General features: G+C 39.2%; 3 protein-coding genes across 16 annotated transcripts in view; 2 read left to right on the forward strand and 1 right to left on the reverse strand.

Annotated features, from left to right (window-relative positions):
- Positions 1-4,075, forward strand: part of Cont (Contactin) — a 63,570-nt gene extending 59,495 nt beyond the window's left edge. Inside the window, exon 26 of one of the 3 annotated variants that reach the window (XM_076201436.1) lies at positions 1-4,075. This exon is cut by the window's left edge and continues 1,808 nt beyond it. Coding sequence is in view for 2 of the 3 variants with exons in the window: in XM_076201438.1 (XP_076057553.1) it covers positions 3,679-3,701 (23 nt within the window). In the remaining variant the exon portion in view is untranslated. The other 2 variants (XM_076201438.1, XM_076201439.1) reach the window with 2 other exon arrangements.
- A 14,890-nt stretch (positions 4,076-18,965) lies between these two features.
- LOC143035039 (uncharacterized) lies at positions 18,966-37,864 on the reverse strand. Of its 8 annotated transcripts, none has more exons than XM_076201472.1 (8): positions 37,725-37,864; positions 32,516-32,657; positions 27,238-27,324; positions 26,864-27,022; positions 22,998-23,184; positions 21,973-22,130; positions 20,551-20,740; positions 18,966-19,744 (listed from the first exon to the last, which is right to left on the reverse strand). In XM_076201472.1, the coding sequence occupies exons 2-8, from the start codon at positions 32,648-32,650 to the stop codon at positions 19,638-19,640; spliced, it is 1,023 nt and encodes a 340-aa protein (XP_076057587.1). In that variant the 5' UTR covers positions 32,651-32,657; positions 37,725-37,864; the 3' UTR covers positions 18,966-19,637. The 8 variants fall into 8 exon arrangements, with proteins under 8 accessions (XP_076057587.1, XP_076057590.1, XP_076057586.1 ...); XM_076201475.1 differs by lacking the exon at positions 37,725-37,864 and adding an exon at positions 37,601-37,618; XM_076201471.1 differs by lacking the exon at positions 37,725-37,864 and adding an exon at positions 37,513-37,607 and having other exon boundaries at positions 23,040-23,184.
- Positions 37,539-58,194, forward strand: nmdyn-D7 (nucleoside diphosphate kinase homolog 7). Of its 5 annotated transcripts, none has more exons than XM_076201465.1 (11): positions 37,539-37,629; positions 42,794-42,879; positions 43,338-43,442; positions 43,565-43,731; positions 48,051-48,212; positions 48,542-48,749; positions 52,568-52,676; positions 53,164-53,297; positions 53,553-53,663; positions 54,332-54,439; positions 57,972-58,194. In XM_076201465.1, the coding sequence occupies exons 2-11, from the start codon at positions 42,802-42,804 to the stop codon at positions 57,999-58,001; spliced, it is 1,212 nt and encodes a 403-aa protein (XP_076057580.1). In that variant the 5' UTR covers positions 37,539-37,629; positions 42,794-42,801; the 3' UTR covers positions 58,002-58,194. The 5 variants fall into 5 exon arrangements, with proteins under 5 accessions (XP_076057580.1, XP_076057584.1, XP_076057582.1 ...); XM_076201467.1 differs by having other exon boundaries at positions 37,583-37,604; XM_076201466.1 differs by lacking the exon at positions 37,539-37,629 and adding an exon at positions 37,926-38,063.
- The last annotated feature ends 2,754 nt before the right edge of the window (positions 58,195-60,948 follow it).

Here is a 60,948-nt window from a genome sequence, read left to right on the forward strand (position 1 = left end):
AAATTAAAAAGCCCAGATCCTTCCGTTGGAAAAGAACCCTAAAATCATAGGCAAAACATTTGATGCTCGTATGACTTTCAGCCCACATATTAAGAACCTGACAGCAAGAATATGATGATGCCTATGTATGCGTCATGAGCAGTGAGTGGAATATACAAGGATGCTGGCATCAGCTTCCTGATTACATTTATCTTGTTGTAGCTGAGTAACCTTTGTATTCTGTGAAGAGGCTATATCACATTTTCTATGACATATTCAGTTTGAAAAAGAATGAGTATAGCAGCAGTAACTTCATATTTTGTAATGCGCGTATGATGATGCATCATTGTACATCAGGCAACCTGATGTGCGAACAAATATTTGACTCATAAGCACTGACTTTGGACAGCAGAAAGAAACTAATAACCATCTTTAAGCAATTCAGAAGAAGCACCCTTGACTATGCCTCCACATTATGGTTCCCAACAATCAGAACAGAGAGTAATAACAGGATCCACCAAAACCACTCCAATTGGACACCTGCCTACAGATACCAAAATCCTTTCCATAAAATGCCACATGAAAATGACAAAACCCCAATTATGCCAGGACCCTGAACATCCACTTTACAATGTAACTAAGCTCGCAAGCCAAATTTTTATCTTCATCTTCAAAGAATGACATCTGGGCAAGGTCCAGTGAGTAAAAGTACCATTCTAGATGTGATTATTGGAGCTCATAAGGTTTTTGCATGTTTGAAATGTGTCCATTTTCAACAAATTAAAGGTGTATGGAGCTTGTTATCTGAAAGTGAACCCTTGCTTACCTAAGTCAACATCTGGGAACTAATGAACGGTGGAATGGATATATGTATCAATGTGTCACTGTAACTGTCTTTTGTCATTTGACATAGGACAGGAATGCCCTAAGTCGGAAGTAAGCCATTTATTAATGGACACATATGATACCCCCTCCCCCTCTTAATCTTTGCCTTGGTACATGTCTCCCTAACTAAACAATTGGATTACATTCCAATTGTATAATGGAAATATTGTATACTGATAGATCATAGAGCATGAATACCTGGGTCCCTTGCTAACCAATAGGTAACTGCTCTACAGTAGGGTTGCAGTATAACTAGGGATAATGTATACTGATACATGGTATTGCAGGGGAAATTTTATAACACATCATGTAGTGCAGGAGACTTGTAAATGTCAAGTTCCAGAATAGTTAACCTCTTCAATACGAGTCAAATATTCGATCGTACATCAGGTTGCATGATGTACAATGATGCATCACAATACATGCATTACAAAATATATAGTTACTACGGTTATAATCGTTCCCTTTCACCCTGAATAAATATAACATCACAGAATACGTGATCCTGTTCACAGAATGTGGAGGTCACTCAGCAACAGCTACAGAATGAATATAATCAGGAAGCCAACACTGGCATCCTCATATACCCCACTCGCAGCTCAGGACATACATAGGCATAATCATATTCAAGAAGTTAAATAAAGTGAAGACTTAGAAAATATGTTTAGGCAAAGGGGGGAGGAATGGTAATGAGAGAAAAATTGTCAAACCTGACGCACATTTCCATCATAAGATGCCTGAGAGACTGAACTCTGGCCCTGGACCAGACCCAGGATTTCTCTTTTAGCAGCTTGTTTCCTCCACCTTTTCACATAAGGAGACCCGACAACCAGTGACTGTTCCCGTCTTCCTACTACAATGAGCCAGTGACATTGAAACTGTCCCATATAGATATAATACGACATAGGCTAGTGTATATTTTAAGTGATCTATGGGAGTGCCCTGGGACAACTGCCAGCCACAATGGAGCTGCAACAGAAACTTGGACCAACTGTTATTGTACATTCCAACTATACATACTCTTCCTCCCTCATAACTTTTCAGCCATTACCTGCCCTGCAAGATGGCAGATTGTGTTGTTGTTTATGCTGTCAGGTCTTGATCATTACTTTAAGCAGTTTTAAATTTATGACGGAACATGTTATGTCACAAAGAGAAAGGTATGAAAGGTTCTAATAGTGTGATGTTAGTGAAGGGATGTGCAACTTTGAATAGGTCCTTGAATGATGTGAAAATTTATGTAAATGGAGTTCAGATAAAAAGGAGAGCATCCTCAGGGGTTGCTGCAGTGCTTAGTACACATGATCGAGTATTGCCTATTAGGAAGGCAAACGATTGCATTGCCCATACCATTACTTCACCCACATCACCAGACAATTCCTGGCACCTGGGAGTTTGCTGCTGACCACAGTGTGTGACTGTTGCCAACAACCACATGTTCAAAAGCACACAGCCTTTGCATGGTAGATAGGCAACACCCACTGGGCAATGCTCAATCGTGTGTACAGGCCTTTAGATGTATTTATAAAAGTCGAATCTCGTTCAGGAATCTGTGGTATGCTATATATTTGGTAATTGTTGGCAAATATTACTTTTAAATGTTTGTGAATGTCTCATTGGCTCCTGTGATGGTGTTTAAGAGTGATGATATATTATATTTTTTTTAATTACAAGACACATGTATTGTTATTTTAGAACAGAATTTCTTAACAAGAATTAAGCATACTCTTTGTGGGGAAACTTTAATGGCTTGGGGAATGGTGTTAAAAAAAAAATTAAGTGCACTTAATTCTTTTTTTGTTTGGTGTATTTCCTTTTGGCTTGGGAGACTCCTACAGGAGAAAATTGAGGCAGACTGGATAGAGTAAATCCTGTTTTGTATTTTACATACATATACCAATGACTCTTTCCCCCTTACAAGGGAGGTAGCCAAAAAATAAGGCATAGAATCCACGCCCACCCATTCCATCCCCACATACTCCACTTCCATGCTCCACCCCTTTCTCTTATCTTGGCTCCTCCTGGATGATGGGTCATCCCTGCATTGCACCCACTGCCCTTGGTCAGAAGCAATGTAGCAAGACACACCACATCCACAGCAAGGCTTCTCTATTTAATCGGCAACCCTCCCTCTCCATCCCCTCATGCAGAAAAAGAGAAGACTGGGAGAAATCACTTCAGGCTGTGTCAAAATATCATTCACACTTAGTCCCTCACCCCCCCCCATCCCCCGCCCACTCCCTTCCATGCATCACAGCATCATCTGTTCACAACCATTCTCCATTCACCCCTTTCTTCTGTCTTCTATCATTCCTCAACAGACATTCCCCTCTTTCCCAATGCACCTTTTACCCCATCTATCCATCTCATCCTTGGTCACCACCTCATGTTCACTCCTTCCACATCTCTTTTTCTAATCTTTCTTCACTCATTCTGTGTCCAAACCATCCCAATATTCTTTCATCAAACCTGTCTCCCAACTCCCTTTCTACTCCCACTCTCCTCATTTCTCACCCTATCCAACCTAGCCCCTACCATACTTCTCAGGCATTTCATCTCAAACATATTCAAACTCCTCTCATCCTTTCATATGTTCCATGTTTCTGCCCCATGCAGTGTATTTTGCTTTATTATTTATTAGTATATATTTTTTTTACATATTTCTCGTTACATTTTTCTGTCCAAAACTGCGCTAGCAAGTAAATATCAAATAATATAGAGGGTAAATGTCAAGGAAAAGTTAAGATGTCTTGTTCTAAAATACCTTCATGTGTCAGAAAGCTATTGTTTTTCTATGTATTACTGATATTGCAGGGCTTTGGTCATTACAGGAGTAGCCTGAAAGAACAGGATCCAGTCCAGAATAATTCATTGCTTCCATCCAAAGGACGTAATGTTTTGGTCCGATATTCAAAATGTGGGAAAAAGTACAAACGTGAGTTTAATAGATAAATTGCATTACAGCAATACTAAAAGGATGCTTGTGCATTGGGTTTTGTTGATTAAAAACTTGGATGATATGGGTGTGATGAACGAAAACTACAAAAGTGTGGTCTACTATCTATTGATGCATAGGGAATTTCATATTCCTTTGCATAATCTTGTTGACAGTATTTTTACTTGCTAGAGGAAGCAAGTAGCTATTCTTGTATTTCCATACATAGTTTCCAAAAAATAAATTTATAGAATTTAAAATACTGTATTACTTGTTCCCTATGTAATAAGGTACTAAGTTGGGAGAGGATGGTTGTTATAATCAGTGATTTGCTGGTACTTTTATCCTTTAGAACTGGTTCCCAACCATTTCTGGCTTGAGGCACCCTTACAAGCCTTTCAGAAGTCCCCGGCACCCTTATTAGAAAATCTAAATTCTAGTTTGTTAGTATTTTGTTGATTCAACATCAGTGGAACAAAATTTTGTCTCTGGATAATATGAAAATATTCATCTTTACATTGATACTGCTTTAGTGAACAAAAATGGATGACAAAGTCGGTAACATGAAAATTATTTTTACCCTGGATATTGGCGGCACCCTCAGTGATCTCGCAGCACTCTTTGGTGCCGCGGCACACTGGTTGGGAACCACTGCTTTAGAACAATCTTCTACTTCATATATTGGTCTGGTCAAAGATGTTACCCGGTACATACGAGGCATGTTTTTTAAGTACTGTTTTGAAATAAAAATTAAACAAGTAGACTTTTCGTAACAATTTTAATTTTACATGAAAGCCTGTACTATAATCTACTTTAAAACCTAATTATGAAATCGTCTGACTGTGTTTAAGTTTGTGTGTGAGTACTTGAAATGCCTCCTCCGATTGAGAATGCTGCAGACTTTGAAATACTGTGATTTGTTTTCTTACTGCTAAAGGTGTGAAAGCGGCTGAAATTCATCGTCAGATCAGTGAAGTGCATGGAGAAAACATTATGAGTGATGGGATGGTGTGGAAATGGGCAAGAGCTTTTAAAGATGGCAGTACAAATGTGCACCAAACCATCAGTAATGAGTGAAGGGCGTCCACTTTGTTCCTCATCATGCACATTTGTATGGAAATTAACCCTGGGTTATCTCATTGGGTTAACTAACCTCTTTTGTATAAAAATAGGGGAATTTGTCTCTGTATTCCGACCTATGACAAGCCTCTTATCATCGTGGGATCCCATCCCCAGTGGACTTTGGAATGGGGAAAGATGCTACAAGCTTTTCTTTGTGAACATCGAGCTGGCTTCCTCATACTTCACAACAAAGTCCTATGTTTTCTGAATTCGAACCTACCTGAGGGTATTAGATATATTAAGCTTCTGCTTGGTTGTCATGCATAGGCACCTCGCAGAGTGAGTAATGGGTGAAAAGTTATAAAAATTTATTTGTAAACTTCTATGGCATTGTTGCATATTTCTTAATATGAATGTTGGTTTCCACACTAGAAATTAAAATAAGTTAAATAAAAAATTATATAATCTCTGGCATATACCAGAATAATTCACCACCTAGATATTGAAAAACAAGTAAATAAATAAACAAAAAGTGGGTACCGAGTTCGACTCCTGTAATATGCAAATACTGTACATATATATATACACACATACACACATATATATATATATATATATTATATATATATATACATATACATATGTATATATACATATATATATGTATGTATCATACATATACCAAGGCTTTTTCCCCCTTACAAGGGAAGTAGCCAAAAAGGAAAAGGCATAAAATCATTCCCACCCATTCCATCCCTGAATACACTCCACACCCCTCCACCCTCCCTCTTATCTTAGCACCTCCTGGATAACGGGTCATCACTGCCCTGGGTCAGAAGCAGTGTCGCAAGACACAGCACATCCACAGCAAGGCTGCTGCATTAAATCGGCGACCCCCCCTCTCTGTCCCCCCAATGCATAAAAGGAGAAGACGGGGAGAAATCCCTTCGGGCTGCATCAAATTTTGCTCACACATACAACCTCACACCCTATCTCCCTACACATTCCACCTCATGCATCACAACATCATCCATATACAAACATTCTCCATTCACCACTGTCTCCCGTCCTCTCCCATCCTTCCTCAAGAGACATTCCCCTCTTCCCCAAAGCCCCCTTCACCTCATCCTAGGACGTCCCCTCATGTTCACTCCCTCCACATCTGCCTTCCATACCTCTTTTACTAGTCTTTCTTCACTCATTCTTTCCATGTGTCCAAACCATCCTAATACTCTTTCATCAGCCCTATCTCCCAACTCCCTTTCCACCCCCGTTCTTCTCCTCACCTCCCCATTTCTTACTCTATCTAGCCTAACCCCCATCATACTTCTCAGACACCTCATTTCTAACACATTCAAACTCCTTCTCTCTTCCTCTCTTATGTTCCATGTTTCTGCCCCATACAGTGCTGTTGGCACAATCACTACTTCATACAGTCTCCTCTTAGCATCCACTCCCAAATGTCTATTCCTCATTACACTCTTCAATCCACCAAGGCATTTACTCGCTTCTCTCAATCTACATTCTACCTCCACCTTCACTCCACCTTTTCCTACCACATTTGCACCCAAGTATCTAAAAGTATCCACTTCCTCCAGTCGCTCTCCCTTAATGCTCACTTCCATACCACTGCCACTTTCACGAAACCCTTGTACATCTCATCACCTTACTTTTACCCTCATTTATCTTTAGCTTTCTTCTATCACATACTCTCCCAAACTCTGTCACCAACTTCCTCAGTCCCTCCTCCGATCCTGCCACAAGCGCAGTGTCATCAGCAAACAACAGCTGGCTCACCTCCCACTTTTCTCCATTTTCTTTAACCATCTCCAATCCCTTGCCCACTACCCTTGCATTTACCTCTCAAACTACCCCATCCATGTATAAGTTGAACAGCCAGGGCGACATAACGCATCCTTGACGAAGTCCCACCTTTACCTCGAACCACTCACTCTCTCCATTTCTAATCCTGACACAAGCTCTACTACTCTCATAAAAACTCTTGACAGCTCCTAGAATCTTTCCTCCTATCCCATATATCTGCATAACCTCCCACAGTGCCTTTCTGTCTACCCTATCGTAAGCCTTTTCCAGATCCATAAAAGCCCAAAAAACATCCTTCCCCTTTCCTATAGCTTTCTCACATATTTGTCTTACCACAAAGATCTGATCTACACAACCTCTACCCGTCCTAAATCCACACTGTTCCTCACCAATTACTCCCTCTGTTCCTCTCCTAATCCTCTCAATCAAGATCCTCCCATAAGCCTTCCCAACTACACTTAACAAGCTAATCCCTCTGAAACTACTACATTCACACTTGTCCCCTTTTCCCTTGTAAAGTGGAACTATACAGGCACTCCTCCAGTCCTCCGGCACTCTACCCTCTCTCCAGCAATCATTAAATAACCTCACCAGCCAGTCCACCATCACTGTACCTCCTTTTTTTTTTTTTAGACATTCTGCATAGCATCCATCCAGACCAGGTGCCTTACCTGCTTTCATCATCTTAACAACTGCCTTCACTTCATCCTTCCTTATTTCTCCTCCATTTTCCTCATCACTCTCATTTTCTTAGAATTTCCCACTGCAACTCTCTTTCCCTCCCTATCCTCCTTCACATTTAGCAACTCCCTAAAATATTCTGCCCATCTTCCCCTTACTGCCTTCTCTTCCATTATCATCTCTCCATCTGCACCTTTCACCTTTTCTTCTCTACTTGATTCGCCTCCTCTTCCTCTCTTAATTTCTTTCCAGAACATCTTTTTATTTCAAAATTTTCTGTCATACTCTTACCCCACTTCACATCTGCTCTCCTCTTTACCTCCTTTACCTTTTGTTTCTCTTTTCTTTTCTTTGTACCTCTCATATACTCCCTCGTCCTATTTTGTATCCAATCTGTGAAAGCTCGCTTCTTTTCTTCTACAACCTTCTTTGTTATCTCATCCCACCATTCACTACCCTTCCTTCTATTTCCTCCTGTCCTTCTTGTTCCACACACCATCCTTGCACACTTTGTGACTCCCTACTTGAACCATCCCCATTCCTCCTCCACACCTAGCTCTACTCTATCCTTCATTCCCTCCCACTCCTTCAGCTTCTTGTACTCCTTCTCCTTTTCCTTTAAAGAGTTCACTCTAAGCACCTCCCTACCTTTTGTCCCTTTCCTCTTTCTCCATCTATCCTCCACTCTCAACTTAGCTTCCACCAAAAAATGATCTGATATTCCCCCACCCTCTCCCCTTAGCACATGTACATCCTTAACTCTTCCTATCATAGTGGAGAGTTGATGGTGGAAATGTGTCTAGAAAGAAAGTTGATGATAGCAAATACAGTGTTTCGGAAGAAAGTCAAGCATAAGTACACATGGGAGAGGGTGGTGGATGGAAGGGTGGCAGATAGAGCGTTGATGGATTATGTAGTGGTAAATAGGACTATGATAGGAAGATGTATATATACATATATATTATAATACACACACACACACACACACACATATATATGTATATGTACGAAAAAAGCTGGAGTTCGGGAACCATAATGGTGGAAACGTAGAAAACACCAGACTCAGAAGTAGATGCTTTATTCCCGACGTTTCGAGTCCTGTCCGGGACTCGTCCTCATGGGATACAGAGATCAATTGGTCTTAATATACTAGTAGCTACGCCCCCCGGGGGGGGGACGCGGTAACCTGCCAGAGGGGGGGGGGAGAAGGTAGGCGCTGTGACCTGTGTCGAGCGAGAGTGTGTGGTGGCGGAGGGAGAAAGCCATTTACCCCCTGGTGCTGCCCATGGTACCTCTCCACCTGTTCCTTGCTCCTGCGTATATGGGGTTGAGTGTTATGGACCTGCTTATGCTGTCTTCGTTAGTGGCACACGCTTCCAAGAACAGTCTGCTTCCTTTCCTTTTGTCGTTGTATAGAACCTTAGCCCCCTGCCAGTCGAACTCGTGTTGATGCAGTTCAGTGTGTTTGTACACTGCCGAACTCTGGTCCTTTCTGTTTACTGCCCTTTGGTGTTCCTGTAGTCTGGTACTAGCCTGCTTTCCTGTTTCCCCCCACATAGCTCGCTGTGCAATCGGAGCAGCTGATTTTGTCGATCAATAACGCCCCATAAGTCAGGTAGTTCTCACTAACTGCTGACATTATGTTAAGCTCTTCCCACAATACATTAAGTACATTCAATAGATGGCATATTTAATCACCAGCGCGAAGATGATCTTTCCAAAATTTCGATTTAGCTTTTCAATAACGCCCATAAGTCGGGTGGCTCCTCTCACTATTGGCCGACATTTTGGCGGGCTTTTTGGTAAACTCCTCCCACAAAACACTGGATGCACTCAATAGATGGCGTTGTTGTTTATATTTAAACACCAGTGCAAGGATGATCTTTCCAAAATTTGGATTTCGTTTATCAATAGCACATCATAAGTCGGGTAGCTCCTCTCACTATTCGCCGACGTTTTGGCGGGCTTTTGCTGAGCGCCTCCCACAATACACTGGGTGTCAATAGATGACATTAGTTTCTTAAACACCAATGCGAGGATGATCTTTCCAATTTTTGGGTTTGGTTTATCAACAGCGCTCCATAAGTCGAGTAGCTCCTCTTACTATTGGCCGACGTTTTGACGGGCTTTTGTTAAGCTCCTCCCACAATACACTGGGTGCACTCAATAGATGGCATTATTGTTTATATTCAATCAGCAAGGTGTGGATGATCTTTCCAAATTTTGAATTTTGCTTGTCAATAGCACCCCAGAAGTCGTGTAGCTTCTCTATTGTCCGACGTTTTGACGGGTTTTTGCTGAGTTCCCACAATACAATACACTCAATAAATTATTGCTTATAACCCGAGGATGATCTTTCCAAATACTGGATTTTGTTTATCAATAGCGTTCCATAAGTCGAGTAGCTCCTCTCACAATTGGCCGAAGTTTTGGTGGGATTTCGCTAAGCTCCTCCCACAATACACTGGATGCACTCAATAAATGGCATTGTTTACTTTAATCACCAACACGTAGATGATCTTTCCAATTTTTGGATTTTGCTGCTTATCAATAGCACCCCATAAGTCGGGTAGCTCCTCTCACTATTGGCCGAAGTTTTGGCGGGCTTTTGCTTAGCTCCCCCCACAGTACACTGGATGCACTCAATAGATGGCATTATTGTTTATATCTAAACACCAACGGGAGGATGTTTCCAAATTTTTTATTTTGCTTAACAATAGTACCTCATAAAACGGGTAGCTCTTTTCACTATTGGCCAAAGTGTTCGTGGGCTTTTGCTAAGCTCCGCCCACAATGATTTCAGGTGTCCTCAAAAGATGTCAATACCTTTTCCTAACCTTATGATAATCTTTGTCAAATGGTCGGGTTTTGATCATCAATAGCAACTGGAAAAGGAATTACCTAAGACAAAATGTTTATCAACATTCAAACGATACTTTAATTCATGATTGTATTCATGGAGAAACTGTCATGTACCACCCAAGTCTGCCGCTCCTTTTTTTTTTTTTTTTTTTCTTTTTCCCAGCAGGTCACGGTGACCCGAACCTGCGCATTAAGCAATTATCGTCCCGTCAACAAGCGACCTGACTTCTCACCTCTCACCTGACCCCCACAAGATGTGATGCTCGCACGTGACCCCGATTCCTACGTGAGGTCGGAGTTAGCGGACGTCGTGTCGCATCTCATTGTGTGTGTGTATTTACCTAGTATTTACCTAGTTGTATTTTACGGGAAGGGGAGCTATGCTCGTGGGGTCCCGTCTTCATATCTCATTTTATCTAAACTATTTTTAAATTCATGTATTGTTTTTGCACACACCACTTTCTCATCTAACTTGTTCCAACTGTCTATTACTCTGTGAGGAAAGCTGTTTTTTTTTTCAAATCTCTTCTATAGCTGTCTTTTTTTATTTTCTTTCCGTGTCCTCTTGTATTTCTGTCATCCCATTTTATCAGATTCTCTCTATCAGTAATTTCCATGCCTTTCATGATTCTGTAAATAGCTATCAAATCTCCTCTCTCTCTTCTTTGCTCTAGTGTCTGTAGTTCAAGTTTTTCTAGTCTCTCTTCATATGATAGTTTTGAGAGTGTTGGTGCCAATTTTGTAATTGCTCTTTGTATTCTTTCAAGTTTTTTTTTATACATTTTTTTGTACTTGGTGACCATATCGTTGCTGCATATTCCAATCTTGGTCTTATCAGGGTGATTAGGATTTTCTTCACCATTTCTTCATCCAGGTATGTAAATGCAACTTTGATTGTTCTTATTAAATTATAAGTTTCTCCAAAAATCTTATTCATATGTTTCTCATGTGACATATTATTCATAACAATGACTCCCAGGTCCTTCTCATTTTCTACTTTTTTTTATTCCTTCTTCTCCCAATTTATATGCTCATGTTATTCTGTTTTTGCTTTTTCCAAATTCCATTATACTACACTTTTTTGTATTGAACTCCATCTCCCACTTCCTACTCCATTCCTGTACTATATTTAGATCTCTCTGTAGTGATTCACAATCTTCTTCAGTTTTCACTCTTTTCAGTAGTTTTGCATCATCTGCAAAGAAGCTCATATAGCTTTCAATTCCTTCATCCATATCATTAATATATATAGCAAACATTATTGGGGCCAGAACTGTTCCCTGCGGAACACCGCTTATTACTTCATCCCATTTTGAGTGCTGGTTTCTTATCACTACTCTCATTTTTCTTTCTTGCAAAAAGTCTTCCATCCAATTTAGTAGTTTTCCCTGTATTCCTCCTTCAGTTTCTAATTTCTTAAGCAACTTCTTATGTGGTACTTTGTCAAAAGCTTTCTTTAGGTCTAGAAATGCACAGTCCGCCCATCCATCTCTTTCTTGTATTATATCTATTAGCCTTGAATAGAAACATATTAAATTGGTGACGCATGATCGTCCTTGTCTGAATCCAAATTGCCTTGGATTTAACACTTTTTTTTTTTTCTAAATATTTTACCCATCTACTTTTGATAATTCTTTCACAAATTTTTGCTATTGTACTTGTTAGAGAGACTGGTCTATAGTTTGTAGGTTCTTCTTTATTTCCTCCTTTATATATAGATACTATATTTGCTTTTTTCCAATCTTCTGGAACTTTTCCTTCTTTCAAGGAACTGTTTAGTATGCTATGTATTTTGTCTGCCAGTTCATTCCTGCATTCTTTCAGAATCCAGTTTGCTATATCATCTGGTCCATGAGATTTTCTGACATCAAGATTACTCAAGTGTGTCAATATTTCATTCTTTGTTACTTCTATTTCTTCCATAGGGGGGACTTTCTTTTTCCATTCAATCTCTTCAGGTTGTATGTTCTCCCTTGTAAACACTGATTTAAAATGTTTGTTCATAATTTCCGCCATTTCCATTTCCTCAGTGTATTCAACTCCCTCTTGTCTTAATTTCTCCAAGTCTTGTTTGTTTTTCAGTTTATTGTTTACAAATCTGTAGAATAGTTTTGGTTGATCTTTACACTTTTCTATGACATCTTTTTCATATTTTCTCTTTTCCTCTCTGCACGTTTGTACATATTCATTTCTATAACCGGTATATATTTTCCATTTTTCAGGTCTTCTGTCTTTTTTCCATCTGGTCCAGGCTTTGTCTCTTTTGTCTTTTAACTCCCTACAGCTTTTGTTGTACCAGCATTTTACATATTCTTTTTCTTGTTTTTGTCTTGGGACATACTTTTCCACTCCTTTTTTGTAAATTTTTGTCAAAATATTCCATTTCTCTTCCACTGTTGTTTCTTCTTTGTATATTTCTTCCCAGTTTTCTTGTTGAAAGAATTCTCTTATTTTATCAAAGTTTGTTTTTTCATACATCATTCTTCCTTTTCTATATTGCTCATTTCTTTTCATATGTTTTTCTTCATTAAGTTCCAGTTCAATCAATATGTGGTCACTTTTACTTATTGGTGTTTTATATTCAATCTTGTCCACTATTCTAGGTTCAGATGTAATTATTAAGTCTAGTCTCGATGGTTCTTCTTCATTTCTATACCTGGTGTTCTCCTGTATCCATTGTGTCATTGTATGGTCCGTAATCATCTCAAGTAGAGCGTTTCCCCATGAGCCGTCTCCACCCTTTACTGTCATTTCTTCCCAGCAGATTTCTTTGCAATTAAAGTCGCCCATTATAACTATTCTTCCTCCATCTTCCATTATTTTATTTAATGTTATCTTTGTGTCCTCTAACATACTTTTATGTTCACTCTCCTCCCATGAGGCTGTTTTCGGAGGCACATAATTTATCACAAATTTTCTGCTCTTCTTATCTCTGTCTTCCACTTCTATCATAATCATCTCTACTGTATTCTTTCCATATATGACACCCTTAACGTTTATATCCTTCTTAGTCAGGAACATAACTCCACCCCCTTGCTTCTCTCTGTTTTTAATCCAATAATTATATGCATCATGTCCTACACTGTTGGGTGGTAGTGGGCCTTTTAATTTTGTTTCCACAATTCGCATTATGTCCGGTTCTTTTTCTTTCAAATAATCATTCAGCTCATTCAATCCTGTTATTAATCCATCTATATTTGTGTAAGACACTCTTAGTTTTCTGTCACTTCCATTGTGTTCTCTGTTTCCCTTTTGTTTTTCTCTTGTATGTCGAACTGCCTTAGTTTCATATTCACTACTCTCCAATAGAATCTCTCTTTCTCTGACTCCGTTCTGCTCTCGTTTTTTGTCTTAGCTTCAAGTCTTTTCTGCTTTTCTTCCTCTCTTTCCTCTTTATTCATTTCCCTTTTTATCCATACCTTTTTATATTGTTCACTTGTTGCTAGTTTCCCTGTTTTGGATAAGATATTCTCTGCCGTCGTTTGTGACCTGAATTTAATCTTAATTGGTCTGGTCTTATCTGTACTATACTTTCCGAGCCTGAATTTTTCCTCAATTTCCTTCAGAATTTCTGGTTCATCTTCCTGAACTAATTTTAGTAAACTGCTTACTTTTTCATTTTCCTCATTGGTTCTTGAGGTTCTATCTGGGTTATGTTTCTCTTCCATTCCTAATATAATTATACATTTCTTTTTGTCAGCTAAGTCTCTTACTATATTCTCCTTCTGTCTCATCACTTTAATAACTGAGTCTTCAGTTTGTTCTCTCATTTGCTGTTTAATTATATCAGTAAATGCAACTTTACTGTTTTCTTTTATCGACTTTCATCCCTCTCTGTTTTCTTTACTATTCCTCTTCAATTCCTCATTCTCCACCTTTACTTCTTTTAACTGTCTTTTCAGGTTTTCTATTTCATCAGTTAAGTTTTTGTTCGCCTTCTCTAGTTCTTCCAATTTTTCAACTCTTTGTAGAATGTTAACATGACCGAACCTACGCTCCAAGTCCTCGATCATCTTATCGACCTTCTCTTCTAGTCTTGTCAGTCGGGGGGGGGGGGGTTGTTTCCCCCCCCCCCCCGTTAAATCCCGGGAAAATATTCTCATCACTTTCTACTGTATTGCTCTTATCTATACTTCTAATCTTTACATTTTTATTAGACATTTCATCGTCGCTCAGCTGGTCGGGGGGCTGTTTGTTTACCTTTCGACTGTCTGCCTGGGCCAAGTCTACTCCTTCCATTTCCCTCAGTAATTCCTCCCCTTTTCCTCTTTCCCTACTTTCCTACTACCCCACGAGCAATTTCCCCCCACCCTGTAAATACAATAGGCACTTCTCTTTGCGTTGGGATCCACAAAACTTCAATTTTCTTCTGAACGTCTTCTAAGCCGTCCGTTCGTTGAAGTGTGTGTGTGTGTGTGTGTGTATGTATGTATGTGTGTATATATGTATATATGTGTGTAGATGTGTATCATACTAACATGTAACAAAAATAAATAAATAAAAATATTTTTTTTCCTTAAAGGGAGAGCAACTCCCCATAAGCTTTGCTTCTCGCTCTCCCTTTTCAACTACTAATTTTGTAAAAAAAATTGTGTATATGTATGTCTAAATTGTATTTTATATTGTTGAATAAACCTTAACTAACTAACTAACTATGTGTCACTTCGCTTCACCCACTTCTGGCCGAAGTTCAGTGTTGATGCTGGCTCCTCCTAAAATGACTTTGGGTGCATATATATGAACTCGATGATAGGTTGCCAAAGGTCGCATTTTACTTATCAATAGTGCCACAAGTTTGGTCGCATGTGCCTCTCCATTGCACCAGGAGTTTTAGGGAAGTTTTGCTATAGCTCCTCCTATAAGCAAAGTGATTTGGGTAGACTTAAAAATTGCACAAGTTTGGTAAAGCTACTTAGGGTTATAATTTTCTCCCAAATTTTGCCCGAATTTTGGCGCCCTTGTGTTAGCTCCTCCCATAGACAGACATACCTGGGGCACTCAATAGGACTGGTGAAAGGTTGAAATTTTCAAATCATTACAGCCGCATCAATTAGATATTTCTTTTTACTTACAGCTCAAGTTTTAGCATACCAGATTTGACCATTGGTTGGATTCTGTTGATCAATTTAGCTCAAGTCGTAGGGCCTTATACTTCCCTACAACAGAAATTGCAAAATACTTTTTAATCAAGATATATAAAACTGGAAAGCGCATGTAAATAACAAGAATATATACTTTTTATTTTATATCAGAAGTGGATATTTTAATGTTACTGCATAGAATCTGGCAAGCTGAACGTCGACAGGGGTTCCATAGGTCTGATATATGAAAATATATTTTGATAAATATTGGCTGAACTTTATTTCACCTTTATATACAAATATCCAGAACTCCACGATGAAAATATATTTGTCTTTTATAACTGCATATCCTCTTAACAGGTAACATGACAAATTTGAAGATGAGGCCACTTGCTTCTGGTAATTAGTGGCATACAAACGCCACAAAATTACTCGCTCTTATAGAGAGAAAAATGAAGAGATGCCAAATGACAAAAATAAGGGCCTGAGTAAGACAGAAAGAAGGAAAAGTGCTACTAGGTATGGAAGTGGATAAAAGATTATCTATTTACAAATTGGCTTCTTTCCCCCTTTCAAGTGAGGTAGCCAGCCAAGGCATGCACCTACCTCCAACCATCCCACACCCACCTTCGCCGAGACGCCAGCCTCCTTTAAAAGAACGGCGTCTTGCCGAGACAACCGGTTTTCTCCCGAGCACGACTCTCCAAGCAGCAGTTCTCTCCAGCAAGTCACCTCGGGCACATCTCCAAGCTTCAAGTGGCCCTTCGCACTCAGCCCCCCGACACTTGAAGGCCCTCACCCTGGACCTTCCCTCCGGTGGCCCTTCTCTCTCAGTCCACGACACTCAAAGGGGCCCTCACTCCGGACCTTCCCTCTACGAGCCTAGTATTCATTAAATCTCGTGTGCCTTAGTGTTATTATGAGTTTCATTTCTCTGGCTTATCCGATCCTAACCACGACAAAGTGGTGACCCCGAGTGAGGACAACCAGGAAGATGGCAGGCTCACGGGCTAAACTTCCCAGTTTCTCCCATGACTATGAGAGCTGGCTAGTTCACGCCCAGGCATGCCCAGCCCCGCAGACCCGGTCTACCCAGCCCAGGACTGCTCTGGCCAACCCCACTGCCCGCGAATATCGCTTAGAAACTAAACACGTAAGCATGATCGGCACTTGAAGGTGGACACCATAGCCGCCGCACCACAGCCGCTGTCGCCAGAGCAACCGTAGCCACCGCCAGTGCAGCCGAGCCATCGCAGCTGCCGTCACTACAACCGCAGCCACCGCCGCTGCCGCCATTACAACCACAGGCACCGCCGCCACTGCAGTCATCGCCGCTGCCGCCAGTGTAGCCGCAGCCACCGCCACTACAGCCGCAGCCAACGCCACTCCAGCCTCAGCCACCACCGCTGCCGCCAGTGCAGTTGCAGCCACCGCCGCTGCCGCCACTACAGCCGCAGCCATCGCCGCTGCCGCCATTGCAGCCGCAGCCACCACTACAGTCGCAGCCACAGCCACTGACTCAATTTCCAAACCTTGTTTAGGTCTCTCTGTAGTGATTCCCTGTGGTGGGGGAAAAGAATACTGCCACCAAGTATTTCCACTTGGATCGTAAGAGGCGAGAAGAAAGGGACGGGGAGTGGGACCAGGCATCCTTCTCCTTGTAGCCCCACAAGGGACATTCCTAAACGAAAAAGTAAAGGCATAAGAGGGTCTGGGAGTTTTCCGACCAGCACCCTAAGGTTTGGGTCTTTTAAGGGACTGTGGGAAGTGCTTATAGGTGAACGTGTCATAAAAGTTGTTCAATTTCTTTGGTGAACTTATGTATACTTACTCTATCGGAAAGAGTATTATTGCATACTAAATTGTTTTAGTAACATGTATATATTACGTGTAGTTAATTTTTTTCTTTCTTTTTTTTATGATAGTATCTGTAATCATTGAAGTATCCACAGGCATAGGTAATCAGCCTACTATGTAGGAAATGAAAGATTAGAGTCTTGGAAACAACTTCATTGAGTTAGATTTTTTCCTACTCTCTTTTATTCTTTTTTATGATTTTTTTATTTTGAATAGTAGAAACTTCAGTGAAAATCTGCTATGATAAATTAAACAAAAAAATTAAGTTACAGTTTCCTTTGTTTTTTTCTGATCAAATTAAAGAATTACTCTTTCTCTTTACAAATTCGAAAGAATGAATGAAATCGGACAAAAAGAAACAGAGTATGATGGGGGTTACTAGGCTAGATAGAGTGAGAAATGAGGAGGTGAGGAGAAGAACGGGGGTGGAAAGGGAGTTGGGAGATAGGGTTGATGAAAGAGTATTGGGATGGTTTGGACACATGGAAAGAGTGAGTGAAGAAAGACTAGTAAAAGAGGTATGGAAGGCAGATGTGGAGAGTGAACATGAGGGGACGTCCTAGGATAAGGTGGATGGATGGGGTGAAGGGGGCTTTGGGGAAGAGGGGAATGTCTCTTGAGGAAGGATGGGAGAGGACAGAAGATAGGGGTGAATGGAGAATGGTTGTATATGGAGGATGTTGTGATGCATGAGGTGGAATGGGCGGGGAGATGGGGGGTGAGGTAGTATGTGTGAGCAAAATTTGACGCAGCCCGAAGGGATTTCTCCCCGTCTTCTCCTTTTATGCATGGTGGGATGGAGAGGGGGGGGGGGTCGCCGATTTAATGAAGCGGCCTTGCTGTGGATGTGCTGTGTCTTGCGACATTGCTTCTGACCCAGGGCAGTGGACAAGGTGCAGGGATGACCCATTATCCAGGAGGTGCTAAGATAAGAGGGAGGGTGGAGGGGTATGGAGTGTATTCAGGGATGGAATGGGTGGGAATGATTTTATGCCTTTTCCTTTTTGGCTACCTCCCTTGTAAGGGGGAAAAAGCCTTGGTATATGTATGTAGTGATTCACAATTCATTTCGGTTTTCACTTTCCTCAACAATTTAGCATCGTCTGCAAAGAAGCTCATGTAACGTTCCACATCTTCATCCATGTCACATAAATAGCGAACATTATTGGAGCCAATACTGATCCCTGTGGAACTCCTCTAATCACCTCACAACCTGAACACTTTTATCTGAGTACTAATCTCATTTTTCTACCATGAAGGAAATCCTCCAACCAGTTTAATAGGTTACTTTGCATCCCTCCTATGTTTTCCTGTCTGAATCCAAATTGTCTCGAGTTTATTATATTGTTTTCTTCCAGGTGTTTTATCCATCTATTCTTGATATTTTTTCACAAATTTTGGCTACAGTGCTTGTAAGGCAGACTGGTCTGTAATTAGTTGGTTCTTCTTTGTTTCCTCCTTTACATATTGGTACAATGTTGGCATTTTTCTAGCCCTTTGGTATTTTTTCTTCTTTGAGTGAGCAACTTATTATGTTGTATATTTTGTCCATTAGTTCTTTACATTCTTTTAGTATTCAATTTGCAATTCCTTCTGTGCCATGTGATTTCCTAAAGTCAAGGTTCGTTAATTGATCTATTATTTCTTTTTGTGTTATTGTTATTTCCCTCATGGCGAAGATCACACTTGACTCTCTTCACCCCAATGTACCTTTTCTCTAGTGAAAACTGACTTGAAGTGATTGTTCAAGACTTCAGCCATTTCTAGATCTTCTGTATTTCCATGGTGTAGTTTCACCATTTCCTGTTTATTTTTAAGTTAACCATTCACATATCTATAGAATAGTTTGGGTTGATCTTTACATTTTTCTATGATGTCTTTTTCATAGTTTATTTTTTCCTTTGCACACTTTTACATATTCATTTCTATGGTTGATATATACTTGCCTTTTTTTTTTTTTTTTTTTTCACACACATTACCAAACTGTCACTAACTTCCTCAATCCCTCCTCTTTATTTTTTATCCTACTACATATATATACCAAGAGCTTTTTCCCCCTTACATGGGAGGTAGCCTAAGTCAAAAGGCATAATTCTGCTCCCACCCACTCCACTCCCATTCACCATCCCTTCCTCCCTCTTCTCTTTTCTTGGCTCCTCATAGATAAAATGTAAAGGATATCCTCTGAAAGGATGAAATGACAAAATACCCTGTTGTAGTCTTGTAATATTTCAGTCTTTTTATTTTTAGGCCTCTATTGACTGAAACTGCATGTAGCTCAGTAACTTTATTTTTTACTGAAAAATATATAAATACAAATAAATCTGGAGATATGTGATATGGTTTAACATCACAAACTCCCCCCCCCCCCTATCGGAAGGCTAGGACAGTGCCCCTCACAGAGGACTTTGTGGCATGGATTTTAACGAACCATGCCCTTGGTCCAACTTCGCCTGGGCACAAGAATGTTCCTATGATTCTAGGGATGTATTGGGAACATGTGCAATTGCTTTGTGTGCAATCCAACGGCAGGGGAATTGTGGAACTGCTGGGACTGCTACAATTTCTAGCGGTGTTCCTGAAAGTAAAATCAAGTATCACTGGATAAAAAGGACAAATGTATATAGGACTGTGCTGAAAGTACATACATATGTTTACCAAAAGGCCCTTTCCCCTTTATGAAGAGAATGAGTGAGTCAAAGTATACACCCATCATTCATCCATCCCACACATACCCAAAAACCCATTTGTTGTTCTTCCTACCTTAGCTCTTTGTGAATGAAGGGTCATCCCTGATACCTGCCCACTGCTCGAGTTAGATGCAATGCAACAAATAAAACAACACTTCCACAGCAGGAACCAGCTTTAGTTGGTCCTTACCACTTCATTACAGAGAATACACATCACTCACTCCAGAAAATACAGAACAAACAAGAAATCTGCTTGGACATTTCCCAATGCATTTAAAACCACTTTTCATCCACCTATCTCCTACCCTCTCCCTTCCCTGCTCAACAGACATTCCACTTACATCCTATACCCCTATCTATCCACTTAATTCTCAGTCTTCCCCTGGAAATGAGGCTTTTATCATACATACTATCTAACTTTGCCTTAATGTCAAACATGGATCATGACAGCATGGTACATCTGGCAACTTGCCCACCTATACACTCAACTGTTAAGGGGACGGGACTGCTCGGACAGACAGTCTAGGGAACGACAACAACAACAACAACTGTTAAGGGGATGCATGCTTCAGTGCTTATTATCAAGCCTCTTCAAAATATTAATATAGGATTTTCTTTTAGCTAAGACCTTGAAAGCAAGATACTTTCTTAATACATCTACAAAGACCAAAGGAAAGATCCATGCAGTAAATACCTTCTGTAAGTGATTCATGTAGATCAAACTGGTTAAGGCCAACATCATCAAGGAAAGCATTCTTGCGGTGGAAAAAGACAGTTTCCCATCTGTTTTGTTTTAGCATCCAAAGAGCAACACCACATTCTTCATTCAGAAGCATCACCACAGTGCCTTGACCTTGCCTTGTTATCTTGCTTGCTTCATATCCCTTCATACAATAACAAACCATGAAAAGAACAGAAAAATAAAGTATATTAAAAAGGTATTAATCTAATAATCTTCATAGCAGTGTATAGTCATGATATAAACCTGGATAGAAAAAAAAATATACATCACAAGTACAAGTTGACAAAATTTTGATATATGCAGATGCTACTTTATCAAGCCAATTTTTTCCACAATCACTGCCCTAAGCTCATCCTCTATAATACACATACATGCACACATATATCAAAAGGCATTTTTCCCTTTATAAGGGGGGGCACGTTTGCTTAGTTGACGTATACATACATTCAAATACATATCTGTTGTCCCTCCCATCTTAGTTATTTGTGGATGAAGGGTCATCCCTGTCCCTTGGCACACTTCTCAGGTCAGCCACAATGAAGCAAGACACAGCACCTCCACAGCATGTCCACTACCTTTTCATATGGGATCCCCTCTCATCCACTCAAAAAAATTACGGAGCAGACACAAGCATCCTCTTGGGATGTATCATTTCCTCATTCATCTACAACCTTGAGTAAAAGCAGCAACGACTGCAACAACACTGTAGGACAGAGGCCAAATGCAGAGTATGGGATCCAATATATTTAACATTTTGCCCAGCAGGGCTTCTTCTTCAGAAGTCCTGCTGGGCGAAACGTTAAATATATTGGATCCCATACTTTGCATTTGGCCTCTCTCCTACATCTACAACCTTCCTCATTCACTCCTATCTTTTGCACTCTCTTCCTAGCTCAACATTCTTCTTGCATCCATCCCATTCTTGGTTTTCCTCTTAAATTCCCTCCATCTACTTCTGCCTCTCCTCACTCTTTTTGCTTGTCTTCCCTTCCCTGTTCTTTCCAAAGCACCTCAGAATTCTTTGATCAACCACATCTGACAGAATACTTTCCATCCCTATTTTCCACCTCATATCCACATTTCTCACTCTATCCATCTTCATAATAACACCCACCAAACTTCAACACTTCACCTCACACATGTTTAGGGTCTTCCTTTCTTCCTCCTTCAAATTCCATGAGTCCTCTCCATAAAGTGCTACGGCCACAATCACTTTCTCACACAATTTTCTATGTTCATCTCCAGATACCTATTTCTTGTAATACTTTCCATCCCCTCTGACATTTAATTCACCTCCATAACTGTTCCTGCCAGTAACTCATTAGATACAGAATCTGAATATTGGTAAAGCAAAGCTTTTTCTAATCAATATACCTTATCTCCATGGGATACTCCTGAGTTAGCTACGAGTGAAGGGAAATCATCTAGTTCAATGTCATGTCCACCAACAGCACCTATATTACTTGCACTGTCATCTGCAGTTAAGTCATCATAATATTGGCTTGGGTTAATGAACGAGTAGTGTACTCCTGCTGGAAGTAAATAAGAAAGTTTTGTCAGTTCTCCATATGTGTATGCACGAGACTCGTACAACATTTCATCTTTAGACTAGTTCCATTTCATCTGGAAACAAATTGAACTTTTCTAAAATGGAAGAGAAAGTCATGGTGCTTGGGGATGTGTTACTAATGAACACATTACAAAAGTGCCAAGTTGTTTTGAGGTGCCTGGAATGGAAGAGCTGCTGGTTACCTAGGAGCCATGAGTTTCCTGCAAGAAACCTAAGGGAAATAGATTGATTTGGGTGGATGAGAATATAAGTCTAATTGATGTGTCATCTGTACGGGGCATAGTTGTTGGTGGCATATATTTCAAGGAAAAATTATTTCACAAGTACACATGAAAACATGATAGAAATATACAAAGAATGACTGATTGTGTGGTTTCTTCTAGAGACCAGGTATTAGCCCCTCAGAGCTGCACCTGTAGCTGGAAGTGAGATTGATAATATGCTTTTGGATAAAGAGGCATCAGCAAGAATTCTGTTCACCTGGTGGTTCTTGAGGCTTTATCTCCTAAGGCCTTTTTTCTGCTTCATTATAGGTTCATGGCTGATAGATACATATCATCATATATACATACATGTACCAAGGGCTTTTTCCCCCTTACAAAGAAGGTAGCCAAAGTCAAAGATATAAATCCATTCCCACCCATTTCATCCCCACATACTCTACTACCAATTACCGCCCCTCCCTCCCTCTATTCTTGGGTCCTCCTGGATGATGGGTCATCCTTGCATCTCGCCCACTGCTCTGGGTCAGACGCATACATATCATACAAATTCTAAATATATGAGTTAAAATACCCCATGAACAATAGATAAAGAAAAGAAAACTTACAAGGCTTTCTTCCTCTCCAAACAATGCTAGCTAACCACGTACACATTTTGTTGATCTTGCTGGGCTCACACCGCTGGGCATCAAATTGCACAGGATCATTTTCACTCAGGAATTCAGCCAGGTTTGGTTTGTTACAGCGTTTCCCATATGAATAGAATTTAGAGCCCATGAAGAACACCTGCTCCTCCTGTCAGACACAAAAATAATATAATGAGTACTACCTCTTGTGTTTTATGAGGAAGATATATTCTTCTAACTGTCACTTAACAAAATGTAGTAGCACATTTGTAAATAATAATCACAAAGAACCCACAGTCGGAATAAAAGGAAACTTAGAAGAAAGTATAACTTCTACATTTCGGCTAATAGCTATAGCCCTCTTCAGGAAAGTTATACTTTCTTCTAAGTTTCCTTTTATTCCGACTGTGGGTTCTTCGTGATTATCATCTAACTGTATTTACCTAATTGTAATATACAGGAAAGAAACTGAACTCATGAGAATCATGTCTCCCTTTCTCCCCTTCATCTCAAACACATTTAAACTTTGCAGGTAACGGATGATAAGATGGGAGAAAAAAGTTTTACTTGTTACTGAAAAAATCATCAATTTGACTATTGCTATTAATTCCACTGGCTGGAAATCACGGCACCAGTTCTTGAAACCTTCCCTAGATTTCATCAGGAAGAAATGATGGACTGTTGTCTGTGGGACTGTTTCTATGTCACCAGCAACAAGGAGGAGAGAAGAAGAGAAGCCAGAAGGACAAGGAGGATAAAGATGAAGAACAGCAGGAAAGTAGTTGCTGGGTGTTAGCAGTCTTTATATAAAAAAGCAGTACAAAAATTAGAAAACTTATCAAGAGATTCTGTGCCAAGTCAAGAAACTGAGGAGTTGTAATTCTGGATAGGGTGCACATAAAGTTCATTCTCTCCAATATATTCCCATGAGAGAACCATATGCAGTCACCCATTATTGGTTCCTGTGATAATACTGAAACAATGAAACAGTCAGATTCACATTTGTATTTACCATCAGTATCTAGTTCATTAATCCTTGATGTGGCACAAATTAACACCCTGTTGACCCATTATTTTTTAACCCCTTCCATACGATGACGCCTACGTAGGCATCATGAGGAGCAAGTGGGTACGCGAGGATGCCGATGCTGGCGTCTTGATTATATTTATTGTAGTTGTACCTGCGTGACCCCCATACTCTGTAAACTGGCATCATCATATTTTCTATGGTTATCAAAATTCACGGGTGAAAGAAAGAATGAGCAATACAGAGGTGACTTTATTTTTTATAATGTGAGTATTATGACACATATCACGTCTGGCAACTAATGCTGCCCGCGAGATTTTGGCCCAGAGTGAAGGGGTTAATCCCTGATGTGGCACAACCTAACACCTTGTTGACCCATTATGTTTTTAGCATAAAACAGATAACCTTTTTTTCTTAATTTTTAGCCATAATTTGATGAGGAGTTGTCACCTTATCCTCTTGAATATGATGATGCCTGTGTATATGTCATGAGCCATGAGTGGGGTATCCAAGGATGCCAGTGTTGGCATCCTAATTATATTTATTTTGTAGTTGTAGCTGAGTGACCCCTGTATTCTGTGAACAAGCCCGATCAAGTTTTCTGTGACATTATATTTATTCAGGACGAAAGAGAATGAGCATAAGAGCAGTAACTATATTTTGTAATGCATATACAGTATTGTGGAGTGATTGTGCCAACAGCACTGTAAGTGGCAGAAACATGGGGCATAAGAGAGGAGGGGTTTGAATGTATTTGAGATGAGGTGCCTGAGAAGTATGATAGGGGTTACTAGGCTGGATAAAGTATGAAATGAGGAGGTGAGGAGGAGAATGCGGGTGGAAAGGGAGTTGGGAGATAGGGTTGAAGAAAGAATATTGGGATGGTTTGGACACATGGAAAGAATGAGTGAAGAAAGACTAATAAAAGAGGTGTGGAAGGCAGAGATGGAAGGAGTGAACATGAGGGGGTGACCTAGGATGAGATGGATGGATGAAGTAAAAGGGGCATTGGGAAAGAGAGGACTGTCTCTTGAGGATGGACGGGAGAGGACAGAAGATAGGAGTGAATGGAGAATAGTTATGCGTGGATGATGCTGTGATGCATGAGGGGGACTGGGTGGGGGGTGGGGGGGAGTATGTATGAGAAATAAATTGATGCAGCCCAAAGGGATTTCTCCCCTTCTCCTTTTCTGTATGAGGGGATGGAAAGGGGAGTCAATGATTTAATGAAGTAGCTTTGCTGTGGATGTACTGTGTCTTGCGACACTGCTTCTGACCCAGGGCAGTGGACAAGATGCAAGGATGACCCATCATCCAGGAGGTGTCAAGATAAGAGGGAGGGAAGAGGGTGGAGGGGAGTGGAGTATGTTGGAGATGGAATGGGTGGGAGTGGTTTTTATGCCTTTGTTTTTGTGGCTACCTCCCTTGTAAGGGGGAAAAAGCCTTTGGTATATGTATATATGTACATATTGTGATGCATTATTGTATATCAGGCAACCTGATGTACACATAAATATTTGACTTATATTGAAGAGGTCAATAGCCACAACTCAATGAGGAGTCTTATGGGGGTTGACTCTCATTTCGGTGATTCGCTCGATCGGATTATGCATTTCTGGTCCTCCCAACTTTATTTTTTTATGTAAGACAATGGAAATTTAACACAATGTGCAGGGGAATGGGATGCATATGTGACAGAAATTTAATTGAAATCCATTAAAATAAATTTACACAACAGACGATTTACTTGCAATTTTGAGTTATTTTTGAAATAACGTTTATTTTTCCAAAAGTATGAGAAGAATAAAGATTTCCTTTGGTGTACAGTTAGTAGACATCCAGATGTACCTAAACTAGTATACTCGTAATTATAAGTGAAAAAGAAAGTCAGCCTTACAGCAAATTATAAAAAAGAAAAAAAAAAAAAAACTAAAATCACAACTTTAAAAAATTGTCAAAAATATATATCAAGTAGGTTAAGAATGAATGTGCTAGTTTTGTTAGATATAAGTATCACAGTCATTTTCCAACAAGAATGATCAAAATTGCTTATTTACACATGAAGTTATAGTTACTTTTGTGTGAAAAAACTAGTTTGGAGAAAATAGCATTTTTATGTTTATATATTCACTACTCCATAAAAGTGCCTCCAAAGAGTATCAAATGCACATATCTACTTACATAATCCTTTGACCATTTCTGGGAAGTAAGCAGCAGATGTTCATTACATTTCTTTTGTACCCATGCCAGCTGAGAATCGTGACAATCCTAACCTTCCATATCCTTCACATAATGAATGGTACACATGCATTACAATCCCTTTGCTAAGGTGAGTATTCTTGCACTTCTCAGGTTCAGAATGGAGCAAAATACTTCGGCAACTATCACATCTGACATATTTAGTTATGGAGTAGTGAATTTATAAACAAGAAATGTATAAAACAGGATAGCACGTGGAGAAATGATGCACACATACGCTGAACCCTTTTTCAATTGCACTGAGTGTGGTGACTGCTGCCTAACCTATCGTACAACAATATCAGAGTATAAAATTCTCAAAAACAACAAAAACAACAAAATACAAGGAAAACAAACCATAGCAAAGAAAGGGGCGTGGCAGACCTTTAAATTTCTGGCCCTTTAAATCCGCCATTACCTGAGAAGGGTGGCGTTATACGTCTGGAAACCAGTCCCGCGGTGTTCAGGGACACCACACCAGTCCACACACGAAGTTTGACAAAATCGAATATTTTTCACCGAAATGAGAGGCAACCCCCTTAAGTCACCTTATCTTAATCTTTCATTAGTATTCCAGACTTACCCTGTCATCATTGTCAAAGAGAATAACTCCTTTTTTCCGGTCAATTTCAGAAATGTATCCTGTTTGGTTTAAGATATAAACAGCGTCATTTTCTTCTTCTTCAACCATAAGCTTATTCCAAGCCTTGGCTGCATACCACTGACAAGCATCTTTTGATATCTGTTAAAAAAATAAAATAATAAATAAATAAATAAGATAAAATAAAATAAATAAATATAGTCCAGGTCTCCAATCACACTACTCTCCAGACTTTCCTTTTAGTTGCATACCTTGTTGATAATAAAACCTCCCTTTTTTTTTCATTCTAAAAATCAAATCTTTGTCTCTCAATTAATATTTCATATCTATCAACAAAAATCCATGCCATTTCTAACCTTGTTGTATGTATGACAGTGAAAATATACTGTGTCTCCAGGATTAAGCTTATTCAGGAAGGTGTCATGCTGGTCCATCTGTATTCCCTGAAAGAAGAAAGAAAAAAAAAAAAAAAATCTAGTAGCACAAGCTTTTAATGCAACATTTTTAACAGAATATTTTAAAGGTGATGAGCATTAGAGCATTAGAAAGCATTAGAAAGCATTAGAAAGCAATATCATAAATAATAATAAACACAGTCAATCAATCAATCAGTTGTCATAGCCTCCCTGCAAGACATCCATGGCCCTCTGTAAGAGGCTGGTAGAAAAAGTAGTAGCTGCCAAGTCGTGTAAGAGGCTGGTAGAAAGAAGTAGAAAGAGGGGTAGAAGATGGGTGTTACATTTTATAGGCATGTTGTTTAACAATATAGCAAGAAAGTGAGTGGGTTGACTAAGTCTGCCTTTCCACCCTGTTTATAAAGATTTGCTGGAGACTCAAGTGTATTGCTGACATGACAGTCCTTTATAATCTAAGTGAGAATTATGCTGAGACTCGAGATTATTCTAAGTAAACAATATTGCCATATAGACTTGTAACAATGAATCTGATTGGTGAAAGGGTGGAAGAGGAGAAAATTCAATTGGTTCACGATTGCTAGATCCCGCCCTTTGGGGAGGCTCTTAAATGTAAAGTTAAAGATCGTTGGACTAAAAACATTACTACATCACTGCAATGCTCACATAGGATCTTGCATACATGCTCTCATGGGATTCCTCTGGAGGATGCTGTATAAGAATTAACCAAAGAAAGATATACAAGAAAATAGAATTTAATTCTCCTGGACAGAAGAGGAGTGTTGCCTTATCCCTAAGTGAGGACCACAAGGGGTATGAGCTAATGAACCCGTGGCAAGAGAGGTAACAGTGGGCAACGCAGTGATAACAGGGGACAAAAGGGGTGAAAGAGGTAAAGCCTCAGGAGATTGGCCATGTCCATCAGTTCATTTTTAAGTCACATGAAAGGATTATATGGATCCATCTCAAGTGAAAGTGTATAAGACAGCATAGTTTAATGGGTTCTGTGTCTTTTGTGTGGGATATGCATCAAAAGCATTTAGTGTCAACTGCTAGGCCAATTCCATATTGGTGTTATTTCAGTGTGGGGTGGTGGGCTGAATGTAGGTTTGCTAGTGCTATTTTTAGGATATATGAAAAGAATCAATCAATCTGTTGCCCCAGGTCTCTTTTGCAGGAGACATGACTCACAGGTAATCAACAACAGCCACTGGATTGGCCCACATGTCACTCAAAGAAGTTATTGTGTTGCCCAGGTAATGGTTAGAGTAGGGCAGTGTAGAATGAGGTGTTCAGTGTATTCTGTGTGATGACTGCATCTGAGGCAATTTATTTCTGTGGTCAAGGCTATTCCATGATGGCACTGTTTACAGCTGGATGATAGCCTGAACACAGGCATGACAGTGTAGTTCCTGTTTGTGATTGGGTCAGTCTTGAAGTTTTCTGAAGTGTCCCACACTAACAATCCCTTGACAACAACCTGGAAGCTGTTGCCAGTTACCTGTTGGCTGCAGGTCTTCTGCAAGAATGACCAAGGGTAACAGATTGATTGGTCTTGAAGTGTTTGTTTTGTAATTTGAATATATATGTATTTCTATATGGATGTTGTGAGGTGCTGTTGATAGATTGTTGTAGATGTCTGTAGATGTGACAGATTGGAAAAAGTACAATGGCGAGCCACAAACTGATTCCAAATATAAAAAATACTGTAAATCATACAAAAATTTACTAAAACATATGAATCTATTTTCCCTAAAAAAGCACAGACTCAGAGGTGACTTGATACAGGTCTTTAAGAGTATAAAGGGAACTGATGACATCAAAAGTGACCAAAATTTTCGCACTGAATGAGAATCCAACAAGAAATAATGGTCTCAAACTGTCAATAGATTTAATTTGGAAGTGGGTAAAAACAGCTTTGCCAACTGTGTAGTTAATGAATGGAATAAACTTCCTGCAAAGGCAGTGCAATGTAATTCAGTTTGAGGCTTTAAGATTCATTTAGATAAACACCTAAGCAAGATGCTGTAATGCGAAGGTGGAGGTAGAATGTAGATTGAGAAAAGCGAGTAAATGCCTTGGTGGATTAAAAAGTGTAATGAGGAATAGACATTTGGGAATGGATGCTAAGAGGAAACTGTATGAAGGAGTGATTGTGCCAACAGCACTGTATGGGGCAGAAACATGGAACATAAGAGAAGAAGAGAGAAGGAGTTTGAATGTGTTTGAGATGAGGTGTCTGAGAAGTATGACAGGGGTTACTAGGCTAGATAGAGTGAGAAATGAGGAGGTGAGGAGGAGAACAGGGGTGGAAAAGGAGCTGGGAGATAGGGTTGATGAAAGAATATTAGGATGGTTTGGACACATGGAAAGAATGAGTGAAGAAAGACTAGTAAAAGAGGTATAGAAGGCAGATATGGAGGGAGTGAACATGAGGGGATGTCCTAGGATGAGGTGGATGGATGGGGTGAAGGGGGCTTTGGGGAAGAGGGGAATGTCTGTTGAGAAAGGACGGGAGAGGACAGAAGATAGGGGTGAATGGAGAATGGTTATATATGGATGATGTTGTCATGCATGAGGTGGAATGGGCAGGGGGATGGGGGGTGAGGTAGTATGTGTGAGCAAAATTTGACGCAGCCCGAAGGGATTTCTCCCCGTCTTCTCCTTTTATGCAATGGGAGGACAGAGAGGGGGGGTTGCCGATTTAATGAAGCGGCCTTGCTGTGGATGTGCTGTCTTGCGACACTGCTTCTGACCCAGGGCAGTGGACAAGGTGCAGGGATGACCCGTCATCCAGGAGGTGCTCAGATAAGAGGGAGGGTGGAGGGGTGTGTAGTGTATTCAGGGATGGAATGGGTGGAAATGATTTTATGCCTTTCCCTTTTTGGCTACCTCCCTTGTAAGGGGGAAAAAGCCTTGGTATATGTATGTATGTATTTATTTGTCTGTTTTATTATTTTTTCTTTGATTATCATTTATTATTATTTATCTGTCAATTTTTTATTATTTACCTGTTTGTTTATTATTGAACTTTACGTATTTACACATTTTAATTATTATTATCTATAGTACTATAATTTTTATTTATCATTATATATATATATATATATATATATATATATATATATACAGTCAAACCTCGAAAGCCCGGACTAATTGGGGGGAAGTGAGGTCCGGTCATGCCAAAAGTCCAGTCATCGAAAATGTCGCCCTAACACCCATAGATTTTTGTTACGGTATATGTATAGGTAATGTATGATATGGCATAGAAACACATAAGAATAATACTCTAACACTGTAATAATAACAATACTGTAATAATAATACTATAATACTAATAATTCTGAAATAATAACTGTAATACAGGCATGTAAATGTACTGTACATACAGGTCCTGGAGCTGCAGCGTCTATGTCGTAGGACCACCCCCCAACCCCAAGAGTTGGGGGCCAAACGGCGGCATCCAGCCCTGGCCACCGGCTCTACGCAGGTGGCACCGATCCCCAAGAGGTGCCATTCCTTGGGGAGACGGGACTGCTCGGACAGTCTAGGGAACGACAACAACAACAACTGTACATACAGTGTACTGTACTGTATTTTTTATTACGTACACTGTAAATATCAGAAGGTATGCACGCGGGACAGTGGTGGCGGCCAGGGTTGCCGCATTTTCTACACTGCCATGTAGAATGGGAGTGTTGCTATACCGGGGCATACATTTTTCTTGGGCGTGTGCAGACTTTCATAGCAAGATATACTTGTCAAACTTTGACAAAATGTTGGTTCTAGTTGTATTTTTTTTTATTCTTGAATGTATATAAGGCCTCCATGCCCTAACATATTCAGTAAGATATAAAAATTATTTTTTTTTATATTATTATCGCTAAAAGAAAGCGAAAAGTTTGAGTTTTTGAATGTTTTTAACAGCCAGCTGATATGTAGAAAAAAATTCCTCATGTCCTTGTGTAGTTGCCACATGCCGCTATTCTACTGCGTTTTGGTACAAAATTCAACAAAATGGCAGCCCTGGTGCTAAAAGAAAGCTGAAACTTTAGCATAGAATTTTTTTCCTACACCGTAAAAACGTATCTTTTGGGGCATAATATTTTATAAGTAACACAACTACTAATAAAAGTCATATTTTGATGTACCACTTATTATTTGATAACTAGTTCTATGATTTTTAAACAAAAGTTTGAGTTTTTTAATGTTTTTAACAGCCCGCTATGTAGAAAAAATTTCCTCATGTCCTTGTGCAGTTGCCACATGCCGCTATTTTACTACGTTTTGGTACAAAATTCTACGAAATGGCAGCCCTGGTGGCAGCTTGACTGGGCTGGGTTTGAGTACACATGTACGGCCATCGCTGCCACCTACTGGACAAATAGGGAACTTTGCTTGAAAAGTCCGCCCTTTGTTCATTTCGACCGGTCATACGAGGGTCCGGGCATTCGGGGTCCAGGCTTTCGAAGTTCGACTGTATATATATATAAAAATATATATGTATATGTATATATATAAACATATATATACATATATATATATGTGTGTGTGTGTATATATATATATATATATATATATGTATATATATACATATATATATATATATATATATATATGTATATATATATACATATATATATATATATATATATATATATATATATATATATATATATATACACACACATTTTTTTTATGCTGTATCCGACCTAGTTATGGACCAAAAGGTCTCCTGTTGGCATGCCCCTCCTTTGTAATCCTTTGACTTAAACTACTAGTATTCTATTTTTCTTTTATGTCTATTTATTTTCTTCATTCAAATGGTGTTTGCGTTGTATGATAGGATGGATGGGTGAGATTGAGGGCTCCTGCATAGAACTGTGCCTGTCATTTCCATGTGCTTCTATAGGGAGTTTTGGTTTCTGTGTATAGATATTCTACTGGGGTGGTCTTAGTACATCCAGGCCCTACTGTGGAGATGCTGTGCCTTGCTGTATTGGGATAATGACCCTCATCCATGAGGTGTTCAGATGGAAGGAGCTAAAATGGGTTTTGTGTATCATACGGGTTGTGCTTTGACAATGCCACCACACTTAAGAGGGAGAAAATGCTTTTGGTATATGTATGTATTTACCTAATTGTAGTACACAGGATAATTGTATTAATATAACATAATCCAAAGATAATTTTAAAATAAAATATTAAATTAAACAGTTACCTGGTGAACATAGCATTTGATCCAGAGAAGAGCACGCTGTGGCTGATCATTGTACATAAAAGACAAGATAGCCTTTCCTGGCAACTGTACCTCTAAAACTTCTCCTATTTGACACGGTAGGTATTGGTATGCCATTCTTGCTCTGCCAATTGGAAAAAAAAAAAAGTGAGTGGGGTGTGGTTTCTTTGCATTTAAGTTTTTGAGATTAAAAAAGAAAAAGAAAGAGAAAAAATTCCATATCAGGATGATTAGATGGTGGATCAACATATATGTCAATGATATTATAATTCTGCCTTAGTAGTATTTCATTCACTACTATATAGAGAAATTAAACAGCTAAGCCCTTCCATTGGAGGAAAAAAAAATAATTGACCTCACTTCTGATACTCACATAACCTTCAGTGCACATGTCAAAGATCTGACAGTTAAATTCAACAAGAAAGTAACCATACAAAAATCAAATGCAGGCTTTGGGTAGCAGATGGATTATCTAATATCAGTCTACAAACATTTAAGAACCACATTAAATTATACTTCCACAGCTTGGTTCCCAACAATCAAGAAAACATATACACCTTACAAACAATACAAAATATGGCACTGAGAATAATAATAGGAGTCACAACATCTACATGCAGAAACCAAAATCTTCCCTATACAATATCATACAAGAATGATAGGTCCACAGTTCTATGCAAGTCCTCAACCCTACTCATTACATCACACAAGCTCAACCAAATTAATGTAAAAAGAAAGATGAGAAAAGAAAAAACTATATACAACAATCTACCACTTATACATACAATACATCCACACAAAAAATACATTCATTCCTAGATCACAAAATACTCTTCAATACATATCATCAAACACCATCAACACCCCTTACCCCAGGAAAATATTTCACAAAAGAAGCAAGAAGCACACTTGTATGCCTATATTCAAGTTACCATTCAACATTAAGACAGTACCTGCACAAAAAAGGTCTGACTACATAAACAAATTGCCCTAGATACAACCATAACACAAAGGCCACTGAACACCTCACCTTATATTGCCACACACTAGCTATACCAAAACAAAACAAAAATACTTCTTCTGAGTGACTTATGGGCCAATCCAGTGGCAATTACTGGTTACCTAGAGGCTATGGGTCTCCTGCAAGAAAAACCTGGGGTCATGGATTGATTCAATGAAGAAATCTAAAAATGGGGTCTCATTTCTTTTTCTCTACTGATCAAACTTAACTTTAAACAATACCTTTGATTTTTCCTTTGTGGTTTGTTTACTAAGCTAGTGCTCAATTTACTGCTATCTATAATCTCTTGATCTTATCTACATTTTTCATTTAGCATGAGATCCACACCACCACTGGATACTCTAAGGAGGGTACTGATTTCTCTTAAGAATTTTTCATTCCTATCCACAGGGTAACAAGCCACACTTATGTTTATCAAAAGTGTTTATGCCTTGTCCACAGTCATGCTGATAATTTTATCAGACAACAAATTATCTATAACTAAAACTTCCAGGTCATTCTCCTCTTTCAGTTTTGTAACTGTTTCACATCCAAATGAATAAATTATTGGCTCTTTGTGCTTTATTTTTTTTTCAAGTTGAAATTGATTTTCCATACTTGGCTTGTCATACATTCTGCCTGGATCTTTATGTAACAATCTACAGTCTTCATCTTCTGTTCTTACAATCTTTGAATTTTTTGTAAACATGTCAAGGTAGCTCAATGTTCCTTCCACCATGTCATTTACAAAATCAAGAACATTATGGGTGCCAGTACTGACTTGGGAGGCTTTGCTAGTCACTTCCCACAATCTTAACATTTTATTCTTTACTACTGTTCTCATGTATTACTCTTTCAAGAAGTCCCTCACCCATTCAAAGAGGCTTCCTTCACTCCTCAAATATGTTCCAATTTCCACTGTATTCATTTCTGAAGTACCTTGACAATGGCTTTCTCCAGATCAATATACATATAATCCACCAAGCCCCCTTTCATAGCGCACCAACTACTTTTAATTAAAAGTTTAACAAATTCAACAACCATGACCTTCCACTTTTGAATCTGATCTGGTTTGTCAAAAATTTCATTTTTTGTATTTATGAATTCCTATCAATCTACTGGGTGGTGGTCCTTGAAGATGAACATCAAAGAGAATAATTTCCTTGATTTCCATCTTCAAAACTCATTAATCTCCTAACCTTCAGGGAGGTGTAGCTCTGATGGGCTGACAATTAGTCTTCAGACCAGATCCAAGACCTCTCCCAATTAGCTTCAAATGCATTTCTTCTATCTTTTCACATTAAATGAACAGTCATTTGACAACTGCTCTCCTTCTACTATTATTAGCCAGTGAGAAAGATAATGTCCCATACTAATACAGAATTGAGACTTGGAAGATTGATTGTCTACCAAGTTTATTGTTCTATAGGCTGGCATATTGGTAATATCAACCTTTCTAGTCTACCCCTGTATAATGCCTATTGCTTGATTCCCAGGGAAAGGTCATCCAGGTGAGACATCCAGGTAAGACCCAGGGAAGAGCAAAATAAATGGAATTACAGGAAAATTCCAGAATAACACATAGATATTTAACATGAAATTTGCATTGTCCAATAGCTCTTAATATCAAATAACCTAACCTATCCATTCCATACAAAAAAACAGTATTATTTTAGTTATGTACACCTACACAATACAGCATTAGAAAATTAAATATTACATACATATACCAAGGCTTTTTCCCCCTTACAAGGGGGGTAGCCAAAAAGGAAGAGGCAAAAAACCATTTCCACCCATTCCATCCCTGAATACACTCCACACCCCTCCACCCTCCCTCTTATCTTAGCACCTCCTGGATGACGGGTCATCCCTGCACCTTGTCCACTGCCCTGAGTCAGAAGCAGTGTCCCCCTCCCTCTCCGTCCCCCATTGCATAAAAGGAGAGGACGGGGAGAAATCCCTTTGGGCTGCGTCAAATTTTGCTCACACATACTACCTCACCCCCCATTCCCCTGCCCATTCCACCTCATGCAATCACAACATCATCCATATACAACCATTCTCCATTCACCCCTGTCTTCTGTCCTCTCCCGTCCTTCCTCAACAGACATTCCCCTCTTCCCCAAAGCCCCCTTCACCCCATCCATCCACCTCATCCTAGGACGTCCCCTCATGTTCACTCCGTCCATATCTGCCTTCCATACCTCTTTTACTAGTCTTTCTTCACTCATTCTTTCCATGGGAGAGGGTGGTGGAGGGAAGGGTGGTAGATAGAGCATTAATGAATTATGTAGTGGTAAATAGGATTATGATAGGAAGAGTTAAGGATGTACATGTGCTAAGGGGAGAGGGTGGGGGAATATCAGATCATTTCTTGGTGGAAGGTAAGTTGAGAGTGGAGGATAGATGGAGAAAGAAGAAAGGGACAAAAGGTAGGGAGGTGCTTAGAGTGAACTCTTTGAATGAAAAGGAAAAGGAGAAGGAGTACGAGAAGAAGATGAAGGAGGAGTGGGAGGGAGTGAAGGATAGAGTAGAGCTGGGTGTGGAGGAGGAATGGGGATGGTTCAAGGAGGGAGTCATAAAGTGTGCAAAGATGGTGTGTGGAACAAGAAGGACAGGGGGAAATAGAAGGATGGGTAGTGAATGGTGGGATGAGGAAACAAAGAAGGTTGTAGAAGAAAAGAAGCGAGCTTTCACAGATTGGTTACAAAATAGGATGAGGGAGTCATATGAGAGGTACAAAGAAAAGAAAAGAGAAATAAAGCAAAAGGTAAAGGAGGCAAAGAGGAGAGCAAATGTGAAATGGGGTAAGAGTATGACAGAAAATTTTGAAAGTAATAAAAAGATGTTTTGGAAAGAAATTAAGAGAGGAAGAGGAGGCGAATCAAGTAGAGAAGAAAAGGTAAAAGGTGCAGATGGAGAGATGATAATGGAAGAGAAGGCAGTAAGGGGAAGATGGGCAGAATATTTTAGGGAGTTGCTAAATTAAATATTAATTTTATAAATTATAATACATGAACTTAATGTGCAATTTTCTTGGTGGAAAAAAAAAAAAAAAAATTACTACAAGCAAATTTACTAACGAATGAAGCCACTAGGATGTACGGATGCCATGCCAGTCCAGTCATTGTCAGACACCTGTATTCATGTTGTGGACCAGGTGTTCTCCAACTCTGGGTGACGTTAATAAACGCTTTTACAAAGACAATAGGGCTTCCTTGGACTTTATGAGAGAACACGGGTTTCTGCTCTCATTAATGATCAGGCCATCAGCATCCATGACAACAATGACGACCCAGATGATCTTTAGTATTTGAGGTACCAAATTACTAAACATTGGTTAGGTTATGTAGGTTAGTTAGGTTAGGTCAAGTTATTAGGTTAGAATAGACTAATTTATCATCCTTTCATTTCTTCAACCTCGGCACCTATTAAAACAAACATGGCATATCATTCAACCACTGCAGATTCATTTGTTAAAAAATATGTTTTAGCAACTTTTATGTTATTGATTTCTGCCAAGAATATCACAAATTATGCTGATCTATTATAATTCACAAAATTAATAATTAATTTTCTATTGATATATCGAGTAGGTGTGCACAACTAAAAATTTACCAAAAAATCTTTCAAGTGCAGAAAAGTGAAAAATGTGCTTACATAATTATAATACTGAAATAGAACTGGTGGTATTTTTGCAATTCCTAAAGACATAACATTTCTCAAAATTCCTTGTGCATATTGAATGTTTTAATTCATTGTCCACAATGCAGCCTCAGTAGTACCTCACCACAGTGGCTTAATCCTGCTTGGTAAGGTTATATGTAAGGTGAAGTGGTTGTGTAGTTCTCAAAAAATTACCTTGATATCTTAAAATAAAACACTCCACAGGTCCTGTTGGCAACTATTAATCTAACATTCCCAAAATATCTATCACCTCGTTAGTTCTTATCGCCCTAAAATCATATCTTTCAAGTACCTACTGATATTTTGCAATAATTCATAAATAATCATAACACATAATTCAGGCTTCAGGTGTGAACTCATTAGATAGACTCTAGACTCACCAAAGTAAGTCCGTGCCGCATAGTCTCAGGTAAGAACATAATACTAAGTAAGCCACACATTCACAGTTATATCTATTGACACAGTAGCTACTTTTTACAGAATAATTATAATATAATTACTTACGAATCAGGAAACACTTCTCCGCAAACAGACTCAATTCGTAAACATTGTCCGAATCAAAACAACAACACATGTCACAATGCTGGAGCTTTTTTTCATAAACAAATTCCTATAAAATACAGAGAATGCCAGAGAGCCACGTGGACTAGAATTGTGTTCAATTAATTGCCTTATTGCTTGGTATCATATAATTCCTGAAGTAGTTGGTGAGCAATGCAACACAGGATATTTCGAGTCTGACAGGTGCAACACTAGGAAAGGACAATAACTGGGGTACCGGTACATCCGCAAGATCTGCAACGGTGATAATTTGAAGCAATTGTAACTGCAGATATGAATATGGTGAGTTTATTTCTGATTTTACTCCACTTACCAGGTAATCAGTTATAATTTAGCAATACTAATATACATTGCCTTGGCATTAGCGTTTTAATATATCCGTAATTTACCACATTAATTAAGTCTACTCAAATATAAGAACTTAAGTCAAATTAAATGAGTGGATAAATTGTTACTGTATAAGGGTATTAGGAAATGGAATATATGCTTGAAATAAGTATTGAGGATACATGTTACAGGACTGCATTGAAAGTAGGAAGGGAGTAACTTATCTAATGCAAGCCCAGGGGTCACTGCTTGCTCTTCTCAAGTGGGACAAAATTTATAATGTACAGGTTAAATGGGGCCAACATTGTCGAAACCAAACAAATTAGAGTAAAGCATGCAAAAAAACAGCAAAAACAGTTAATATATACACAGAAAATATATTCGAATTCCAAAATAACCTTGTCTTCATGTAAATTTTACTCAGGCTGTTTCAGGTTTCCACAAACATGATCCTTATTTGCCAAACTGCCATGGTTCATGAGATATTAACCAGTTTTCTGATATCCACCAAAATGCACAAAACCCACTATCATGAAAAACCCTCAGTATTGAAAATGGTTACATTATTAAATGTTAATATTATCTTAACCTAACTTAAATAGAAAAATTCAGGATCATGCCCAGTTTTGTGATACCCACCAAACCACTCAAAACCCACTATCTTGAAAAGCTCTCAATATTGAAAATGGATGTGAAATGTTAAGATGTATAATGTATTGTAACCTAACCTAACTTAAACTAATGTAACCCAATCTAACCTAATAATTAGAAAACTTCATGAGCTTTGCAAGTGAAACTGTGGAATATTGTGAAACTAGCCATTATTTCGCAAAGAAATAATCTGAGAAGTATTATGTGGTTTCATCATTAGAAAGAACAGATCAAAATACATTTATACAGAGAATTTCAGGAAGATATGACAACATCAAGTGGAGAGTTTTGGTGGATGTCTGTGTTTCGCTGATTTTGTTCAGTTTTGATAAAATGTCGGACTGTGTTAGATTGGCCTAAAAGTGTAAACTGTAATTAATAATGAAACTGGCTTTTATCACCTGGAAACTATCTTTTGACTTCCAGGTGTCAGAGGTTTCCCTCAGCTGAACAAAATCACCCGGTACCAGCCAGAATAAAACTTGTAGTATTTGGTACAGGATTAAACTTTGGAAAGGCTAGTTGATTCCCATGAAGTAGTAACTATGGCCTCCCTTAACAATTGATCTGGCTTTAAATATTTAGTTACTTAAATGGACAAAAATAGATTCAAATTCAGGAGTGCCTCATATGATTTTTTTTATTTATGTAATATTGAGACCAGGACAGCAATTTTGATCTCTGTAAATAATATAATTGTTGCAAGTATTATGTGGTAATACTTATCACACTGGGTGCATCCAAGTGCAAACTCTGTCAATTAAAATATGCACCCCACTAGAGGGTCTAGAGGTATTTGGTCCCTACCATGGTAATACATACCCTACTGGGCACTCTAGAAGGGCAAAATCCTCTACTACATAATTTTTCACCTTGGGGGTTGGGGTTGCCCCCCCCCCCCCTCCCCAGCTAGGTAACATGTACTCAGGTCTGGTTAGGGTAGAGTGAAAACCATATCTTTTATTGTTTTGTTGCTGGTTTGAATGATTTTGTTTTTCATTTCTATTGGAAATTACTCATTTTACTCATTTCCTTGATCCAAACCCCAATTTATGTACTTCAAGCTTACCTATTTCAGTTTAATGGGAGGTTAACAGACTATCTTATGTGGGTCCTATCTCTCTAACACATCTTGGGTGTGAAAGTTGATCTTATAGATTTTGCTAGTTTACATGATTTTGTACATTTTAACTTTCTACACCACTAATATAATTTCAGTTTTAGTTTTGCAGTGTACAATCATTTTACAAGCAAATCAAGAGAACACCTAGACAAATGTATGGAGTATTCATTTACCTAGTTGTATTATACGGGAAGAGAGCTATGCTCATGGTGACCCATCTTTGTATCTCTCAGCATTAAGTTTTTTCTTAAAATCTTGAATAGTGTTTGCACACACTGTTTAGTTGTCTAATTTGTTCCAAGTATCTATCACTCTGTGTGGGAAGCTGTTCCTTTTCAGATCTCTTCTGTAACTATCCTTTTTTAGTTTCTTTTTTAGTGTCCTCTTGTTTTACCGTTATCCTATATTAACAAGTCATTCTTATCTAAGACTTCCATTCCTTTCATTACTCTATAGATAGTCAGCAAGTCTCCTCTTTCCCTTCTTTGTTCCAAAGTTGGTAATTCTAGTTTGGACAGTCTTTGCTCATATGTCAGTTTGGAAAGAGTTGGTGCTAGTTTTGTTGTTGCTCTTTGTATTCTTTCTAATTTATTTATATTCTTTTTGGTACTGGGTGTCCATAGTGTTGCTGTGTACTCAAGTTTTGGTCTTATTAGTGTAGTTAGAATTTTTTTTATTATTTCCTCGTCCAAATAAGCAAACACCACTTTAATTGACCTCAATAAATTGTAGGTTTCTCCGAATATTTTATCAATATGCTTATCCGGTGTCATGTCCTTGCTGATCATCACTCCAAGATCTTTCTCCGAGTTTACTTTTTTCACCTCTTCTTCACCAATTTTGTAATCTTTCAATATTCTGTTTTTACTCTTTCCAAATTCCATTATACTACATTTCTTTATATTGAATTTTACTTCCCACTTTTGAGTCCAATTCCAGATCTTGTCCAAATCTTGTTGCAATGAGTTGCAGTCTTCCTCCGTTTTTACCTTCTTTAGTATCTTTGCATCATCTGTAAAGAAATTCACATAACACTCTACACCTTCATCCATGTCATTAATGTATATGGCAAACATGATCGGGGCCAGTACTGATCCCTGTGGGACACCTCTTATCACTTCTTCCCAGTTTGAGAATTTATCTCTAATTACTACTCTCATTTTCCTCCCAATCAGGAAGTCTTTCATCCATTCCAATAATCTTCCTCTGATGCCACCTATTGACTCAATCTTCTTTATTAGTTTTTTATGTGGGACCTTATCAAACGCCTTTTGTAGGTCCAGAAAGGCACAGTCTGCCCACCCATCTTTCTCTTGTATTATGTCTATTAGTCTTGAATAGAAGCAAATCAAGTTTGTTGTACATGATCTTCCTTGTCTGAATCCAAATTGGTTTGGATTCAGTATAGTTTTTTCTTCCAAATACTTAACCCATCTATTTTTGAAAACTTTTTCCCATATTTTTGCTACTGTGCTTGTTAGTGAGACCGGTTTGTAGTTAGATGGGTCTTCTTTGTTTCCTCCCTTATATATTGGTACAATGTTTGCCTTCTTCCAGTCCTGTGGTACTTTTCCTTCTTTAAGTGAGAATTTAATTATATTGTATATTTCATCTGTTAATTCTTCCATGCATTCTTTCAGTGTCCAATTTGCAATTCTGTCCGGACCATGTGATGTACTGAGTCACATGATATATTAATACTTGGGATAACTCAAAAAAGTCCAATGAGGGGCTTATTTCCATTGAGGTCCCTAAGATACTAGATAAGAAAAGGATACAAAAATGCTTATAAAGAATAATACTGTAATATATGTAGTAGTTTGACATAAATATTGACTAAATTTAAAGACAACAAAAGTTCACTAAACAATAATGCTAAATATAGATATAATTGCTATGGTTGCTACACAAATAAGCATCTCAAAAAAAATTCCTACAAGATACTTTGAATGCCATGTAATTCTGTATAGTTTCGATTGAAAAATGCAGCTAGTTCCATAAATGTGTTTATTTTTCTTTGGTACATAATGTTGTGTTGTTTGTTGGTATTATTAATCTACATCACTAACAATAACATCTTCTTGGTACATGTATATCCTTAATAATGCATTTATTATCACAATAACTGTTATGCTTGTTCACTGTTCAGTTGCCCAGGGGCACTTCAAGTCTTTCCATGAATTTACTAATAGTCAGGGTGGTGACAGCATCCTCTAAGTGCATTTCATAAATTCATAACCCTTACACTAAAAGAATTTCTTGAACTAAAGTCTTCCAGTGCCCTCATTTCCTTAGCATGTGTTGGATCTGTACTGTTGTCATTGTACTCAAGAAAAAAAAATGAAAAATATGTTTTCAAAATAATAAATGTGGGTATGGTCAACTCTTTACGGGTTGACCATACTTACATACCTTAATTTGGGCATTGTTTCTTAATCTATTTAGATGAAATAATGGGGATCTTCTCAAGGTTTTGTAATTGTTTATTTCATCAGAAGATGGCAAGATTCATGGTGAACTAAGATTATATTGTTGTCACCATTGGTTTCTGGCAAACTGTCCCCAAACAACACAATATTTCTTTCTTGAGTAATCTATGAGGCTGTACTATGGCTGTTGCTGGTTATGTGAGAGCCATTGTTTTCTTGCAAAAGGGGCCTATGACAATAGATTAATTGATCAATTTATATTAGATATTTGATGTTCTTGAAAATATAACTAATATAATCAAGAGAATGATTAAAATTTTCAATTAGTGAAGTGCTTCTATTACCTGGAGTGAAGGAAGCCAGTGTTTGATATTATGTTAAAAAGTGCACATCAAAACTGGCTTGAGACAAATGAGTAGATAATATGAAATTTAATAGGACCATATTCTTTGTTTCTACCTCACTAGTTTGTTTAATTTCAGTTTTGACAATGAGTTCCAAGTATGTACTCCTTGCTGTGGGAGCTGCTATGTCAGCCTTTATGTTACACCTCTACATCAACTATGAGGTCAGCAAAACCAATTTGATTTTGTGCTGTCTACCCATCCTACACCCTCATATCATCTTCTCTAATGTCTCAAAATTTAAAATGAACTAGTAATTTGATTTTGTCTTGTAAAACATGTATCCCCATTCTAAAGACATCTCAGATTGAAGTTATTGACCAGAAATTGTACAAAACTAAGATATTTTATTGAAATAACAGCACCCTTCTGTATTCTTTTGACATTCATATAGCTGGAAAAAATCCCACTAGTTAGAACCATAATACTGAGACTAAAGGGGTTAAATGTGTGTTAATGAAAACTGAAGTGGATGAACACAAAATCATATCCTAGTGTATTTTATGTTAAAGTTACATTCTCATGTCAAGCATATTAATTCATTGTATATAGATGTGTATTAGTATTCTATGAATTTTTTCATAATTGTAACCATAACTTTAATGATATTTACCACTAACAGAATGAAACCAAGTTAGTTTTCCATGCAAAATGGTACGATCCAGTCTCAGCCACTGTCAAACTTTTCCTACTGAGCTTTTTCCCTCGAGATGGAGCAGTTGAAATGGTATGTCTTTCTGTGTGGAATTATAGTCATAGTCTAAACTTTCCCTATCCTTGAAATTTTAAAGGCATTTAGAAACACATAATTGAATCATTGTACTAATTACAACCTTTTTATTCAATCAGTTTGACTTGAGAGCTCAAAAGCTCTTTTTGAAACGGCATGTTGTTGACAGTTTAGAAGAACGAGATTTTTATGTGGGGAATACAGTTGTAGTATTGTCAAGACAGCTGGAAATAATAGACTATGCTGACTCCTCAACCCGAAATCACATTGAATCCCAAAGACAAAGGTACAGTATATCAAAATATCTCTTAACAAATCAGCTTTCACAAGGACTTGCATAGTTGTTGTGAAATATGTTTGTGTTTATTGTAAAGAAAATCTTTTAGATGACAGCTTTGCAGTATTCACTCGAAGACCAGTTGGATATAAAGTATGTTCAGCCCTGAATTCAATGGACCCCCATTTAATGGATTTTGGAGCCAATGAACAAAATTCAATGACCCAGAATAAATTTCTGAGTTCCCCCCCACACACACACACACACTATGCAATCACAGTATATTAAGAACCAGTTTTCACAATCCTTGGAGGTTGGATAATAAATTAAAGTAAAATTTTGAACTGATCATGGAGATGAACCCTGAAACTTTAGACTAAAGGGAGGGGGAGCTACTGGGCCATTAAAGCCATTTTCCTGTAGATTCCGTGTGTTGAACATAAAGGGTCATACTAATTACCAACATCTACTGTCGACTCCAATGATATTCATTATTTTTAGTTAACATTGGCATAAATAAATTATTTTGCTATATTTTATCATATCTGTAAGTTTTAAAGCATTTGGCCACATCAATATCGAGATTCAAGATGTGATACACTACCGACAACTCATAATTTGACATGAGCTTCGAGATGCCAAGTTTGTTTTTGTTTGTTGTGGACGGTCATGCTAATTACTGTCCGGTACCATCCAGAGCCGATCAGACACCATCCAGTATTGTCCAGAGCCATCCGGACACTGTCCAGAGCCGTCTGGACACCGTCCAGAGTCATCCAGACACGGTCCAGAGCCATTCAGACAACATCCAGAGCCATCCAGACACCGTCCAAAGTCTCCCAGACACCGTCCAGAGCCTCCCGGACACTGTCCAGAGTCGTCCGGACACCATCCAGAGCCATTCAGACAACGTCCAGAGCCATTCAGACAATGTCCAGAGCCATTCAGACAACATCCAGAGCCATCCAGACACCGTCCAAAGTCTCCCAGACACCGTCCAGAGCCTCCCAGACACTGTCCAGAGTCGTCTGGACACCATCCAGAGCCATTCAGACAACGTCCAGAGCCATTCAGACAATGTTCAGAGCCATTCAGCCAATGTCCAGAGCCATTCAGACAATGTCCAGAGCCATTCAGACAATGTCCAGAGCCATTTGGACAACGTCCAGAGCCATCCAGACACCATCCAGAGCCTCCAGGGCCATCTGGACTCTGTCCAGAGCCGTCCAGACACTTTCCAGAGCCATCCGGACACTTTCCAGAGCCATCCGGACACTGTCCAGAGTTCTCCAGACACCGTCCAGAGTCATTCAGACAACATCCAGGGCCATTTGGACAATGTCCAGAGCCACCCAGACATTGTCCAAAGCCACCCAGACACTGTACAGAGCTGTCCAGACACTGCCCAGAGCCATCAAGACACTGTCTGGTACCATCAGGACACCGTCCAGAGCTGTCAGAACATTGTCCAAACACTGTAATGTTGCTATCTAGATAGGGTCATACTAAAGATCAACAAGGTCTGACAAGTAACATATTTGGATCAACAAGAAATTCAAAATGACCGACAAGCAGCATATAAATTAAGTTAATGCTTCTTTTTGTGGTGAGAATGATGTATGCTGCTTGTCAGTCATTTTGAGATACTTCTCGGTCCAATTATGTTATTTGACGGTTGACAGGTCATGTCAGCAGAGAGAACCTTATTTCTACATATATGATGTAGTAGAAATCATGTTTACCACAAAAACAAGCATTATGTTAATTTTCTATGCTGCTTGTCCTGATGGTACCAGACTGTCCGGACAGCTCTGGATGGTACTGGATGGTGTCTTGAAGGTACCTGATGGTACCGGACAGTAATTAGCACAACCTGTTGGGGAAGATAAACTAATAGAAGTCTGAGGATGGACCTATCTTGAATGCTGAGTAGGAGTAGGACTAAATACGAGGGGTGTACCGATCAATTGGCATCAGCAAGAATTGGCACTTTTTTGGTGAATCGGCTTCGGCGAGAATTGGCATATTTTTGAGAATGAGATTTGGCATCAGCATCGGCAATATGTTGCCGATGCCATTTCCCACATTCCTGGGGTCAAATATTAGTAGAGACTGAGTTAGGTTTAGGTTTTACTATTAAGTTAGGATTAAGAAATTGATTAATAAATTTTACACTCTGGACATGTATTTTCTTAAAACCATGCATTAAATGATTCAAGTTACTTGAAGTTAGTAGTTACATCAAAATTTATGAAATAGGTAATTTTTTACCTCTTTTTCAACCAACAGAAAATAATACAATCATACATTGATAATTATAAAGTGGGTCAATCAATAAGCTTCATTCAATCATTGGCATCCAACAGCTCAATGACTGGCGTGTATGAATCTACATTATAAAGCAAGTAAAAATCGTAGTTCAATTACTTTATATTAAAAACTGATATATCGTAATTATATAAAGTGGAATCAGCATCGGTATTGGTATAGGCACCTAAGAGTGAATAGGACTCGGCATCAACAATTAATGGTAAATAGGAATCGGCATTGGCATCAGCATAGGCAAAAATATGGAATCAGCACACCCCTACTAAATATATCGTCTTATATGAGTATAGTTTAATCTTGCTGAAAAAATCTGAGCTATGAGGCAGTTCTGTTACTACCGTTAATTCCTATTGTGTCTTTTTTTTTTTTTTTTTCTTCTTATATGTCATCATATCTATAAGTTTGAAAGCATGTGGCCATGTCAATATCAAGGTATTAATTAACATTTCTGATAAGCCCTGGATATGCTGACTTGACTGACAACACGCGCTACAAGGCAGTACATGATGTCTCAAAGATTGCATCAAATTGTTGGTAGTGTATCACATCTTGATTATCTCAATATGGACAAATGCTTTGGAAATTATAGAAATGATAAACTATGGCACACATAGTGTATTTATGCCAATATTAACTAAAAGCAATTTATATCATCGGGGTTGTTGGCAGTTATCTGTAATTAGTATGACTGCAAATAAACACATAATTATACCACCATTCCCTAATTCTTGGTACATACATACATGTACCAAAGACTTTTTCCCCCGTACAAGGGAGGTAGCCAAAAAATAGGCATAAAAACCATTCCCACCCATTCTATCCCCAACATACTATCCCTGCATCTCATCCATTGCCCTAGGTCGGAAACAGTGTCACATGTTCTTGGTATAGTATTAAAATAATATTGTTATTATTTAAAAGAACATTCAATAATGTAGCCCTAAGTGCATATGTCAGTGTGTGGGGCAGATAAAAAAAAAAAATGAAGCACCAAAAGCTTCCAATGTTGCCAGATTTCAGTGGGAATTTTCATATTTTGGTCGAAATCATTATTCATAAGAATTTGTCCATAGTTACCAAGGCCCATTGCTTCAATGTCCATAGTTTCTGGGTTCTTCTGTATTTATCAAACCAAGGTTACCCCCTCTCCCTTTTGCACATTAAATTGAGGGATGGGTGTATACTGTGATTCACCACAGTCTTTGGATCATATGTTGGACACATGATCAACAGATGTTATCCTAATACTTGGCCCGATCTATGGGTAATGCCATGACCTTACACACACTCACCCCTAACCCACCAGAGTTGGAGTGTTAGCTCACATTGTAGCAATGCTGAAATTTTCAGCCCTGGGCAAGACTCAAACTTGAATTGCTGAATTAGTGGTGGAGTGTGCGAGTATTTACATACATACATATACCAAGGCTTTTTCCCTCTTACAAGGGAGGTAGTCAAAAAGGATAAGGCATAAAATCATTCCCACCCATTCCATCCCTGAATACACTCTACACCCCTCCACCCTCCCTCTTATCTTAGCACCTCCTGGATGACGGGTCATCCCTGCACCTTGTCCACTGCCCTGGGTCAGAAGCAGTGTCGCAAGACAGCACATCCACAGCAAGGCCGCTTCATTAAATCGGAGACCCCCCCCCCCCCTCTCCATCCCCCCATGCATAAAAGAAGAAGACGGGGAGAAATCCCTTTGGGCTGCGTCAAATTTTGCTCACGCATACTACCTCACCCCCATTCCAATGCTCACGGGGGTCCATCTCTTACTCTCCACTATATAATATCTAGCTTCGAGTCCATTTACTTGTACAGTTCCAACTTGATCTGTATCCTTAATTTCCAATTATCGTGTTTAAATTTGAATATGTATATGTGTATGTATGTATTTATGTACATATACCCTGTATATATTGAAGCAGATCCATAATTACCTGTTTATTGAATATAAATTTGTACACCTTTTTATTTTTCACCCCACTGTTGTAAAGAACCTTTGCAATGGTGAAGCCTGATGCAGTCCATAGAATAGGAGAGATAATTGATGTAATCCAAAGCCGTAATTTTGAGGTGGCCCAGATGAAAATGGTTCAACTGACAAGGGAAGAAGCAGGAGAATTTTACAAAGAGCACCAAGGAAGGTCATTCTTTCAGTAAGTCTTAGATGCAAGTAAGAAAATTACATTTCATGTAACTGGTAGCATCTATATGTACTGGTAATTGTAGATGCTTGAGTGACACATGCTGAATATTATCTTGTAATTAAAATGTTCTTATTTTTATGATTTTATGCAAAGTAGCACAATACTATTATATATTTTTCTTTGACTGGCTATGTTTGTCCGATTTACTATTTTCTAAGGTGTACAAGTATGCACATGTAGAATGCAATGGTAATTTAAAGTTGAATGTGTTTGTTTTATATGTATACAGCATGTGGTATTGAATCAGTCATGAGATATGTTACACATCTTTGTTCTAGGTCATTGTTAGATTACATCACAAGTGGACCTGTTGTTGCTCTCCATTTAATCAGCCGAGATGCTGTTCGAAAATGGCGAACGACTCTTGGCCCAACAGATTCCAATTTAGCAAGACAAGATGACCCAGAATCCATACGAGCTAAGTTCGGCAAAGATAAGCAGTCAAATGCTGCCCATGGGTCAGATTCTGACACGTCCGCTAATAGAGTAAGTAGTTTGTAAAACAATTCGAATCATCCACACAGCATACCTGGCTATAGTTCAATTTTCTGTCACACCACATACCTTTTATCTACTTGTTGCTCCTTCCATTCATGCATGTGCTATTGTTTTACCCACATACTGAAGTGACCTAACCAGTGGTCCCAGACCCATTAAAGTGGTATAGAAAAATAAAATTATATCAGTGGAAGCATTGAATGTATGAAGCAATAGTTGTACTGACTATTATTTCAAAGTGAGGCTTAAGTGATGAGTGTAAGTGAAAAAAGTGCAGAGGCAGTTGAAATTAAATGCTTAAGGACTATGGTTGGAAATAAAGCAAAGTAAGGAAAGATATATGGATGGAGTAGTGCGAGAGGTAAATGCAAGGGTGGTGGGTCAGGGATTGGAGATGGTTAAAGAAAATGGAGAAAAGTGTGAAGTGAGCCAGCTGTTGTTTGCAGATGACACTGCACTTGTAGAAGGATCAGAGGAGGGATTGAGGAAATTGGTGACAGAGTTTGGGGGAGTGTGTGAAAGAAGAAAATTGAAGATAAATGTGGGTAAAAGTAAGGTGATGAGATGTACAAGGGGTGAAAGTGGAGGAAGTGGATAGTTTTAGATACTTGAGTGCAAATGTGGCAGGAAAGGGTGGAGTGGAGGTAGAATGTAGATTGAGAGAAGTGAGGAAATGCCTTGGTGGATTAAAAAGTGTAATGAGGAATAGACATTTGGGAATGGATGCTAAGAGGAGACTGTATAAAGGAGTGATTGTGCCAACAGCACTGTATGGGGCAGAAACATGGAACATAAAAGAGGAAGAGAGAAGGAGTTTGAATGTGTTTGAGATGAAGTGTCTGAGAGGTATGATGGGGGTTGGTAGGCTAGATAGAGTGAGAAATGAGGAGGTAAGGAGATGGATGGATGGGGTGAAGGGGGCTTTGGGGAAGAGGGGAATGTCTGTTGAGGAAGGACGGGAGAGGACAGAAGATAGGGGTGAATGGAGAATGGTTGTATATGGATGATGCTGTGATGCATGAGGTGGAATAGGTGGGGGGATGGGGGGTGAGGTAGTTTGTGTGAGAAAAATTTGATGCAGCCCGAAGGGATTTCTCCCCATCTTCTCCTTTTCTGCATGGGGGGATAGAGAGGGGGGGTCGCTGATTTAATGAAGTGGCCTTGCTGTGGATGTGCTGTGTCTTGCAACACTGCTTCTGACCCAGGGCAGTGGACAAGGTGCAGGGATGACCCATCATCCATGAGGTGCTAAGATAAGAGGGAGGGTGGAGGGGTGTGGAGTGTATTTAGGGATGGAATGGGTGGGAATGGTTTTGTGCTTTTTTCTTTTTGGCTACCTCCCTTGTAAGGGGGAAAAAGCCTTGGTATATGTATGTATGTAAGGAAAGGTAGGATTCATGAATGGATAGGTACAGATGGATTTGGGAGAAAGAGTAAAATAGACTAACCTGTGGTAAGACAGATGTGAGAAAGCTATAGGAAAGGGGAAGGATGTTTTTTGGGCTTTTATGCATCTGGAAAAGGCTTATGATATGGTAGACAGAAAGGCACTATGGGAGGTTATGCAGATATATGGGATAGGAGGAAAGCTTCTGGGAGCTGTCAAGAGTTTTTATGAGAGTAGTAGAGCTTGTGTCAGGATTGGAAATGGAGAGAGTGAGTGGTTCGAGGTAAAGGTGGGACTTCGTCAAGGATGCATTATGTCGCCCTGGCTGTTCAACTTATACATGGATGGGGTAGTGCGAGAGGTAAATGCAAGGGTAGTGGGCAAGGGATTGGAGATGGTTAAAGAAAATGGAGAAAAGTGGGAGGTGAGCCAGCTGTTGTTTACTGACGACACTGCACTTGTGGCAGGATCGGAGGAGGGACTGAGGAAGTTGGTGGCAGAGTTTGGGAGAGTATGTGATAGAAGAAAGCTAAAGATAAATGTGAGTAAAAGTAAGGTGATGAGATGTACAATGGGTGAAAGTGGTGGTAGACTGGAAGTGAGCATTAAGGGAGAGTGACTGGAGGAAGTGGATAGTTTTAGATACTTGGGTGCAAATGTGGCAGGAAAAGGTGGAGTGAAGGTGGAGGTAGAATGTAGATTGAGAGAAGCGAGTAAATGCCTTGGTGGATTAAAGAGTGTAATGAGGAATAGACATTTGCGAATGGATGCTAAGAGGAGACTGTATGAAGGAGTGATTGTGCCAACAGCACTGTATGGGGCAGAAACATGGAACATAAGAGAAGAAGAGAGAAGGAGTTTGAATGTGTTTGAGATGAGGTGTCTGAGAACTATGATGGGGGTTGGTAGGCTAGATAGAGTGAGAAATGAGGAGGTGAGGAGGAGAACAGGGGTGGAAAAGGAAAAGGAGCTGGGAGATAGGTTTGATGAAAGAATATTAGGATGGTTTGGACACATGGAAAGAATGAGTGAAGAAAGACTAGTAAAAGAGGTATGGAAGGCAGATGTGGACGGAATGAACATGAGGGGACGTCCTAGGATGAGGTGGATGGATGGGGTGAAGGGGGCTTTGGGGAAGAGGGGAATGTCTGTTGAGGAAGGACGGGAGAGGACAGAAGACAGGGGTGAATGGAGAATGGTTGTATATGGATGATGTTGTGATTGCACGAGGTGGAATGGGCGGGGGGGGGGGTGAGGGGTGAGGTAGTATGTGTGAGCAAAATTTGACGCAGCCCAAAGGGATTTCTCCCCGTCCTCTCCTTTTATGCAATGGGAGGACGGAGAGGGGGGCCGCCGATTTAATGAAGCGGCCTTGCTGTGGATGTGCTGTGTCTTGCGACACTGCTTCTGACCCAGGGCAGTGGACAAGGTGCAGGGATGACCCATCATCCAGGAGGTGCTCAGATAAGAGGGAGGGTGAAGGGGTTTTGATTGTATTCAGGGATGGAATGGGTGGAAATGATTTTAAGCCTTTCCCTTTTTGGCTACCTCCCTTGTAAGGGGGAAAAAGCCTTGGTATATGTATGTATGTATGTGGTGGTTTGGTTATGTTATCAGAATGGATGAGAGTAGATATCCTTGGAGGATGCATAAAATGTTGCTATAGGGAATGACAGGAAGAGGTCAACCAAGGAAAAGGGTAGGTAGGGTGGATGTTGTTGGGTAGCCCACATTGTCACTGAATTATGAAACAAGTTATAGGGAATTGCTAGGATAATGCTCATCAGGATGGTCAGAAATTAGAACACAGATATATGTGTGTGTGTGTGTATATATATATATATATATGTATTTTTTTCCAGTGGTTTCTCTCATTTATTTGATGAGATATGTATGAGGCGTGCATAAGGTTATAAACACCCATGCTGAGATCCAAGTTATCAGTCATTTTCCCTCATATCTTCCTTCCTTTGTCCAATAGCAGGTCATATACACGCTTCTGCATGAGTAAAAGCAGCAACGACTGCAACAGCACTGCAGGAGACAAGCCAAATGCAGAGTATGGGCGAAACTTTGAATACATTGGATACCATACTCTGTGTTTGACCCTTCTGCATATTTTTTTATGGTCTAGTGAGCCTTAAAACACCTGTAAGTTTTCATCTTTAGGCACTGTCAAAGGCAGCACTGCAACAAAGAGATAAAGCAGTGATGAAATAATTTTGGGATAAGTATTAGAGAGACAAATTCCTATTAAAATGGTGTAAACTAAATGGAATTCATATGGTTGATTTTGGAGATCTTGTTGTTTGAAAACTATAAATATGTTTTTCTCAGATTTTTTTTAAAAGAGTGCTTATGACCTTACTGTGGTGTGTGCCTAATATATGTAATTCTTATTATAATTGATATTTTACAGGAGATTGAGTTTTTCTTCCCATCAAAAAAAAGTGGGTCAGGTCCAAAAACAACCGCACTGTTGGATGGAAACACCTGCTGTATCATAAAACCTCATGCAGTTGCAAATGGTATGTAATTTTTTATTGTACATGTAACTTTTTTTTTATTTTTTTATTTTTCTATTTATACTTATTACTTGCTACACTGCTTTTGACCCAGGGCAGTAGGCAAGATATAGGGATGATCCGTCATCCAGGAGGAGCTGAGATATAAGGGAGGGAGGTGGGGGGTGAATGAGAGGGGAGTATGTGGGGATAGAATGGAAGGTAGTGGATTTTAGGCCTTTGTTTTTTGGCTACCTCCCTGGTAAGGGGGAAAAAGCCTTTGGTATATGTATGTATGTATACTTATTACTGAACCCTCAGCATGTGAATTTAATTACAGTACGGTAAATAAAACAAGTTATTTTTAAAGTCACAAGGCATTAGATATGTTATTGAAATTCCTTTAGAATTTTGTCAGCATGTTATTGCCGAGCCCAGGTCAAAGTTAAGGTAAAGTAAGGTTAACGCAAAACATCTACATTGATGTTGTAAGAGATATCTTCCTTTCAAGGGCACATGGGAGGCATCCTGACAGCAATAGCCAATGCAGGTTTTAAAGTGTCAGCCATGCAAATGTTTCGTATGGACAAAATTCAAGCAGAAGAATTCCTAGAAGTATATAAAGGCATTGTCAATGAGTATTCTGTAAGTTGTTTTTATAAATTCTAAAAGTTGGATATGAGTTCATGAATGACAGACTTAAAATGTAGGTGCGTGTGTATTTAATATATATGTGTGTGTGTGTGTATGTGTATATGTACACATAAAAGGATTACACACAGATAAATGAAATAGTCGGGCAGCAGCCACAATGAAATTGGAAGTTCCCCAGAGGAGTTATGATAAATATGCGGCAAGAAACATATGACAAACATAAAATCCCTTTCTTCTCTTCTGTAGGGGATGATTCACCAACTAATATCAGGACCAAGTGTTGCACTTGAGATTACTTCACCAGGAGAAAGTGAGATCCCTTCCAAATTCCGGGAGTTTGTGGGCCCGTCTGATCCAGTAAGTTGATATGAGAGTGTGAATTTGTAGGCTGTGCTATTTGCAAAAATTGCTTTTTCTGCAATGATATAATTAACAAACTGCCTAGGAATAAGGTTTTTTGGATGAAAAATTTATAATACACAGTAATATGATAGGGTTGCCAGAGAAGCTTTGTGGTGTGTGTTACAAATATTGCATGTGTGATAAGTAGTAGTGTGTTGAAGGCACACACACACACATACTCTCAGTATCTCTCGCTCTCTTTCAAATACAGTAAACACTCGATATGATGGATATCGGATATAACGGACAAAAAATCTGACCGGACAAATCCTCACTATAATGGATGAAAATCCGTTATAGCGACGGATCCTCGGTTATAACAGATCTTCGGATATAATGACAGACCCGTCCCCATATCGTCCATTATATCGAGGGTTTACTGTAATTTTTAATCCTACTAACTTCTAATACCAGACAAACTTTGGGATATAACGGATTTGTCTGGTATTTCCATTAGATATAACAGATCCTCGGTTATAATGGATCTTTGGATATAATGACAGACCCGTCCCCATATCGTCCTTTATATTGAGAGTTTACTGTACAATAGCAGGAGTGTGATCACATTTACAAGGCCTTTTTTTAAGACATAAAATTGAATGATCTTTTATTGAATCAAACAGGCCATTGCTAAGGAACTGCGTCCACAAAGTTTGAGGGCCAGATTTGGGGAAGATAAAATCAGAAATGCTATACATTGCTCAGATCTACCAGAAGATGGACCCCCAGAGGTAAGTGTTAAGACTTTATGTTATATGATGTGCCTGCAAGAGCACAGTTTGAGAGCAGTTATTTATTGAGCTGGTATGTTGGACAGAAGTGCAGGGACGACCTGTCATCCAGGAGGTGCCAAGATAAGAGGGAGGGAGGAGGGTGGAGGGGAGTGGAATATATAGGAAATGGAATGGGTGGGAGTGGTTTCTATGCCTTTTTCTTTTTGGCTACCCCCCTGTGTAGGGGGAAAAAGCCTTTGGTATATGTATGTATGTATGTTGGTAAAATTTGGATTGTAGCATTACTGAGTTTTGCAGCTGATGTCTTTTATACAGCTATGGAGGTAAAACTTATGAAATTAAGCATCTCCTTCCTAGGTAAAGGAAAATTTGTACTGCGATTAGGAAGGTTAATGTAATAGCACATTTGTAAAATAAGACTTATTGACCTAATGTCAGAGAATGAGATAAGATGGACAGAAATTTTGTTTGTTTCGGCCACTATCTGTAGTCCTCTTCATTCTGCTGAAGAGGACCACAGATAGTGGTTGAAATATACAGAATTTCTGTCCATCTTATCTCATTCTCCGACAGTGTGGAGTAAGTCTTATTGTACTGTGATATTTAATATTTAATGTAACTGGTGAATCATTTGTCTATGTTAGTTTAAAATCTCTACTCCTAAAGGAATTATGATACTTTTGTACTACTGCTATCCCTCCTTTTTGTTGTCCCCTTGGACCTGTTCTTCACCACTTCTCTGACTACCTATTCCTAATCCCCCTGTTGTAGGGGAAGAGGATCCTACCACTGTATTCTTATGCATGTAGTAATTTTATTCTATATACCAAGTACCAAGGGCTTTTCCCCCCTTATAAGGGAGGTAGCCAATTCAAAATGCACATACCTACTCCCACCCATTGCACTCCCTTCATCACCCTTTCCTCCCTCACAACTTAGCTCCTTGTGTATGAAGGGTCATCCCTGTATCCAGCCCACTGCCCTGGGTCAGAAGCAATGCACCAAGACACATGTAGTAAAATGTGACAAAATAAGATGGAGTGAGGGGACTAGCGATCCCTTACTCTGTAGTTTTCTCCTACAAAAAGTCATGGCATTAGAGGGACTGGGAGGAAAACTCCAAACAAGAACCCTAATAATTGGCTCATTAAATGTGTGTGGATGTGGTACAGATGAAAGTTAAAGGGAAATGATTGGTAGTATGTTTGTGAGAAGAAAGATGGATGTGTTAGTGCTGAGTCAATGTAAAGTGAAATGGAAGGGTGATTTTGAGTTTAGGAGTGGTGGGTAGAGTGTCAGGAATTATGAGTGGGCAAAGGAGGGAAGGAGTGGCAGTAAGTGATAATATAGTCAAACCTCGGTTATCGAACGCTTCTGTTCTCGACCAAATCGGTTTTCGACCAAAAAGTTCGAGAATTTTACGTCTCAGAACTCGACCAAATTTCGGCTCTCGAACAAACCGAAAGAAGCCGAGCGTACCCGAACGCGGCTCACTCGCGAGCTGAGAGAACTCGAATGCTAAGGACGCTTCCTCCGTAGCGCATTTGCGATCAAAGTTCATTCCGAGCAGACGTGTTCGTTCTTATTTACGTAAATCTGACTTTTTTTTCATCTTTGCATCGTGTATTAGCCCCTAATCATGGGTCCAAAGAAAGCAAGTTCAAGTGGTGAAGAAAAGAGGAAAGTAGTGCGCAAAACTATTGAATTTAAAAAAGAATTAATAGCGAAATATGAATCTGGCGTTCGTGTGTCTGCGTTGGCTAAGGAGTTTGGGATGGCGAAATCGACGATAAGCACCATCCTAAAAAATAAAGATCAGGTTAAAGCAAGTGATGTGGCTAAAGGATCAAGTGTTTTTAGCAAACAAAGGCCACAGGTATTGGAGGAAGTGGAGAAACTTTTGCTGATTTTCGTAAATGAGAAACAGTTAGCAGGTGATACTCTTAGTGAAGATGCAATTTGTGCCAAAGCAAGACAATTGTATGAAGATTTGATAAAAAAAAGATCCTAGCATTATTCCGGAAGGGTTTGATTTTAAAGCAAGCAGAGGGTGGTTTGAAAAGTTTAAGACTAGAAGTGGGATACACTTATTTATGGTAAACAGTATACAGTGCAGTTTATGGTGTAAAATAGTAAACAAAAAAATTAGAAAAAGTTGTTTTTTAGACTTGGAACGAATTAAAATTATTTACATTGATTATAATGGGAAAAATTGTTTTGGTTTTCGAACAAATCGCTTTTCGAACAGCCTTCTCGAACGGATTATGTTCGAAAACCGAGGTTTGACTGTATAGGGAAATATGTGGTTGAGTGGAGGCAAGTGTTTATGAAAATAAGGTAGGCAAAGGTGAATTTGGAATGAGAGATATGGTGTTGTGCAAGTGCTTACAATCCGGGTAGTGAGAAAAGTGAAAAGGAAAGGGAAGCTCTTTGGAGTGATTTAGATGAGTGTGTAAAGAATTTTGGGAGAAATGTAAATATAGTGATGTTGATCGTAATGCTAGAGTAGGAGATGGGCTAATAGATGGAGTAGGAAAGTATGGGGTGTCGTGTAAAAACTATAGTGGGGAGATGTAAGATATTATTTAAAAAGAGACACAAGAATAAGTATACTTGGGTAAGGGATGTGGAAGGGAGGGTAGTTGAAAGGTCATTGATGGATTATGTTATGGTACCCAAAAGGAGGATTGAAAGAGTTCTTGATGTAAATGTTTTTATGGGAGAGAGCAGAGGATTATCAGATCATTATGTGGGGGGGAAATTGAAAGTGGAGGTGGAGGAGTATAAGGGAGGGAGGCAGAGAAATGCTGAGTGTGAACAAATTAAATGAAAAGGAAAAATAGAAAGTATACTAGAAGATGAAAACATTATGGGGGATAATGAGGATATAAAAAAAAAGTAAAGAAAAAATGGGTATGTTTCAGAGAGGAAGTTTTGAAGTTCACAGAGATGGTATGTAGAATAAGGAGAAAGGGAGGGAATCTGAGGCAGCAAATGGTGGGATGAAGAGGTATAATTGGTTGAAGGTTACCATGTAATGAGGCTATGAGGATATACCAGTTTTGGATGTTGGGCCTTGCTTTGGAGGTGCTATGATCTTGCTGCATTGCTTCTTACTTGAGCAGTGGATAGGGGACAAGGAGGTAAGATAAAAGGGACAACAAGTGAGTGTTGGAGAGGTGTGAGATGGGTAAAGGGTGGGTGTATGCCTTGGTTAGGTTATCTTCCTTATAAAGGGGGGTCTGTTGGTATGTGTATGTGTATATGTAACTGGTGAATGGAAAAAAAAATCATCATTCAGTGACACTGTAATTCTAGCAAGATATTTGAGTCGCTTTGCCTTGATTCCATAAACCAATGTTTTTAACAAATATTTTCTCATAATAAACAATCTTAGATAGTTCTAATGGTACTTAGTTTTTTTTTTTTTTTTTTTACAATGAAAATAACCCTTGACAAATTAATTAGATAGCTAATCTAAAATGTTAAATTGAAATTGTGCTAACATGCTTGTCCTTTTTATTTCCAGGTTGAATATTTCTTCAAGATACTTCAGTAGCTTTCTGATCCAAAATGAGTAGCATTATGATAATCAATAACATCTGAAATAGGCATGAAGCTATGAAACATTTTTTAGATTCTGAAATTGCTGTCATATATATCTAAAAAAAAAAAAAAATTAGTGGAATATCACATTTTATATATATAAATAAAACAAAGATGAAAAGTTAAGGCAACATTGCCAGAGATAGAGGCACCAATCAATCAGTTCATTGCTTTGGTCCTCTCTTGTAGAAAACCTGCATTCTCTCTAAGAAAACAACCATGATCATCAATTCAACCCATAATTCATTCATTGGAAAGGAATTTTGTTGCTGTCTGGAAAAAGTGAGAATGCTCTGCCTCTTATATATATAGTAATAGAATTTTTATTTGGCAAAATTTTATTAATGAAAAATATAAAGAAAATAGTTTGGACAAATGAAAGAGCCCTCAATACCCACATTGCAATCATAAACTTGGACTCATGGACAGTGGTATTCAAAAGGAAAAGTATTTGTTTATAACAAGAGTGCATTCCCACTCCCACCTCCCCAACCACAGCCAGCGTCTACGTCGTGGGACCACCCCCCAACCCCAAGAGTTGGGGGCCAAACGGCGGCAACCAGCCCTGGCCACCGGCTCTATGCAGGTGGCACCGATCCCCAAGAGGAGCTACGACTGCCTTGGGGAGTACCACAATCCTTTTTCTCAACATGCAATGTTGCATTTTTTCTGCACCGAGGGGTGATTTTCCGGTGATCACCCCTCTTCTACTTTTAGCCGGAGATGTAGAGAGCAATCCTGGGCCCACCACAAAATACACATGCCCAACATGCTCTAAACCCATTACTTCGAGCAGACAGACAAAGGGCTCAGTTCAGTGCAATATGTGCAAAAACTGGGCCCACCTCACTTGTACAACACTTGCTGACACAAACCAATACACAAACACTTGGACATGTTCTACCTGCCCTCCAGTAACCCCACTCCCACCTCCCCAACCACAGCCACCCTTACCCACTCCCAATTTCCCTTTGCCCTTATCCCCAATCAGTACTCCCCTTCCTTTGTCCCCAATCTCTCCTTTCCCCCCCTCTAACCCAGATCCTATACCTTCCCCATTAACACCCCAACCTCAACCCCAAACGGCAACATACAACACATACAGAACACACAACATCAACATATTACAACACAACATTGACGGTATTAACACGAAAAAACATGAACTCGAACACTTTCTTAAACAACACAACATACACATTGCAATTATACAAGAAACAAAACTAAGACACTCACACAAAACACCATCATTTCATAATTACACCACCATCAGACAAGATCAGACTGACGGCAATGGCGGTGGACTCATCACCCTGATCTACCACTCCATCTGTTTTGTGGACACAAGTGCCACAACCAAAATTCTCCTCCCTACCACAGATAACACTACAGAAATCCATTTCATTCGAATCCACACAGGCAACAAATCAACACTGACAATAGTTAACATGTACATTCCCCCCCAATCATCCCCACAGTTCCAAACACCTTCAGGCCTCAATTTAGCCAACTAGCCTCAATCCCCAACCTGATCATGGGTGGTGACTTCAACGCCAAGTCGTCTGCCTGGTATGTCGACAACCCTGACACAGACAGAGGGCTTGATATACAGACTCAGTTTGACTCATTGACTATCATGAACAACACACATAATCATACACATATCCCACACCAAGCCCTCTACACTCCCTCCTCTCCTGATATCACCTTTTGCTCCCCCTGCCTAACCCCAACAACATCATGGAGAGTGGTCGGAACCCTTGGTTCTGACCACCTTCCAATCATCATCACCACCAAAACAAGATGCACCCCAGTTGGCCACAGACTCGCATACACCAATTACAAGAGAGCAAACTGGGAAGCTTTTACTGAAGAGACAGAACAACATTTTGAAACACTTAACAGTACACCAATCACAAACATAAACAATGCTGTGCACACTTTTAATACAATCATACAAAATGCAGACAAGAGATACATCCCTAGAGGCAACAGAAAATCACACAACCCCAACTTCACACCAGAAATCCAAGGCCTCATCAGACAACGAGACACGCTTAAACACAATACCCCCACACCTATCCCTCAAAACATAGCAGACCAAATACAAACACTAAATACTGTGATTGCCAATAAAATACATGAACAAAAAACACAAAATTGGCAAAACTTTATCAATACACTTGATCACAAAACAAACACTAGCAAATTGTACAAAACACTCAACAGCATTACACTATCCAACAGTAACACAACACGCTCTCACACAGCAATTATCACAACAACAGACAATCTACCCTGAAACAGACAACAAGCAAACACACTCATAAATCATTTTGCACAGACAAGCCATCTCACTTCTCACCCTGACGACCGACGCACTATTCGACGTAAGACTTTCCCACAGACTCAGACTATACACCCTTCATAGACAGTCAGACAAAACTCATAATACATAATCTCAAGCACTCATCTGCCTGTGCCCCTGATAACATAAGTAATATCCACCTAAAACACATTGGACCACAAGGTATACACGCACTCACAAACATTGCAAACTACAGCTATTCACACAACACTATACCTGACATCTGGAAGCATGGTAAAATAATCACCATTCCAAAACTGAACAAAGACCCAACAATCCCAACATCGCACCGCCCAGTCACACTTCTCTGCACCCCCTCTAAAGTCATTGAACGCCTAATACTTCAACTTGTCACACCACATATTCCCCTTGCTGACTCACAACACGGTTTTAGGCCACTACACTCCACAAACACTCTTCTGATAAACCTCACACAAAGAATTTTAGATGGCATCAATTCAGATAGGCCCCACCACAGAACACTTCTTATAACATTAGACATTAGTAAAGCTTTTGATGCTATCCCCCGCCA

This window comes from Oratosquilla oratoria, chromosome 18, assembly GCF_046742065.1.
Source record: "Oratosquilla oratoria isolate Oo_2021 chromosome 18, ASM4674206v1, whole genome shotgun sequence".
NCBI lineage: Eukaryota > Metazoa > Arthropoda > Malacostraca > Stomatopoda > Squillidae > Oratosquilla > Oratosquilla oratoria.

What these genes read in the sequence shown, in the direction of transcription:
- LOC143035039 (XM_076201470.1), bottom strand. Translation starts at nt 37,580, where the DNA reads ATGAGTTCACACCTGAAGCCTGAATTATGTGTTATGATTATTTATGAA. An exon ending in ACTGTCATACATACAACAAG is followed by an intron (nt 27,023 to 27,237) that starts GTTAGAAATGGC and finishes TTTTTTTAACAG; the next exon opens with ATATCAAAAGATGCTTGTCA. An exon ending in GAGTATCCCATGGAGATAAG is followed by an intron (nt 20,741 to 21,972) that starts GTATATTGATTA and finishes TATTGTATGAAG; the next exon opens with GGATATGAAGCAAGCAAGAT.
- nmdyn-D7 (XM_076201465.1), top strand. Translation starts at nt 42,802, where the DNA reads ATGAGTTCCAAGTATGTACTCCTTGCTGTGGGAGCTGCTATGTCAGCC. An exon ending in ACCTCTACATCAACTATGAG is followed by an intron (nt 42,880 to 43,337) that starts GTCAGCAAAACC and finishes TACCACTAACAG; the next exon opens with AATGAAACCAAGTTAGTTTT. An exon ending in ATTGAATCCCAAAGACAAAG is followed by an intron (nt 43,732 to 48,050) that starts GTACAGTATATC and finishes ACTGTTGTAAAG; the next exon opens with AACCTTTGCAATGGTGAAGC.